This window comes from Rutidosis leptorrhynchoides, chromosome 8 (assembly GCF_046630445.1).
Source record: "Rutidosis leptorrhynchoides isolate AG116_Rl617_1_P2 chromosome 8, CSIRO_AGI_Rlap_v1, whole genome shotgun sequence".
Taxonomy (NCBI): domain Eukaryota; kingdom Viridiplantae; phylum Streptophyta; class Magnoliopsida; order Asterales; family Asteraceae; genus Rutidosis; species Rutidosis leptorrhynchoides.
The window spans coordinates 141678027-141750115 of record NC_092340.1 but is presented as its reverse complement, the minus strand read 5'-3'; the positions used below and the strand labels follow the sequence as shown (position 1 = coordinate 141750115).

The following is a 72089-nucleotide window of genomic DNA, read 5'->3' as shown; positions in this document are numbered from 1 at the left end:
CGTTAGTCGTTACATGTAAATGTTGTTTTGAAACCTTTAGGTTAACGATCTTGTTGAATGTTGTTAACCCATTGTTTATTATAACAAATGATATGTTAAATTGTTTTATTATCATTATATTATGATATATAATATATCTTAGTATGATATATATACAGTTAAATGTCGTTACAACGATAATCGTTACATATATGTCTCGTTTCGAAATCATTAAGTTAGTAGTCTTATTTTTACATATGTATTTCATTGTTAATACACTTAATAATATATTTACTTATCATTTAGCAAACTTGAAAATATTTTTCTCTAAACTCTCACAATCGATTTACATATATATATTTACTCCGTATTATTTCAAGATATTATTAGTATACATAAAATATTACGACGGAGTGATGTCCGAGTGATTTCGAAATTGTTTTTCGAGTGTGATAGGATTAAGGAAATTATGTATTATAGATATGGAGGTGATTGAGTATGGTTCATGGGTATGCTCGTAAGGTCAATATAGTGTTTATCATTTCCGTTGCGTCTACGTACCTTTCCTGCAATATTGAATCTCAATATTGATACGTGAGTACTCATAATTTAACTTTTACATACTAATAGTGTATCCCTGACTAGTGCTCGAGTATTTAGGATTATGCATGCTTGTACTTTTGATATTGCCCTTAGACAGGTTAGGTTGAATCTTGAATTAGTTACACTTGCGATTGAGATAAGGTATAAGATATGCATGTCCTTGGAAAGCTAGTGAAAAATTAAGAACTTTTCCTTTAGATATCGAATGGTTTCGATGAACGGATTAGAAGTTATAATCAATTGAATTTTTGATATTTTTAAAAAATGATTATTATTATCGTCGTTTTCCATGTTTATATATATTAATTGAGATTGATATTTACATGATTAAATGTTTCCAACATGTTAAGCAATCAAACTTGTTAAGACTTGATTAATTGAAATATGTTTCATATAGACAATTGACCACCCAAGTTGACCGGTGATTCACGAACGTTAAAACTTGTAAAAACTATATGATGACATATATATGGATATATATATAGTTAACATGATACTATGATAAGTAAACATATCATTAAGTATATTAACAATGAACTACATATGTAAAAACAAGACTACTAACTTAATGATTTTTAAACGAGACATATATGTAACGATTATCGTTGTAAAGACATTTAATGTATATATATCATATTAAGAGATATTAATACATGATAATATCATGATAATATAATAATTTAAAATCTCATTTGATATTATAAACATTGGGTTAACAACATTTAACAAGATCGTTAACCTAAAGGTTTCAAAACAACACTTACATGTAACGACTAACGATGACTTAACGACTCAGTTAAAATGTATATACATGTAGTATTTTAATATGTATTTATACACTTTTGAAATACTTCAATACACTTATCAAAATACTTCTACTTAACAAAAATGCTTACAATTACATCCTCGTTCAGTTTCATCAACAATTCTACTAGTATGCACCCGTATTCGTACTCGTACAATACACAGCTTTTAGATGTATGTACTATTGGTATATACACTCCAATGATCAGCTCTTATCAGCCCATGTGAGTCACCTAACACATGTGGGAACCATCATTTGGCAACTAGCATGAAATATCTCATAAAATTACAAAAATATGAGTAATCATTCATGACTTATTTACATGAAAACAAAATTACATATCCTTTATATCTAATCCATACACCAACGACCAAAAACACCTACAAACACTTTCATTCTTCAATTTTCTTCATCTAATTGATCTCTCTCAAGTTCTATCTTCAAGTTCTAAGTGTTCTTCATATATTCTACAAGTTCTAGTTACATAAAATCAAGAATACTTTCAAGTTTGCTAGCTCACTTCCAATCTTGTAAGGTGATCATCCAACCTCAAGAAATCTTTGTTTCTTACAGTAGGTTATCATTCTAATACAAGGTAATAATCATATTCAAACTTTGGTTCAATTTCTATAACTATAACAATCTTATTTCAAGTGATGATCTTACTTGAACTTGTTTTCGTGTCATGATTCTGCTTCAAGAACTTCGAGCCATCCAAGGATCCGTTGAAGCTAGATCCATTTTTTTATTTTCTAGTAGGTTTATCCAAGGAACTTAAGGTAGTAATGATGTTCATAACATCATTCGATTCATACATATAAAGCTATCTTATTCGAAGGTTTAAACTTGTAATCACTAGAACATAGTTTAGTTAATTCTAAACTTGTTCGCAAACAAAAGTTAATCCTTATAACTTGACTTTTAAAATCAACTAAACACATGTTCTATATCTATATGATATGCTAACTTAATGATTTAAAACCTGGAAACACGAAAAACACCGTAAAACCGGATTTACGCCGTCGTAGTAACACCGCGAGCTGTTTTGGGTTAGTTAATTAAAAACTATGATAAACTTTGATTTAAAAGTTGTTATTCTGAGAAAATGATTTTTATTATGAACATGAAATTATATCCAAAAATTATGGTTAAACTCAAAGTGGAAGTATGTTTTCTAAAATGGTCATCTAGACGTCGTTCTTTCGACTGAAATGACTACCTTTACAAAAACGACTTGTAACTTATTTTTCCGACTATAAACCTATACTTTTTCTGTTTAGATTCATAAAATAGAGTTCAATATGAAACCATAGCAATTTGATTCACTCAAAACGGATTTAAAATGAAGAAGTTATGGGTAAAACAAGATTGGATAATTTTTCTCATTTTAGCTACGTGAAAATTGATAACAAATCTATTCCAACCATAACTTAATCAACTTGTATTGTATATTATGTAATCTTGAGATACCATAGACACGTATACAATGTTTCGACCTATCATGTCGACACATCTATATATATTTCGGAACAACCATAGACACTCTATATGTGAATGTTGGAGTTAGCTATACAGGGTTGAGGTTGATTCCAAAATATATATAGTTTGATTTGTGATCAATATTGAGATACGTATACACTGGGTCGTGGATTGATTCAAGATAATATTTATCGATTTATTTCTGTACATCTAACTGTGGATAACTAGTTGTAGGTTACTAACAAGGACAGCTGACTTAATAAACTTAAAACATCAAAATATATTAAAAGTGTTGTAAATATATTTTGAGCATACTTTGATATATATGTATATATTGTTATAGGTTCGTGAATCAACAAGTGGCCAAGTCTTACTTCCCGACGAAGTAAAAATCTGTGAAAGTGAGTTATAGTCCCACTTTTAAAATCTAATATTTTGGGATGAGAATACATGCAGGTTTTATAAATGATTTACAAAATAGACACAAGTACGTGAAACTACATTCTATGGTTGAATTATCGAAATCGAATATGCCCCTTTTTATTAAGTCTGGTAATCTAAGAATTAGGGAACAGACACCCTAATTGACGCGAATCCTAAAGATAGATCTATTGGGCCTAACAAACCCCATCCAAAGTACCGGATGCTTTAGTACTTCGAAATTTATATCATATTCGAAGGGTGTCCCGGAATGATGGGGATATTCTTATATATGCATCTTGTTAATGTCGGTTACCAGGTGTTCACCATATGAATGATTTTTATCTCTATGTATGGGATGTGTATTGAAATATGACATCTTGTGGTCTATTATTATGATTTGATATATATAGGTTAAACCTATAACTCACCAACATTTTTGTTGACGTTTTAAGCATGTTTATTCTCAGGTGATTATTAAGAGCTTCCGCTGTCGCATACTTAAATAAGGACGAGATTTGGAGTCCATGCTTGTATGATATTGTGTAAAAACTGCATTCAAGAAACTTATTTTGTTGTAACATATTTGTATTGTAAACCGTTATGTAATGGTCGTGTGTAAACAGGATATTTTAGATTATCATTATTTGATAATCTACGTAAAGCTTTTTAAAACCTTTATCTATGAAATAAAGGTTATGGTTTGTTTTAAAAATGAAATGTCCCGTTCTTATTGATTAAAAACGTTCCATATTAATTGATTTCGTTGCGAGGTTTTGACCTCTATATGAGACGTTTTTCAAAGACTGCATTCATTTTTAAAACAAACCATAACCTTTATTTCATAGATAAAGGTTTTAAAAAGCTTTACGTAGATTATCAAATAATGATAATCTAAAATATCCTGTTTACACACGACCATTACATAATGGTTTACAATACAAATATGTTACAACAAAATAAGTTTCTTGAATGCAGTTTTTACACAATATCATACAAGCATGGACTCCAAATCTCGTCCTTATTTAAGTATGCGACAGCGGAAGCTCTTAATAATCACCTGAGAATAAACATGCTTAAAACGTCAACAAAAATGTTGGTGAGTTATAGGTTTAACCTATATATATCAAATCATAATAATAGACCACAATATTTCATATTTCAATACACATCCCATACATAGAGATAAAAATCATTCATATGGTGAACACCTGGTAACCGACATTAACAAGATGCATATATAAGAATATCCCCATCATTCCGGGACACCCTTCGGATATGATATAAATTTCGAAGTACTAAAGCATCCGGTACTTTGGATGGGGTTTGTTAGGCCCAATAGTTCTATCTTTAGGATTCGCGTCAATTAGGGTGTCTGTTCCCTAATTCTTAGATTACCAGACTTAATAAAAAGGGGCATATTCGATTTCGATAATTCAACCATAGAATGTAGTTTCACGTACTTGTGTCTATTTTGTAAATCATTTATAATACCTGCATGTATTTGAAGGTATTTCGTATGCCCGAAAGACATATTAAATTAATGTGGCTAATATGTTTTGATCCAAGTCGGGTCATACCCAATAACAAGCTTGCCAACACCTTATACGTATTTAATCTTAACGATTGGATGATTGATTAAATACGCGACACTTGAACTTTAAGAAAAATGGTTTTCTGAAATATTACTTGATGTGTACATATATAAATTATGGAATAATTTATATAATATGGATTTAATTATTTATAGGTTAAATAATTAATTAATTTATATTACATTTTATATAAATTGGTTTTATATAACAAAATGTATATATATAAAATGGAATGGAAGTTTATAAAAGAGTTTTATAAAATTTAATTCTTTTATAAAACTTATTTTATAAATCTAATGGGAAGTGGCATGGGGAATGAGACACACATGCTCTTAGATTCCTCCTTGGTCAACTACAAACCCCATTCCATATACATGCATGTTCCTTGACCAAAGCAACACACACATAACATCACACATCAAAAAATAACTTGTAAAAATTCTGCTCAAATTGAGCTGTTTTGGCCGTGGCCTTTGAGGGTGCCAAAGGAGTTCATAATTTAATTTTCCAAGCTCATTTCAAGTGTAAAGTGAATCCTAACCAAAAGCTAGGGTGTTGGTGCACAAGCTTGGGGTATAACAACTTGAGGTTTCATTGTTTTGGAGCTCCATTCATCGTCATCATCTTCTTCATTTACTAGCAAGCTTGGAGTAGGTATAATCTCTTTACTTGCTTGTAGTTTGTAAGTATATATCACAACTTGATCCTAATTGGGATTTAACTTTTAATTGGTTAAAGATTAACAAGTTCTAAATGGTAATTCATACATGCTTCCGCTTTAATTTGATTCAAAAGGATTTTAAGTATTATGAAACTTGTTAAATCCCAACAATGGTATCTAGAGCCGAGGTTGTTGAAATATGCTTCGAGTTGGTTATTAAACTCACTATATATTTTGCATTTTATGTACATGCATGATTGTAAAATGCAAAAATTATATGTTTTGGATGGGGGTATTATTTTGGCTGAATTAAAGGGCTTCCAAAATGGGTTTGGAGCTTCAAGTTTGGCCAAGATTTGTTGTTGTTTTGGTTCACAATCATGCCTTAACCTTGTGGTTGGATTTGTGTGTGATTTGGTTGATTATTCATTCTTATGGTTTGTAATAATTATTCATTCATTTTGGTTTGTAATAAGTTGTAATTAATTTTGTAATTTCTTGATGTAATTTATTCTATTTGGTTTGTAAAATAGAATAGGTTGTTATTTCCTTTTCTTAGAGAAAATGTATTAGGTTATATATTTTTTGTAAAAGAAAAGTGAAGATTCATGAAGAAGATTACAAGATGGAACTTTGAAGATTACAAGATTTAGTGGGAGATTTTGTTTAAAATCTCTTACTTGTTTAACCCTTTAGGTAACACTTGTTTTGGCTAAACAAGTGCTTACCACTTTGGCATGATTGTGGACTTTTATTTTGCATGCTTGTATGTTTTTTTGTATGTGTTTGGTTGATACAAAATCTCTTGAAACAACTTGCAAAAATGACATTATAATTGGTTATAATTATAACAACATGACACTAATAAATGGTTATTAGGTACTAGATGAAAATGTAAATAAAATGGTAATGAATTGGTAATTGGTTTACTAAAAGGATATGAAATAGGTTTTTCATAAAACACTACACACCAAATGCATGTTGGTGTATAGCATTTTGTTTTCTAAAACTAGAATGTAGAAAACACAAAATCCCTTTAACTAATACAAGGTAAACAAGTTAAACGCCATCCTTTTGTGGAAACACTTAGACATATTAGGAATCTCTTGATGGGATAAAGGTCACCTAACCATCATGAGTGAACTAATATGAATAAGGTACACTTCGCATACATGTGGGATAAAGGTCACCTAACCACTTGTATGTTAAGTCTACATGTTTAGACAAGTAGGACGACTTGATTTGGGAATCATGAACTTAGGGTCACCGAAGCATGAGGAACAAATAGGCGTTGATGGGATTAATATGCCATGCAAAAGGATTGCATGATCCCATAAAATTAGAAGTTGCAAAAGGATTGCAATTGTCATTATGACTACCTAGCTAAATCAAATGACGGGATAAAGGTCACCTAACCGAAATTTGATTTACCGATGGATTCTAATATTTAATAAAACAAATTAAAAGGGTATTGTTTATTAAATCTAAAATCGATACTTAAAATGAACTTTGTTGAATTTTGTAGATGGCCGCTAATAACAACAACAACATGCAAAACGCACCACTTAACATGAACAACCTATCGTTACGGTCTCTCCTCGAGAAAGACAAACTTAACCATACCAACTTTATGGATTGGTTCCGCAATCTTCGGATTGTCCTCAAACAAGAGGATAAAGCGTATGTACTTGAGGACCCCATTCCCGATCAACCGGATGAGAATGATGTGGAAGCAATGGCCTCTTATGATAAGTATTGCCACGACTCCCTTCAAGTCTCATGCTTAATGCTTGGGACTATGATACCCGAACTCCAAAAGGATTTCGAGCATCATAGTGCATACGACATGATAACGCAATTGAAGGAGATGTTCCTCCAACAAGCGCGTGTCGAGCGTTTCGAAACGGTTCGGGCGCTACATGCTTGTCGTATGGACGATACCCAATCGGTTTCATCTTATGTACTTAAGATGAAAAGCCTTATCGATCGTGCTAACCGTCTTAACCTAAACATATCAAATGAGTTAGCCACCGATCTTATCCTTAACTCCCTATCAAAAAGGTTTGATCAATTTGTAATTAATTACAATATGAATGGGATGGATAAGAGCATAGGTGAGCTTCACGGTATGCTTAGAACGGCGGAAACTAGCATGGGTAAAAGGGCTTTACCCGTGTTAGCAATCGATCAAGGTGGGTCAAAAGGTAACACCTCTAAGCCAAAGGTGGCCAAGAGAAAAGGACCCGCCCATCAAGGCAAAGGGAAAGGGAAGATGGTTACCCCAACCATCAACAAGGCTAAGAAGCAAAAGGTAGCCGAGAAGGCAAACCCCAAAGAAGACCCATGTTTCGGTTGCGGTGAGATGGGTCATTGGAAACGAAACTGTCCGGTCTATCTTAAGGAGTTGAAGGACAAGAGGGATGCAGGGCAAACCTCAGGTAATATGTATATGGTATATATAGAGCTTAGTATTACTTCTTCTAATACATGGGTATTAGACACGGGATGTGGAACTCATATTTGCAATTCTTTGCAGGGGTTCAAAAGAAGTGATCATAAGGCGGGAACATCAAGTCTCTATATGGGCAATGGTGCAAAGGTGCATGTTAAAGCTCAAGGAGATTTTATTTTGAAGCTTCCAAGCGGATTGGAACTTATTTTAGAAAATGTTTTGTATGCTCCGGATTTGTGTAGAAACATTATTTCTATTTCTCGCTTAAAACAATGTGGTTACGTTGTTAATTTTATTGATGATGATATTCATGTTTCTAAAGATAATGTATTCTATTTCAAGGCTTCGCCTTCAAATGGAATTTATGAATTGGTTCATGATGACACATCATCGAGCTCTATATACCATACTAGCACCAAGAAACTCAAAAGGGATTTGAGTGATTCCTACTTATGGCATTGTCGCCTTGGTCACATAAACAAGAACCGAATGCATACACTTCAAAAGAATGGACTCTTGAAATCAAATGAGATGGACTCGTTTGATGTGTGTGAATCTTGTTTACAAGGCAAAATGACTAAAGCACCTTTCAAAGGAACCTATGAAAGGGCTAAGGACTTATTGGGATTAATACATTCGGATGTATGTGGACCCTTTAAGCCCATAGCTAGGAATGGTGAAAGATACTTCGTTACTTTCATTGATGACTTCAGTCATTTTGGATATGTCTACTTGTTAAGACATAAGGACGAAACTTTTGAAGCATTCAAAGAATATCAAAGCGAAGTACAAAATCAACTCAATAATACAATCAAGGTACTTCGTACCGATAGAGGAGGTGAATACCTAAGCGATGCTTTCCAAGATCATCTTAGGAGTTGTGGGATTATCTCACAACTTACTCCACCTGGAACACCCCAACTTAATGGAGTTTCTGAAAGGAGGAACCGAACCCTAATGGATATGGTTTGATCTATGATGGCTAGAAGCACGTTACCTCTATCATTTTGGGGTTATTGTCTATGCTCCGCGGCTCGTATTTTAAATATGGCCCCAACCAAGAAAGTGGAACGAACTCCTCATGAGATGTGGTTTGGAAAACCTCCATCTCTATCATACTTAAAGGTATGGGGATGTGAAGCTTATCCTAAGCGTTACGTCCCTAATAAGTTGAATGCTCGATCCACGAAGTGTATCTTCATAGGATATCCCAAGGATGATATGGGATATTATTTCTATGATCCATCCGAGCAAAATGTATTTGTTGCTCGAAAGGCTGAATTCCTTGAAACTAAGTTCCTAATGGAAGGAAATAGTGAAAGGAAGATAGATCTTGAAGAGGTTCAAGATCAAGTAGATGATACACAATTCGTTGACACTAGCACTCAACATGAAAATGTTGAGAGTGATCAAATGGATGATCAAAATACACAAGACGTTCGCAGATCTGGTAGGATTAGTAATCCTCCTGAGAGATATGGGTTTCTCATGGATGGTTGCTATGTGGTTGATTTGGATGAACCAATAAACTACCAAGATGCTTTATCAAGGATTGATAAGGATAAATGGCAGGAAGCCATGAACGCTGAGATGCAATCCATGTATGACAACCAAGTTTGGGAACTTGTTGAACAACCTACTGGCTCAAGGCTAGTTGATTGTAAATGGCTTTTCAAGATGAAAACCGACATACATGGAAACTTGGATACATATAAAGCTAGACTTGTAGCAAAAGGTTTCACTCAAACTCAAGGGGTTGACTATGATGAAACTTTTTCGCCTGTGGCAATGCTAAAGTCTATTAGGATATTACTTGCCATTGCTGCTCATTATGATTATGAAATATGGCAAATAGATGTCAAGACCGCTTTCCTAAACGGACATATTGAGGAAGATGTCTACATGGTTCAGCCTGAAGGTTTTGTTGATCCGAAATATCCTAAGAAGGTATGCAAGTTAAAGAAGTCAATCTACGGATTGAAACAAGCATCTAGAATGTGGAATCATCGTTTTAATGAGGAGGCCAAGAAATTTGGCTTCATTAAAAATGGTGATGAAGCTTGTGTATACAAGAAAGCTAGTGGGAGCACTATCATGTTCCTTGTATTATATGTGGATGATATATTACTATTTGGAAATGATGTTCCGGCAATGCAAGGAGTTAAAACTTGGTTAAGTAAATGCTTCTCCATTAAGGATCTTGGAGAAGCACAATACGTTTTGGGGATTGGGATCTACAGGGATAGATCCAAGAAGCTGATAGGTTTGAATCAAAGTGCATACATTGAAAAGATCTTGAAAAGGTTCAAGATGGAGAACTCTAAGAAAGGTTTGGTACCTATTCAAAAGGGAACACTTCTCAGTTCATCTCAGTGCCCCACCACGAAAGATGAACAGGAGAGAATGAAGAAAGTCCCATATGCGTCTGCTATTGGGTCAATCATGTATGCAATGATATGCACTAGACCGGATGTGTCATGCGCTCTTAGCCTGACAAGTAGATACCAGAATAACCCAGGAAACAGTCATTGGATTGCTGTCAAAAGTATATTGAAATACCTTAGGAGGACTAAGGATATGTTTCTTATATACGGGTCTGGTGAGGAAGAACTCGCTGTAAAAGGTTACGTAGATGCAAGTTTCCAAACTGATCGAGATGATTCTCGATCACAATCCGGTTATGTCTTCACGTTAAATGGAGGTGCGGTCTCTTGGAAGAGTTCAAAACAGGATGTTGTTGCTTTATCCACTACAGAGTCAGAGTACATCGCCGCATCATTGGCAGCTCAGGAAGCTGCATGGATGAAGAAATTCATCGACGACTTAGGAGTAGTCCCTTCCATTCAGGACCCTCTTGAGATCTTTTGTGATAACGAGGGTGCGATTGCTCAAATCAAAGAACCTCGTGCTCACCAAAAGACCCGTCACATTGAGCGGAGATTCAACTACATAAGGGATGAAGTTGAAAAGGGAAAGATATGTATTCGCAAAGTTCACACAGATCTTAACATAGCGGATCCACTCACGAAGCTCTTACATGGATCAAAACATGTAGGACATGTTTGTGCTTTAGGGCTTTGATATTCTAGTGATTGGTCATGATCTGTTTTAAGTATTGTAACGGAACGAAATTGTTCAAACTCATCAATATAATTATGGTATTAATTTATTTTGAGTCAAGTTCCTATTTTGCATATTTTATCCATGAATAAGTAATTATTCTAAATTTCGTAGTCGATCACATTTGTGGAAACAAGTGTGAGGTTTAGACTATTATGAACTTGGATTGGTATACACTCACATGATGAATGTAGGGCAAGGTTGCAACCAAGGTTCATAGATATTTGTGGGATACAAATATTGAAAGACCCGCCCTCAAGATTTACTAAAATGGAGCCTTTATGGTTGATCACATGTAATCTTGAGTAAAGGCGAATATCATTGTATCCTCTGACCTGAGATACATATTGGGTTCGGATATTTACCAAGTATCGTGCCTTGATTCTTTCCTTCGCTATTCTGAAATATGGTAGTTCACAAGGAAGAGCTCAGGCATAATGCAAGGTACATATTTAGGACGTATGTGGTCAAGATGGAATTTGTCCCTCTTATTCGTTGAGAGTCAGATGTCTAAGGCCTGATAAAGTTAAATCTAAAAGAGAGTGATCATTCTGTGTCTCTTGGGTTTAACATGACATCTAGGATGAAAGGACATAATGAAAAGATTCACCTATTCATATTCGAGATGGGAACTCGAAAAGGATGATGTTATTGAATGGCACAAAGTCATAACATATTGGGGGTGATGGACGGTCGTTAGGTGGTATCCATCACTTGCATTAATTTCTTATGTCTCTCGTGCAAGTGGGAGATTGAAGGTATTTCGTATGCCCGAAAGACATATTAAATTAATGTGGCTAATATGTTTTGATCCAAGTCGGGTCATACCCAATAACAAGCTTGCCAACACCTTATACGTATTTAATCTTAACGATTGGATGATTGATTAAATACGCGACACTTGAACTTTAAGAAAAATGGTTTTCTGAAATATTACTTGGTGTGTACATATATAAATTATGGAATAATTTATATAATATGGATTTAATTATTTATAGGTTAAATAATTAATTAATTTATATTACATTTTATATAAATTGGTTTTATATAATAAAATGTATATATATAAAATGGAATGGAAGTTTATAAAAGAGTTTTATAAAATTTAATTCTTTTATAAAACTTATTTTATAAATCTAATGGGAAGTGGCATGGGGAATGAGACACACATGCTCTTAGATTCCTCCTTGGTCAACTACAAACCCCATTCCATATACATGCATGTTCCTTGACCAAAGCAACACACACATAACATCACACATCAAAAAATAACTTGTAAAAATTCTGCTCAAATTGAGCTGTTTTGGCCGTGGCCTTTGAGGGTGCCAAAGGAGTTCATAATTTAATTTTGCAAGCTCATTTCAAGTGTAAAGTAAATCCTAACCAAAAGCTAGGGTGTTGGTGCACAAGCTTGGGGTATAACAACTTGAGGTTTCATTGTTTTGGAGCTCCATTCATCGTCATCATCTTCTTCATTTACTAGCAAGCTTGGAGTAGGTATAATCTCTTTACTTTCTTGTAGTTTGTAAGTATATATCACAACTTGATCCTAATTGGGATTTAACTTTTAATTGGTTAAAGATTAACAAGTTCTAAATGGTAATTCATACATGCTTCCGCTTTAATTTGATTCAAAAGGATTTTAAGTATTATGAAACTTGTTAAATCCCAACAGTATTCTCATCCCAAAATATTAGATTTTAAAAGTGGGACTATAACTCACTTTCACAGATTTTTACTTCGTCGGGAAGTAAGACTTGGCCACTTGTTGATTCACGAACCTATAACAATATATACATATATATCAAAGTATGCTCAAAATATATTTACAACACTTTTAATATATTTTGATGTTTTAAGTTTATTAAGTCAGCTGTCCTTGTTAGTAACCTACAACTAGTTGTCCACAGTTAGATGTACAGAAATAAATCGATAAATATTATCTTAAACTGACGGAGTTTGTGATGTTATCGGTGTTGTTGATTCGAATGTTGACTGTACTGACGATGCTGGTAACGCTGACGGTACTGTTGATGCTGCTGGTAAAGCAAGTTTAGCTTGTTAATCACACACCATTTTTGTCAGGGTTTCTACTCTTCCTTCTATCATTTTGGTTCGCTTAACTGATTTATGGTTAGGGCTAGATTAGATAATCTCTAAGACTTTAGAGATTACATAATCGCCGCGGAATGTTTCTCCAATGAAGTTATGAATTAATACTTCGTCAGTTATTGTTGTTGGTACTCCTTGGTATCTATGGTGCGTATGAAGTTGATGCTCGTGGGGCAGATTGTGAAGTTGAGGTTTACGACGCGGTTGTGGTTAGAGGTGGTAATGGTACTGTTGGCGTTGATGATGGTGGTACTGGTTATGCTGCTGATGCTGCTGCTGGTGTTTGTAATCTCTGCACCATATTCTCCAAAGCCACTACCCGAGCGCGAAGTTCGTTGACTTCTTCTATTACACCGGGGTGATCGGTAGTTCGGACGAGCGGATAAATATAATCTAGAATTTGGTGTAATATATAATCGTGATGAGATACTCTGGAAATGTTTTCTAAAATGGTCATCTAGACGTCGTTCTTTCGACTGAAATGACTACCTTTACAAAAACGACTTGTAACTTATTTTTCCGACTATAAACCTATACTTTTTCTGTTTAGATTCATAAAATAGAGTTCAATATGAAACCATAGCAATTTGATTCACTCAAAACGGATTTAAAATGAAGAAGTTATGGGTAAAACAAGATTGGATAATTTTTCTCATTTTAGCTACGTGAAAATTGGTAACAAATCTATTCCAACCATAACTTAATCAACTTGTATTGTATATTATGTAATCTTGAGATACCATAGACACGTATACAATGTTTCGACCTATCATGTCGACACATCTATATATATTTCGGAACAACCATAGACACTCTATATGTGAATGTTGGAGTTAGCTATACAGGGTTGAGGTTGATTCCAAAATATATATAGTTTGAGTTGTGATCAATACTGAGATACGTATACACTGGGTCGTGGATTGATTCAAGATAATATTTATCAATTTATTTCTGTACATCTAACTGTGGACAACTAGTTGTAGGTTACTAACGAGGACAGCTGACTTAAGAAACTTAAAACATCAAAATATATTAAAAGTGTTGTAAATATATTTTGAACATACTTTGATATATATGTATATATTGTTATAGGTTCGTGAATCAACCAGTGGCCAAGTCTTACTTCCCGACGAAGTAAAAATCTGTGAAAGTGAGTTATAGTCCCACTTTTAAAATCTAATATTTTTAGGATGAGAATACATGCAGGTTTTATAAATGATTTACAAAATAGACACAAGTACGTGAAACTACATTCTATGGTTGAATTATCGAAATCGAATATGTCCCTTTTATTTAAGTCTGGTAATCTAAGAATTAGGGAACAGACACCCTAATTAACGCGAATCCTAAAGATAGATCTATTGGGCTTAACAAACCCCATCCAAAGTACCGGATGCTTTAGTACTTTGAAATTTATATCATATCCGAAGGGTGTCCCAGAATGATGGGGATATTCTTATATATGCATCTTGTTAATGTCGGTTACCAGGTGTTCACCATATGAATGATTTTTATCTCTATGTATGGGATGTGTATTGAAATATGAAATCTTGTGGTCTATTATTATGATTTGATATATATAGGTTAAACCTATAACTCACCAACATTTTTGTTGACGTTTTAAGTATGTTTATTCTCAGGTGATTATTAAGAGCTTCCGCTGTCGCATACTTAAATAAGGACGAGATTTGGAGTCCATGCTTGTATGATATTGTGTAAAAACTGCATTTAACTTATTTTGTTGTAACATATTTGTATTGTAAACCATTATGTAATGGTCGTGTGTAAACAGGATATTTTAGATTATCATCATTTGATAATCTACGTAAAGCTTTTTAAACCTTTATTGATGAAATAAAGGTTATGGTTTGTTTTAAAATGAATGCAGTCTTTCAAAAACGTCTCATATAGAGGTCAAAACCTCGCAACGAAATCAATTAATATGGAACGTTTTTAATCAATAAGAACGGGACATTTCAACTTTGTCGCGCTATGACCATTTCTTTTACACCTGTTGCAAAATGTCGTGCAAAACCCCTGATGATTTTCTTCACACCTATGACATGGCTGTTTTTGGTTTTTGTTGCCGTTGTTGTTATTGAGGTTGTTGTTGGGATTGTTATTGTTGTTGAAACAGTTGTTGTAGTTGTTGTTGTTGTTGGGATGTTTCTTGTAGTTATTGTTAGGATTGCGGTTATTATTACGGTTGTTGGGATAGTTGTAGCGATTGTTGTTGTAATTGTTGTTGTTGTTGTACTGGTGACTCTTGTCACCGTTTCCCTCCCACTTCCTCTTGAGTTGTTTCGTGTTGGCTTCTTCGGCCGCCTGCTCTTTAATTCTTCCCTCAATCTGATTTATGAGTTTATGAGCCATTCGACTTGCCTTCTGTATAGAAGCGGGCTCGTGTGAACTCACATCTTCTTGAATCCTTACTGGTAACCCTTTTACAAACGCGTTGATCTTCTCTTCTTCATCTTCGAATGCTCCCGGACACAATAGGCACAACTCTGTGAATCGTCGTTCATATGTGGTAACGTCGAACCCTTGTGTTCGTAACTCTCTAAGTTCTGCCTTGAGTTTATTGACTTCGTTTCTAGGACAGTACTGCTCGTTCATCAATTGCTTGAATGCCGACCACGGTAGTGCGTAAGCAGCATTTTGTCCTACCTGTTCAAGATAGGTGTTCCACCACATTAACGCAGTACCTGTGAAGGTATGCATAGCGTACTTAACTTTGTCCTCTTCAGTACACTTACTTATGGCAAACACCGATTTGACTTTCTCGGTCTACCGTTTCAATTCAATTGGTCCTTCGGTTCCATCAAATTCCAAAGGTTTGCAGGCAGTGAATTCTTTGTAGGTACATCCTACACGATTTCTTGTGCCGTTAGCTGCATTGCTAGATTCAGAGTTATTTTTGGTATGTAGCGCAGCTTGTACTGCAGCTATGTTTGCAGCAAGAAAAGTACAAAATTCCTCTTCGCTCATATTCATGGTTTGTCGAGTAGTCGGTGCCATTTCCTTCAAAATAGCCAACTGAATCGAGTTAATCATACAGAATATTAAGAGTAGTCAATAGTATTTCGTAGCATAATATGAACTTATTTATAAAAGCTTTTTCTTCATATTAGCGTTTTATAAGTTTGAATTCGGGTACTACCTACCCGTTAAGTTCATACTTAGTAGCTAATATACAATTCAACTACTACAATTCCATATGAAAAACTGATTATAATAATATATCACATACAAATATTCTTCAAACTTACAACTTCGCTATATTACATATAACATGAAATATATTACACTTTGATACATGACAATTTTGAAGATAAATCTAGTTAATACGCAAGTTGTTCAGCAAAAGAAATAAAGACACGTAATTCATAAGTCCAGAAATAAGTCATGCATTCTGGTTTTACTAAGACGACTTCCCATCCTTGGTCTTGTGGAAAATAACCGTTATGACCATTGGCTAGGCAGCATGTTGTAATGTCGTCAAAAGGACGAGGGTTTCGTAATGTCCAACAGCCCCGTAATAATCTAAAAACCTTGTTTCTCACCCCAACTACTGAATCCGTCACTTGTGGAAAGGTTTTATTTAAAATTTGTAACCCGATATTCTTTTTCACACTTTGGTAAGAACCGAACATCACTAACCCGAAAGTATAACATGCTTCTTTATGTTGCATATTAGAAGCTCTTTCTAACTCGCGAAATCCTATGTTGGGATATGTTGAGTTAAAATAGGTTCTTAACCCGTAGCGTAAAATTGCATTTGGGTTCCCCGCATTTAAGGCTTTAAAGAAAACACGGCGTAACTTACGGTCTCCCCAATGTGATATACCCCACCTATCAAAGGAAAGCCTTTTATAAACTAAGGAATTTCTGGAAAGTCTTTCAAATGTTTGACAAGTTAATTTCGCCATAACTAAATGTGCTGATGAATTCTGACCGACTCTAGACAAGATTTTCTCAATCATATCCTCTGGTAGGTCTTCTAAAATATTCGGTTGTCTACCCTTAATGTCCATTTTGTTTTTATACTGTAAAATAGACAAGGATTAGATTCATAAAAGATAATTAACAAACAATACAAGCAATTTTTACATAGAACATAAAAGTACAAGCATACTATAATACATATAATACACAACATGATAACAACTCCCTAATCTGAATCACTGGTTTCTTCTTCTTCGGACTTGGTTCGCTTTCCTAATTTTCCAGGGATATATGGTGTTCCTCTAATACGAGGCGTCGTTTTCCATAATGGTTTAGAAAAACCTGGTGGTTTAGAGGTTCCCGGATTATTGTTACACTTTAGGAAATACGGATGTTGCCGATACATATAAAGCTCATCGGGGTTGGAATCGGGTTTCTCTATTTTTATACCTTTTCCCTTATTATTTTCTTTTGCTATATTAAATTGGGTCGAGGTGATTTCTATAACATCATCGGAATCCTCATCGGGATCCGATTCATCGGAAAATTGGTAATCTTCCCAATATTTTGCTTCCTCGACAGAAACACCATTGATCATTTTTAACTTTGGTCCGTTGGTTGAGGATTTTCTTTTATTTAAACAATTTACTGTAGGTATCACTATTTCTTCCTCCGGAACCTCTTCTTCTTCTGATTCCTCCTCTTCCGATTCATCCTCTTCTGGTTCCTCTTCTTTCGGTTCCTCCTCTTCCGGTTCCTCTTCAGGAATTTGTGAATCTTCCCAAAATATATTCGACTCTTCATTATTATTAGGTAAATCAATGGGATTTGTACTAGAGGTAGACATCTATCACACAATATCAAACACATTAAGAGGTTAATATATCACATAATATTTACATGTTAATAATATATAGTTTCCAACAAAAGTGTTAAGCAATCGTTTTTTTTTTAAGAAAATACGGTCGAAGTCCAGACTCACTAATGTATCCTAACAAACTCGATAACACACACTAATGCAAATTTCTGGTTCTCTAAGACCAACGCTTGGATACCAACTGAAATGTTCCGTTCATATTGATTATAAATGTTCCATATTAATTGATTTCGTCGCGAGGTTTTGACCTCTATATGAGACGTTTTTCAAAGACTGCATTCATTTTTTTAAAACAAGCATAACCTTTATTTTATCGATAAAGGTTTAAAAAGCATTACGTAGATTATCAAATAATGATAATCTAAAATATACTGTTTACACACGACCATTACATAATGGTTTACAATAAGAATATATTACATCAAAAATAAGTTTCTTGAATGCAGTTTTTACACAATATCATACAAGCACGGATTCCAAACCTTGTCCTTATTTTAGTATGCAACAGCGGAAGCTCTTAATAATCACCTGAGAATAAACATGGTTAAAACGTCAACAAAAATGTTGGTGAGTTATAGGTTTAACCTATATATTTATCAAATCGCAATAATAGACCACAAGATTTCATATTTCAATATACATCCCATACATAGAGATAAAAATCATTCATATGGTGAACACCTGGTAACCGACATTAACAAGATGCATATAAGAATATCCCCTATCATTCCGGGAAATCCTTCGGACATGATATACACGAATTCGAAGTACTAAAGCATCCGGTACTTTGGATGGGATTCGTTAGGCCCAATAGATCTATCTTTAGGATTCGCGTCAATTAGTAGATCGGTTTACTAATTCTTGGGTTACCAAGCAAAAGGGGCATATTCGGCTTCGATCATTCAACCATATAATGTAGTTTCATTTACTTGTGTCTATTTCGTAAAATATTTATAAAACTGCATGTATTCTCATCCCAAAATATTAGATTTTAAAAGTGGGACTATAACTCACTTTCACAGATTTTTACTTCGTCGGGAAGTAAGACTTGGCCACTGGTCGATTCACGAACCTATACAAATATGTACATATATATCAAAGTATGCTCAAAATATATTTACAACATTTTTTAATACGTTATAATGTTTTAAGCTTATTAAGTCAGTTGTCCTCGTTAATAACCTACAACTAGTTGTCCATAGTTAGATGTACAGAGATAAATATAAATTATCTTGGATCAATCCACGACCCAGTGTATACAAGCCTCAGGCTAGATCACAACTCAAACTATATATATTATTTTGGAATCAACATCAACCCTGTATAGCTAACTCCAACATTACTGCATATAGAGTGTCTATGGTTGTTCTAAAATATATTATATAGATGGGTCGATATGATATGTCAAAACATTGTATACGTGTCTATGGTATCCCAAGATTACATAATATATATTAGAATACATGAATAATACAATATAAGTTTGTTAAGTTATGATTTGTATATAATTGTTACAATATTTCCCGTAGCTACAATAATCAAAACATATCCAATCTTGTTTTACCCATAACTTATTCGTTTTAAATCCGTTTTGAGTGAATCAAATTGCTATGGTTTCATATTGAACTATATTTTATGAATATATACAGAAAAAGTATAGGTTTATAGTCGAAAATATAAGTTACAAGTCATTTTTGTAAGAGGTAGTCATTTCAGTCGAAAGAACGACGTCTTGATGACCATTTTGAAAAACATACTTCCACTTTGAGTTTAACCATGATTTTTGGATATAGTTTCATGTTCATAAGAAAAATCATTTTCCCAGAAGAACAAATTTTAAATCAAAGTTTATCATAGTTTTTAATTATCAAACCCAAAACAGCCCGCGGTGTTACTACGACGGCGTATGTCCAGTTTTACGGTGTTTTTCGTGTTTCCAGGTTTTAAATCATTAAGTTAGCATATCATATAGATATAGAACATGTTTTTAGTTGATTTTAAAAGTCAATTTAGAAGGATTAACTTTATTTGCGAACAAGTTTAGAATTAACTAAACTATGTTCTAGTGATTACAAGTTTAAATCTTCGAATAAGATAGTTTTATATGTATGAATTGAATGATGTTATGAACATCATTACTACCTTAAGTTTAGTAGGTAAACCTACTGTAAGTGACAATAAATGATCTAGCTTCAAAGGATCTTGGATGGCTTGAAAGTTCTTGAAGTAGGATCATGACACAAAAACAAGTTCAAGTAAGATTTTTACTCGAATTAAGATAGTTTATAATTATAGAAATTGAATCAAAGTTTGAATATGATTATTACCTTGAATAAGAAAGATAACCTACTGTAAATAATAAAGGTTTCTTGATCTTAGATGATTACTTGGAATGGATTAGAAAGCTTGGATGTAAACTAGTAAACTTGAAAGGATTTTCGAAGTGTTCTTGAAGTGTTCTTCCTAAGATGATTATAGCTTGATTCTTGAAGTAATTTTTGATGAAGATGATGATTAGCTACTGGAAAAAATTCGTTCATAAGTGTGTGTGTATGTGTGTGTTGAGAGAGAATTAGAAAGAGAATTGGAAGTGAAATGGAGTGAATGATGAGTGGTAAGTGGTGAGTGGTGAGTGGTGAGTAGGGTTAAAAGGAGTTCTAGTTAGTTGACTAGTTCATGGTAGAAGTTAAAATTGATTAGTCATACATGACATAATCAATAGTGGAATCCCATGCTAGTTCCTATTGGTATATACCCACAGTAAGTGCGTCTAGAAGCTGTGTATAATACGGGTATGAATACGACTAGAATTCTTGATGAAAAAAGAATGGGAATGTAACTGTACCCATTTTCGTTAAGTATTAGTGTTTTGATATATGTCTTGAAGTCTTCCAAAAGTATATTAATACATCTAAATACACTACATGTATATACATTTTAACTGAGTCGTTAAGTCATCGTTAGTCGTTACATGTAAGTGTTGTTTTGAAACCTTTAAGTTAACAATCTCATTTAATGTTGTTAACGCATTGTTTATTATATCTAATGAGATGTTAAATTATTATTTTATCATGATATTATGATATATTAATATATCTTAATATGATATATATATACATTTAAATATCGTTACAATGATAATCGTTACATATATGTCTCGTTTCGAAAACCTTAAGTTAGTAGTTTTATTTTTATGTATATAACTCATTGTTAATATACTTATGGAGATACTCACTTATCATAATCTCATGTTAACTATATGTATATCCATATATATATCGTCATGTCGTTTTTACAAATTTTAACGTTCGTGAATTGCCGGTCAACTTGGGTGGTCAATTGTCTACATGAAACTCATTTCAAATAATCAAGTTTTAACAAGTTTGATTGCTTAACATGTTGGAAACATTTAATCATGTAAAAATCAATTTCATTTAATATATATAAACATGGAAAAGTTCGGGTCACTACAGTACCTACCCGTTAAATAAATTTCGTCCCGAAATTTTAAGCAGTTGGAGGTGTTGTCGTATCTTCTGGAAATAAGTTCGGGTATTTCTTCTTCATCTGATCTTCTCGTTCCCAGGTGAACTCGGGTCCTCTACGAGCATTCCATTGAACCTTAATAATTGGTATCTTGTTTTGCTTAAGTCTTTTAGCCTTACGATCCATTATTTCGACGGGTTCCTCGATGAATTGAAGTTTTTCGTTGATTTGAATTTCATCGAACGGAATAGTGAGATCTTCTTTAGCAAAATATTTCTTCAAATTCGAGACGTGGAAAGTGTTATGTACAGCCGCGAGTTGTTGAGGTAACTCAAGTCGGTAAGCTACTGGTCCGACACGATCAATAATCTTGAATGGTCCAATATGCCTTGGATTTAATTTCCCTCGTTTACTAAATCGAACAATGCCTTTCCAAGGTGCAACCTTAAGCATGACCATCTCTCTAATTTCAAATTCTATATCTTTTTTTTTTAATGTCGCCGCAGCTCTTTTGTCGACTTTGGGCAGTTTTCAACCGTTGTTGAATTTGGATAATCTTCTCGGTAGTTTCTTGTATTATCTCAGGACCCGTAATCTGTCTATCCCCCACTTCACTCCAAAAAATTGGAGACCTGCACTTTCTATCATAAAGTGCTTCAAACGGCGCCATCTCAATGCTTGAATGGTAGCTGTTGTTGTAGGAAAATTCTGCTAACGGTAGATGTCGATCCCAACTGTTTCCGAAATCAATAACACATGCTTGTAGCATGTCTTCAAGCGTTTGTATCATTCTTTCGCTCTGCCCATCAGTTTGTGGATGATAGGCAGTACTCATGTCTAGACGAGTTCCTAATGCTTGCTGTAATGTCTGCTAGAATCTTGAAATAAACCTGCCATCCCTATCAGAGATAATAGAGATTGGTATTCCATGTCTGGAGACGACTTCCTTCAAATACAGTCGTGCTAACTTCTCCATCTTGTCATCTTCTCTTATTGGCAGGAATTGTGCTGATTTGGTGAGACGATCAACTATTACCCAAATAGTATCAAAACCACTTGCAGTCCTTGGCAATTTAGTGATGAAATCCATGGTGATGTTTTCCCATTTCCATTACGGGATTTCGGGTTGTTGAAGTAGACCTGATGGTTTCTGATGCTCAGCTTTGACCTTAGAACACGTCAAACATTCTCCTACGTATTTAGCAACGTCGGCTTTCATACCTGGCCACTAAAAATGTTTCTTGAGATCCTTGTACATCTTCCCCGTTCCAGGATGTATTGAGTATCTGATTTTATGAGCTTCTCTAAGTACCATTTCTCTCATATCTCCAAATTTTGGTACCCAAATTCTTTCATCCCTATACCGGGTTCCGTCTTCCCGAATATTAAGATGTTTCTCCGATCCTTTGGGTATTTTATCCTTTAAGTTTCCCTCTTTTAAAACTCCTTGTTGCGCCTCCTTTATTTGAGTAGTAAGGTTAGTGTGAATCATTATATTCATAGATTTTACACGAATGGGTTCTCTGTCCTTTCTGCTCAAGGCGTTGGCTACCACATTTGCCTTCCCTGGGTGGTAACGAATCTCAAAGTCGTAATCATTCAACAATTCAATCCACCTGCGCTGCCTCATGTTCAGTTGTTTCTGATTAAATATGTGTTGAAGACTTTTGTGGTCAGTATATATAATACTTTTGACCCTATATAAGTAGTGCCTCCAAGTCTTTAATGCAAAAACAACCGCGCCTAATTCCAAATCATGCGTCGTATAAGCAATTACTTTCATTCGTTGCATTAATACACAACAGAGACCTTGCTTTGAGGCGTCACAATATATCACAAAATCATCATTCCCTTCAGGTAATGACAATATAGGTGTCGTAGTTAACTTTTTCTTCAACAATTGAAACGCTTTTTCTTGTTCATCCTTCCATTCAAATTTCCTCCCTTTATGCGTTAATGCAGTTAAGGGTTTTGCTATTCTGGAAAAGTCTTGGATGAACCTTCTGTAGTAACCAGCTAGTCCTAAAAACTAGCGTATGTGTTTCGGAGTTTTCGGGGTTTCCCACTTTTCAACGATTTCAATCTTTGTTGGATCCACCTGAATACCTTCTTTGTTCACTATGTGACCGAGGAATTGAACTTCTTCCAACCAAAATGCACACTTTGAAAACTTAGCGTACAGTTTTTACTTTCTTAACAACTCTAGCACTTTTCTCAAATGTTCTTCGTGCTCTTGGTCATTCTTTGAGTAAATAAGTATGTCAAGGATGAAAACAATGACAAACTTGTCAAGGTATGGCCCACACACTCGGTTCATGAGGTCCATGAACACAGCTGGTGCGTTAGTTAAACCAAACAGCATAACCATAAACTCACAATGACCGTAACGCGTCCTAAAAGCAGTCTTCGGAATATCATCCTCCTTCACCCGCATTTGATGATACCCGGAACGTAAATCAATCTTCGAATAAACAGACGAGCCTTGTAATTGATCAAATAAGTCATCGATTCTCGGTAGTGGGTAGCGGTTCTTAATGGTAAGTTTGTTCAACTCTCGGTAGTTGATACACAACCTAAATGTATCATCCTTCTTCTTGACAAGCAAAACAGGAGCTCCCCACGGTGATGTGCTTGGTCGAATGAAACCACGCTCTAAAAGTTCTTGTAATTGGCTTTGGAGTTCCTTCATCTCACTGGGTGCAAGTCTGTATGGAGCACGAGCTATTGGTGCAGCTCCTGGTACAAGATCTATCTGAAATTCAACAGATCGGTGCGGAGGTAGTCCTGGTAATTCTTTCGGAAATGCATCAGGAAATTCTTTTGCGACGGGAACATCATTGATGTTCTTTTCTTCAGGTTTAACTTCCTCGATGTGTGCTAGAATGACGTAACAACCTTTTCTTATTAGTTTTTGTGCCTTCCAATTACTAATAAGATTTAACTTCGCGTTGCTCTTTTCTCCGTACACCATTAAAGGTTTTTCTTTTTCACGCATAATGCGAATCGCATTTTTGTAACAAACGATCTCTGCTCTAACCTTTTTCAACCAGTCCATGCCAATTATTACATCAAAACTCCCTAACTCGACTGGTATTAAATCAATTTTAAACGGTTCATCCCCCAGTTTAATTTCTCTCTCCCGACATATATTATCTGCTGAAATTAATTTACCGTTTGCTAATTCGAGTAAAAATTTACTATCCAAAGGCGTCAATGGGCAACTTAATTTAGCACAAAATTCTCTACTCATATAGCTTTTATCCGCACCCGAATCAAATAAAACATAAGCAGATTTATCGTCAATACGAAACGTACCCGTAACAAGCTCCGGGTCTTCCTGTGCTTCTGCCGCATTAATATTGAAAACTCTTCCACGGCCCTGCCCATTAGTATTCTCCTGATTCGGGAAATTTCTAATAATGTGGCCCGGTTTTCCACATTTATAACAAACAGCGTTGGTATTACTTGCTCCGACACTATTCGTTTCGGCATTACTTGTTCCGACATTATTTGTTCCTTTAGTTCTATTAAACTTTGGTTTGTAGACCTCACACTTTGTCGCGCTATGACCATTTCTTTTACACCTGTTGCAAAATGTCGTGCAAAACCCCTGATGATTTTCTTCACACCTATGACATGGCTATTTTTGGTTTTTGTTGTCGTTGTTGTTATTGAGGTTGTTGTTGGGATTGTTATTGTTGTTGAAACGGTTGTTGTAGTTGCTGTTCTTGTTGGGATGTTTGTTGTAGTTATTGTTAGGATTGCGGTTATTGTTGTGATTGTTGTTGCGGTTGTTGGGATAGTTGTTGCGATTGTTGTTGTAATTGTTGTTGTTGTTGTACTGGTGACTCTTGTCACCGTTTTCCTCCCACTTCCCCTTGAGTTGTTTCATGTTGGCTTCTTCGGCTGCCTGATCTTTAATTCTTCCCTCAATCTGATTTATGAGTTTATGAGCCATTCGACTTGCCTTCTGTATAGAAGCGGGCTCGTGTGAACTCACATCTTCTTGAATCCTTACTGGTAACCCTTTTACAAACGCGTCGATCTTCTCTTCTTCATCTTCGAATGCTCCCGGACACAATAGGCACAACTCTGTGAATTGTCGTTCATATGTGGTAACGTCGAACCCTTGTGTTCGTAACTCTCTAAGTTCTGCCTTGAGTTTATTGACTTCGTTTCTTCGACGGTACTGCTCGTTCATCAATTGCTTGAATGCCGACCACGGTAGTGCGTAAACAGCATTTTGTCCTACCTGTTCAAGATAGGTGTTCCACCACGTTAACGCAGTACCTGTGAAGGTATGCGTAGCATACTTAACTTTGTCCTCTTCAGTACACTTACTTATGGCAAACACCGATTCGACTTTCTCGGTCCACCGTTTCAATCCAATTGGTCCTTCGGTTCCATCAAATTCCAAAGGTTTGCAGGCAGTGAATTTTTGTAGGTGCATCCTACACAATTTCTTGCGCCGTTAGCTGCATTGCTAGATTCAGAGTTATTGTTGGTATGTAGCGCAGCTTGTACTGTAGCTATGTTTGCAGCAAGAAAAGTACGAAATTCCTCTTCGCTCATATTCATGGTTTGTCGAGTAGTCGGTGCCATTTCCTTCAAAATAGCCAACTGAATCGAGTTAATCATACAGAATATTAAGAGTAGTCAATAGTATTTCGTAGCATAATATGAACTTATTTATAAAAGCTTTTTCTTCATATTAGCGTTTTATAATTTTGAATTCGGGTACTACCTACCCGTTAAGTTCATACTTAGTAGCTAATATACAATTCAACTACTACAATTCCATATGAAAAACTGATTATAATAATATATCACATACAAATATTCTTCAAACTTACAACTTCGCTATATTACATATAACATGAAATATATTACACTTTGATACATGACAATTTTGAAGATAAATCTAGTTAATATGCAAGTTGTTCAGCAAAGGAAATAAAGACACGTAATTCATAAGTCCAGAAACAAGTCATGCATTCTGATTTTACTAAGACGACTTCCCATCCTTGGTCTTGTGGAAAACAACCGTTATGACCATTGGCTAGGCAGCATGTTGTAATGTCGTCAAAAGGACGAGGGTTTCGTAATGTCCAACAGCCCCGTAATAATCTAAAAACCTTGTTTCTCACCCCAACTACTGAATCTGTCACTTGTGGAAAGGTTTTATTTAAAAGTTGTAAACCGATATTCTTTTTCTCACTTTGGTAAGAAGCGAACATCACTAACCCGTAAGTATAACATGCTTCTTTACGTTGCATGTTAGAAGCTCTTTCTAACTCGCGAAATCCTATGTTGGGATATGTTGAGTCAAAATAGGTTCTTAACCCGTAGCGTAAAATTGCATTTGGGTTCCCCGCATTTAATGCTTTAAAGAAAACACAGCGTAACTTACGGTCTCCCCAATGTGATATACCCCACCTATCAAATGAAAGCCTTTTATAAACTAAGGAATTTCTGTAAAGTCTTTCAAATGTTTAACAAGTTAATTTTGCCATAACTAAATGTGCTGATGAATTCTGACCGACTCTAGACAAGATTTCCTCAATCATATCCTCTGGTAGGTCTTCTAAAATATTCGGTTGTCTACCCTTAACGTCCATTTTGTTTTTATACTGTAAAATAGACAAGGATTAGATTCATAAAAGATAATTAACAAACAATACAAGCAATTTTTACATAGAACATAAAAGTACAAGCACACTATAATACATATAATACACAACATGATTACAACTCCCTAATCTGAATCACTGGTTTCTTCTTCTTCGGACTTGGTTTGCTTTCCTAATTTTCCAGGGATATATGGTGTTCCTCTAATACGAGGCGTCGTTTTCCACAATGGTTTAGAAAAACCTGGTGGTTTAGAGGTTCCCGGGTTATTGTTACACTTTAGGAAATACGGATGTTGCCGATACATATAAAGCTCATCGGGGTTGGAATCGGGTTTCTCTATTTTTATACCTTTTCCCTTATTATTTTCTTTTGCTATATTAAATTGGGTCGAGGTGATTTCTATAACATCATCGGAATCCTCATCGGGATCCGATTCATCGGAAAATTGGTAATCTTCCCAATATTTTGCTTCCTCGGCAGAAACACTATTGACCATTTTTAACTTTGGTCCGTTGGTTGAGGATTTTCTTTTATTTAAATGATTTACTGTAGGCATCACTATTTCTTCCTCCGGAACCTCTTCTTCTTCTGGTTCCTCCTCTTCCGATTCATCCTCTTCTGGTTCCTCTTCTTCCGGTTCCTCCTCTTCCGGTTCCTCTTCGGGAATTTGTGATTCTTCCCAAAATATATTCGACTCTTCATTATTATTAGGTGAATCAATGGGATTTGTACTAGAGGTAGACATCTATCACACAATATCAAACACATTAAGAGGTTAATATATTACATAATATTTACATGTTAATAATATATAGTTTCCAACAAAAGTGCTAAGCAATCGTTTTTTAAAGAAAACACGATCGAAGTCCAGACTCACTAATGTATCCTAACAAACTCGATAAGACACACTAATGCAAATTTCTGGTTCTCTAAGACCAACACTCGGATACCAACTGAAATGTCCCGTTCATATTGATTATAAACGTTCCATATTAATTGATTTCGTCGCGAGGTTTTGACCTCTATATGAGACGTTTTTCAAAGACTGCATTCATTTTTTTAAAACAAGCATAACCTTTATTTTATCGATAAAGGTTTAAAAAGCATTACGTAGATTATCAAATAATGATAATCTAAAATATACTGTTTACACACGACCATTACATAATGGTTTACAATAAGAATATATTACATCAAAAATAAGTTTCTTGAATGCAGGTTTTACACGATATCATATAAGCATGGACTCCAAATCTTGTCCTTATTTTAGTATGCAATAGCGGAAGCTCTTAATAATCACCTGAGAATAAACATGCTTAAAACGTCAACAAAAATGTTGGTGAGTTATAGGTTTAACCTATATATTTATCAAATCGCAATAATAGACCACAAGATTTCATATTTCAATATACATCCCATACATAGAGATAAAAATCATTCATATGGTGAACACCTGGTAACCGACACTAACAAGATGCATATAAGAATATTCCCTATCATTCCGGGAAATCCTTCGGACATGATATACACGAATTCGAAGTACTAAAGCATCCGGTACTTTGGATGGGATTCGTTAGGCCCAATAGATCTTTCTTTAGGATTCGCGTCAATTAGTAGATCGGTTTACTAATTCTTAGGTTACCAAGCAAAAGGGGCATATTCGGCTTCGATCATTCAACCATATAATGTAGTTTCATTTACTTGTGTCTATTTCGTAAAATATTTATAAAACTGCATGTATTCTCATCCCAAAATATTAGATTTTAAAAGTGGGACTATAACTCACTTTCACAGATTTTTACTTCGTCGGGAAGTAAGAATTGGCCACTGGTCGATTCACGAACCTATACAAATATGTACATATATATCAAAGTATGCTCAAAATATATTTACAACATTTTTTAATACGTTATAATGTTTTAAGCTTATTAAGTCAGCTGTCCTCGTTAATAACCTACAACTAGTTGTCCATAGTTAGATGTACAGAAATAAATATAAATTATCTTGGATCAATCCACGACCCAGTGTATATAAGCCTCAGGCTAGATCACAACTCAAACTATATATATTATTTTGGAATCAACCTCAACCCTGTATAGCTAACTCCAACATTACTGCATATAGAGTGTCTATGGTTGTTCCAAAATATATTATATAGATGGGTCGATATGATATGTCAAAATATTGTATACGTGTCTATGGTATCCCAATATTACATAATATATTTTAGAATAAATGAATAATACAATATAAGTTTGTTAAGTTATGATTTGTATAGAATTGTTACAATATTTTCCGTAGCTACAACAATCAAAAAATATCCAATCTTGTTTTACCCATAACTTCTTCGTTTTAAATCCGTTTTGAGTGAATCAAATTGCTATGGTTTCATATTGAACTCTATTTTATGAATCTATACATAAAAAGTATAGGTTTAGAGTAGGAAATATAAGTTACAAGTCATTTTTGTAAGAGGTGGTCATTTCAGTCGAAAGAACGACGTCTTGATGACCATTTTGAAAAACATACTTCCACTTTGAGTTTAACCATGATTTTTGGATATAGTTTCATGTTCATAATAAAAATCATTTTCCCAGAAGAACAACTTTTAAATCAAAGTTTATCATAGTTTTTAATTATCAAACCCAAAACAGCCCGCGGTGTTACTACGAAGGCGTATGTCCGGTTTTACAGTGTTTTTCGCGTTTTCATGTTTTAAATCATTAAGTTAGCATATCATATAGATATATAACATGTGTTTAGTTGATTTTAAAAGTCAATTTAGAAGGATTAACTTTATTTGCGAACAAATTTAGAATTAACTAAACTATGTTCTAGTGATTACAAGTTTAAATCTTCGAATAAGATAGTTTTATATGTATGAATTGAATGATGTTATGAATATCATTACTACCTAAAGTTTAGTAGGTAAACCTACTAGAAGTGACAAGAAATGATCCAGCTTCAAAGGATCTTGGATGGCTTGAAAGTTCTTGAAGTAGGATCATGACACAAAAACAAGTTCAAGTAAGATTTTTACTCGAATTAAGATAGTTTATAATTATAGAAATTGAATAAAAGTTTGAATATGATTATTACCTTGAATAAGAAAGATAACCTACTGTAAATAACAAAGGTTTCTTGATCTTATATGATTACTTGGAATGGATTAGAAAGCTTGGATGTAAACTAGTAAACTTGAAAGGATTTTCGAAGTGTTCTTGAAGTGTTCTTCCTAAGATGATTATAGCTTGATTCTTGAAGTAATTTTTGATGAAGATGATGATTAGCTACTGGAAAAATTCGTTCATAAGTGTGTGTGTGTGTGTGTGTGTGTGTGTGTGTTGAGAGAGAATTAGAAAGAGAATTGGAAGTGAAATGGAGTGAATGATGAGTGGTAAGTGGTGAGTGGTGAGTGGTGAGTAGGGTTAAAAGGAGTTCTAGTTAGTTGACTAGTTCATGGTAGAAGTTAAAATTGATTAGTCATACATGACATAATCAAGAGTGGAATCCCATGCTAGTTCCTATTGGTATATACCCACAGTAAGTACGTCTAGAAGCTGTGTATAATACGGGTATGAATACGACTAGAATTCTTGATGAAAAAAGAATGGGAATGTAACTGTACCCATTTTCGTTAAGTATTAGTGTTTTGATATATGTCTTGAAGTCTTCCAAAAGTATATTAATACATCTAAATACACTACATGTATATACATTTTAACTGAGTCGTTAAGTCATCGTTAGTCGTTACATGTAAGTGTTGTTTTGAAACCTTTAAGTTAACAATCTCATATAATGTTGTTAACGCATTGTTTATTATATCTAATGAGATGTTAAATTATTATCTTATCACGATATTATGATATATTAATATATCTTAATATGATATATATACATTTAAATATCGTTACAACGATAATCGTTACATATATGTCTCGTTTTCGAAATCCTTAAGTTAGTAGTCTTGTTTTTATGTATATAACTCATTGTTAATATACTTATGGAGATACTCACTTATCATAATCTCATGTTAACTATATGTATATCCATATATATATCGTCATGTCATTTTTACAAGTTTTAACGTTCGTGAATCGTCGGTCAACTTGAGTGGTCAATTGTCTACATGAAACTCATTTCAAATAATCAAGTCTTAACAAGTTTGATTGCTTAACATGTTGGAAATATTTAATCATGTAAAAATCAATTTCATTTAATATATATAAACATGGAAAAGTTCGGATCACTACATGCGATATCTCCAAATAATCCAATAAAAGCTTGCCATGATAACATAAATTTTCATATTTAAAATTGAATGTTCAACCCATGTATCAGACCAAGTGATCCATTCAGCCCAATTTCGAAGGTAAACTCATGTTGATCCAAATTTTTAATTTGTGCTACAAATATCTAGCAATAACACATGATAACATGAGATGATCTATTGTTTCTAATGAACATGATCAACTTGCACATTCCAAATCTGAGATCTCAAAGCCTCGATTAAATAGATTCAAACGAGAAGGCAATCGGTTCAAAGACAATTTCCAAAGGAATACATTGATCTTGATAGGCACACTCTTTTTTTTTGGGCAAAATAATGAAAACTTATATAAACGGAATATGTTTTCGAAAAGAAAACGTCAAAAACGAAGGATACGAAGAGAAAGTCCGATGAGGTTGACCCATCTGGTTGCAACAACATTAAATGACAGCCTTCTTGAATCCAAAAATTGTCTCATATCAGCAACGTAGTACACCTCTTTGTTACCAATAACCCACCAAAAAGAGTTCTCCATTACATTAAAAGAAACATGTCAATAAGAGACTTTAATTCAGATAATGAGGAAGCACTTCTACCTGTAATTTCTGAGCGATTCCAATGCCACTCCCATACACCATTATGAAGTTTATCATAGATAATAGCATTTGGGTCCGAAGCTAAGTGAAATAACAGGTTGAATCTTGAGCACAAAGAACCTCCATCCAACCAAATGTCGATCCAAAATTTGATGGTTCTACCATTGCCTATTTTACGCCTTATAGCATTTGAGGGAATGAGATTCAAAGATTGAGATTTAATATACAACCGAACCCTATTGACCCACACACCCCTCTTACCATAATAATTAGCATCCAAACAAGCATGAGATCCATGAATATAACTAATTACCTTCCTTCATAAAACATTCGAAGGATTATGTATTTGCCAAATCCACTTGAATACCAACGTTGAGTTGAAGGATTCCAAACTTTCTATATTTAACCCACCGTTATCGAAAGAATTAAGGATTAAATTCCATTTGACCCATGCCATACGCCTCGTGTCACCTTCACTACCCCAAAAAAAACTGCATCAAATCCTTTCTAATTCGTGTACTACTTTTTTCGGGCATTTACAGATGGAAAGGTAATATATCTCCAAACTCTCAGGAACCGATTTTATAAGAGTTAACCTTCCACCAATTGATAACATACGTGCTTTCCAACAATTTTATAAGATAATATATAATATGTTTAAACGTAGGGGCTATGATTATCATCTTCTTGAATATATAGATAACTGCTAGGTTTGACATTCTTCATATTAGAAAGTTGTTAATCTTATTCTCCTCTTATCTAATAATCAAAATTTATGAACACTGCAAACTTACGATTTTCTAATGCATTTATTACAAGCTCTTAATGCACATACAATATACAAGTAACGCACTTCCTTTTAAACACCAGTTGTTATTAGAAAAACGCTTAAATTAATCCGACAAACACCATATCATCCAAATATTCCGTCGCCATAAAATATACGAAGTAGTAAATTTGGAATTAATTGCAATGGTTTGTCTGGGTTGTACCCATACTCTCACATTGTAAAAGGATTGCCCAATGATCAAATATAACAATTACAATGTAGGATGATTCATAGCCTATATCATATATACGAATAAAGTATTTCGTTCCAAACATCGAGAACTCCAGGAAGACACCAATGTGTACAATCAGCGTGTTTGACGGGGTTCGCCAATTCTTCTTCTGTTGGAGGAATCCAATGCCTTTTGTAAATTGTTGGATGTGCGTCTTTACGATACTCAGAAAGTTGTGTTATGTTCAATATTTCGATCATAAAACTTTTCTTTTGGAGATCTTGTACTATCAGTTCAACGCTTCGCATTAGTTCGGTATGGGTTGACTGTCCCCAATATCCTTGCTTCAATATTGGTTCTGTTTCGCTGAAGCAATTTTCTCCCATAGCTTTCCCCCAATCACGACCGCTACAAATGAAGAAACATGTTAATTTAGTACAAATATGATTGACATGGAAACATGAATAAATCAAGATTTTTTGTTACCACATTACTTAAATTTAACTTCAACAATACATTTATACACGTTAGCTGTAGTTACAAAAGTTTAAATTGGGTAAAAGTACATTTTTAATATATAACATACATTTCATTTATGTCCAATTTATCTATACCTTTTGTCACTTTTAACGGTTATGTAATTCGAAACCGAATCCATTGGGGAAATAAGACATAACAAAGTAAGTTGTCTAGAAAGGGACACAACTGAAAGTTCAAGATCGTTGTGTTTTTCGACAGTTAACTCAAAAACAATTAAACCTTCAGTTGATGCATACTTTTGGTGTATAGGCGAGAGGCTTGTAAAGAAAATTTTAGTCTTGGTACGATTAAGGTGAACGTTCAACCAGTCTGACCAAGTTTCTAAAGCCATTTCATATCGTCGAATGATTCCAGATTCAACGTATGTTCTTTTAGGATTTTCTGTAGATCCCCACCTAAAAACAAACTTCTAATGTCAAAATCTACACACAAGATAAGTATATGAACCATATATTATAAACTCATTGCAATTTCAACCCTAAAAAAATACTTACAAGAGTATCATATTAGGTATAAGCCACCATGCATATGAGTCAAATATTAAAATATCAGCATCAATCCATTGTTTAGCATGTCTTTCAATACTCTCAATCTTTATACTCCGATTACTTACACGATGTTGGATTGGATTGTCGCAATTCGATTCAACCAACATTGGTTCCCAATAAAAATCAATGGAAACATTGTATTCCTTCAATGTCATATAAAATCAGAATAAGTTGTATGTTGCACATATATTTGAAGCTTAAAGAATTCAATTTTTTTTTTTTCTTTTCGACTTACAGATGCTCTGAAGGAGGTTAATGACCCATGCCATTCTACAACTTTATGAGATGGTTCAACAATCCATGAGTCAATAAGGCAAATGAGTGAAGTCCAATGATTATTGCCTAAAGAGTCGCCTACAAAAACAAGTCTTTTGTCCCTTAACTGCTCCAACAATGTTGTTCCATTGAACCTGCAATTTAAAAGCTAACATTGAGGGGCTGAAGATACTTACGGAAGGGAGGGGGGGTGTCCCCGAAAATTTGAGTATATAGATATAATAGTTCCGGAGGAATAAGAGAAATAATTGTCGATGATTTTATTATTTCTGATTTATGATTTCGTTGCCAAAAACAAAAATTGGTGTTCTTGAATTATCCATGTAAAGATTTCATGAATCTTGGCAATTGTTAGGTCGATATACTTTATAGAGAAAGTGTTACACAATTGAGGAATCGATCCAGATTATCATTCCATACCTCATTTTTTAACAATAACTTAGATAATATCGTTTTGCCTGGCCCCTAAATTGAGCACATAACATATATACTTCTATATTTATGATTTTTTTTCCCCTTCAAAAGAAATGTTCAGGTTTCGCCTCTGCTATCATTGGCTAAATTATTGCAACATTGTTCTTGTTTATATATAGAAAAAGAGGTAAGGAGGGTGATAATTAACCTGGGAAGGTCACAACCATGAGGCTGCCATCTCCAAAACTGATACTCGAAATCTTTTCTTCCGAATTTTTCACATGCGTACGCATATGCCAAGAAAGAACACTCTTTTTCTCTATACAGAGGTCTTGATATGTTATCGTAAACCCATGTCCCACTGAAAAGATCACAACTTTGTATATCAGTTGAATGATTCTTTGCCATTTTTGCTTGTTCAGTTGCATCAAATCTTATTTCTATGGTACTAAAGTAAATAACTCCCATTATCACTGCCATAACAAGCATGAATTCTACAGATGAATGATACCCATTGACCAATTTTTGTATTTTCATATCCATTCCCCTTTTTTTATGAATCTTTCCAAACTTTACTCTATTCACTTGATCAATGATCTTGATATTCAAGAGTAAACTAAAAAAGAAAGAAGTTATGTGAATTTTCAGGAACTTCAAGAAAGGTGACTAGGAAGTCTTAATATAGATTAGCTTGGTTTTTATTTAACTTGTCAGTTGATCCAAACAACAAAAGATATATTCATATCAATGTTTTATGCTATAATTTAAAAAAACATATTATTTTTATTGTGTAACAATAGGCACATTTCCTTTGAATCCTGAATATGTTATGGTGGACATGCTTTAGTCTCTTGGTTATCAATTAACATATGTGACACAAGTCTAATATTATATATTATATTACCTTTAAAACATGTTTTGGTCTCCATCCTTGCTGTATTGGGTTATCCTTAGGTTCCTTGCAAATAACCTTTTGAGTTATTACTTATTAGATTAGATCACATGCAACCCATGCTAGGGTAAAAGTATAACTTTTCATACTTTTTAAGCTAGTGTACAGTGGTAACAATACAAATTGTTTATTCTTTTTTCTCCAGCCCACCCATATGCCCTTTTACTTGCAATTTGCAACTCTGCAGATACTATTAGAGTAGTTGGAAGTGAGCTATAGATATAGAGACTTATAATTATATACCCTCGTGTGAATTTCATGTGATGTGAGTTAACAGAGCGTTTAAAAGGGTCGTCTTGTACACCACAAGTGGTACCTTTCAGTGGCATACTTTTCAGTTCAGGTGCGAATAACGGATTGCTTATTACTGTATTTGTTTAGGTTGTAAGTTTGAAAGGAGTAATTATCTAATGTAACTGAGCTAACCATAAGTTGTCCCACATTGGTTCATGTATACAAAATGAAAAAGACTTGGCATTATAAAAAGATGGGTAATGTGTATGATAAAAAGCATCTTTGCGCTTGGGTCAATTTGATCTCCCGGAAAATTTTGATTTATTTAAACCAATTCTCTATACGATATTTTTTATTTTGACACGTTAAACAAAGTCTGTTAGATTGAGTCTCAAAATTTTAGAATAGTTTCATATATACAATTACCTTTGACTACTCTCGACGATTCATGAACAATTATATGTATGTATATATATATATATATATATATATATATATATATATATATATATATATATATATACATATATATATATACAAGTAAAAACGACTTTCATACAGTAAAACACTATTTGCTACAGTGAAACCGTATTTTTACTACAGTGCTACAGTGAAAACGACTTTGCTACAGTGATTTGATACATTAAACACTATTTGCTACAGTAACACTATTTGCTACAGTAACACTATTTGATGTAGACGAACTAGAAAACAAGCAGAAATGAGCTGTTCAACTTAGCCATACGATCGCATGGCAAAATCACTGAAAACCCATGCGATCGCATGGGGACCAAAAACACTGTTTTCTACAGTAAATATTATGTCGACGAACTAGCAAACAAAACGCCATGCGATCGCATGGCAAAAGCACTGAAAACCCATGCGATCGCATGGGGACCAAAATCAGGAAACATGCCTATAAAAGGCCAGTTTATTCGACGAATGTTTACACACTTTATTTTCTGTACTCAATATTTATATTTATAATTTTAATTTTAATTTTAATTTTAAGTTTAATAATAATAAAGTATATTCGAGGGTATTTTAATTCGGGTTTCAAACCGCTTTAAGCTAAGGAAATATTGGGTATTGTTCGGAGTATTGTTCTTGAATCCAAGGTCAACCATACAGTCGTCTACCATCATTACGTCTACGCAATTTGCCTACAATATTGAGTCTCAATATTGAACCGTGAGTTTATAGTCTCCCTTTTTAAATACTTTAAATATTTTTGGGCTGAGAATACATGCAATTTATTTTAAACGCAATAAGACACAAGTACATACTAAATTCTACACTGAGTTAAACCAAAAATCCCTTAGCTTTGGTAACTAGTAGCTGCCAGTACATAGGATATGGACTGGTGGGCGCGAATAATTGTATATGGATCCATAGGGCTTGACATCCCCGTCCGAGCTAGAGCGCTAGCCTTTTAACGGACGTATGTTATTTGAGTTTAAGACACGTTGGTTTGCGTGTATTAAAACGAATGGGGTAATTATCACTATAGCGTTAAGTTTAGTTACCAGGGTGCTCTGTTACGTAGAATCTATTGATAAACTTTTGATGAAATCTTGTGGTCTATCTTTATATATGTTTATGACTCGAGCAATTAAACCTATAACTCACCAACATTCGTGTTGATTTTTTAGCATGTTTTATTCTCAGGTCCTTAGACTGTTTCCGTTGTGATGTGCTTGTTGCCTGCATGGAGTCTCTCATGCTTTGTACAAAGTGTATTGCATTCAAAATAAAATTGCGTTGTGTAATAAATAATTGGACTGTGATGTCAACCTGTAAATTAAAGACTTATGTATTTTGGGGTTTTGCTTATACCTAAGCACTCGCCCACATGTTTATAACTTTCGATGTTTAGAAAGTCACTTATTTTAATGAATGCAATATTTTATCAAAACGTACCATATAGAGGTCAAAACCTCACTGTGGAATCAATGATTAACGTGCCGCGTCAATAGCGATTTTGACGGGTCGTTACAGGCAATGACACAGTGAATGAGGTAATAACCGAGACGCGTCAATTGCTGGTTGAAACTATTTCCAAACCCCCTCCTCGGCTTTGGCTCTCGCCTTGGCCGTCGAGAATTTCTGAAAGGACTCCCTTCATTCGGTAAAGTCCTACATTTTATATATCCAAATTTTTTAACTCTTAAGTGATTAGAGCACATGCAACCCTTTGCAAGGGTTAAAGTTTCACTTTTTTCATTCTTTTTAGCTAATATACACTGGTAACAATACACATAGTTTATTCCTTTTTCTCCAACCCCACCCATATGATCTTATACTGGAAAATGTGGGTGTTTTTTTAACTCTACTGCAGAATGCAGATCATTTCAGAGTAATTGTAAGTGAGCTATTGATATATACCCTCATGTGAATATCATGTGATCTGAGTTAACAGAGCGTTTAAAAAGTCGCCTGGTACATCACAAGTGGCATCTTCCATTGGCATACTTTTCAGTTCGGGTCGCATAAAGGATTGATTATCAGTCCTCTGCAATTTCCTTAGATCGTAAATTTTGCAATTCTAGAGGGGTTAATCAAATTTTGTTAGCAGTTGATATCTAGGTTCACAAGATTGATACTTTAGGTCGGTCATTGGACATTAGCATTGACATTAATATGTTATATTGTAGCTAACCATAGTGTTTGCAGTTGTCCCACATTGGTTCATACATATAAAATGAAGAAGATGTATGTGCTATAAAAAGAAGGGTTATGTGTGTAGAAAAAAGCATCTTTGCGCTTGGGGCAATGACGCAGTTAATGAGGTAATAACCGAGACGCGTCAATTGCTGGTTGAAAACTATTTCCAAACCCCCTCTTCGGCTTTGGCTTTCGCCTTGGCCGTCGAGAATTTCTTGAAGGACTCCCTTTTTAGGGTAAAGTCCTAAAAAAATTTATACTAATCTTTTCATTTCATGAATCATTTTCATACCGAACTATAGCGGTAACAAAAGATGAATTGGTATGTAACCAAAGCAGAAGCATGCGGTTATGTATGGACAAAAGATGAACAAGTATGTGGAAAAAAAAAAGCTTGTGGTTGCGGATGGTAAATGAAAACAACAGATAGTGTAAGATAGTGTAATCCTACAGTCACTAAACCACGTGGTAACAATGGAGATGACAAAAGACGGAAGTATAATATTTTAACTTTATCTATATTGGAGAGTGTCATATTAGGTATAAGCCACCATGCATATGAGTCATATATCGGAATGTCAGCCTCAATCCATTGTTTAGCATGCCTTTCAATACTCTCAATCTTTATACTCCGATTACTTACACGATGTTGGATTGGATTGTCGCAATTTGATTCAATCAACATTGGTTCCCAATAAAAATCAATGCAAACATTGTATTCCTTCAATGTCAAATAGATGTAAAACTAGTGAAACGACCCGTGAAACCACGGATTTGTTTAAACGAAACAGTTTAATGATATGTTTTAGGTATTAATTAAGTGAACGTAAATGTTAAAGTCATTTAGTTTAATGACCCGTGAAATCACATAGTCCGACTAAGAAACTCGTCAGCTGAACATTTCATCAAACGCCTAACATGCATATTAAACAATCTACATCAAATCATAAGCGATAATATTGGTTGTCATTTTATTTTAAAAGTGTAAATTAATATATAAATTTAGAATTGTTTTCTTTCTGCCTAGCTTTTATACCTTTTTGTACTCAATATTCAAAATAATTAATTAAAATAATTCAAAATTATTTAATTTAAATAATTAAAATAATTATTAATAAGATTTAATAATAATAATTAATTAATAAGATTTAATTATAATTTAAAATTATTTAGATTAATGACATCACCCACCATGTCTAGATTTTTTTCTTTTATTTTTTGATTTTTATTTAACAAATGAATTAGCCTAATAATGATATCATCATTATAGGATTTTAATATAAACTATAGATAAGTTGTATGTTACACATATATTTAATGCATTAAAAATTGATTATTTTTTTTACTTACAGATAGCCCTGAAGGAGGTTAATGAGTCATGCCATTCTACAACTTTATGGGACGGTTCAACAATCCATGAGTCAATAAGGAAAATGAGTTAAGTCCAATGATTATTGCCTAAAGAGTCGCCTACAAAAACAAGTCTTTTGTCCCTTAACTGTTCCAACAATGCTGTTCCATTGAACCTGCAATTTAAGCGCTAACATCAAGGGGCAGAAGATACTTTGGAAAGTGAAGGGTGTCCGCCTGCTAAAATTTAAGTACTTAATATGTACTGTAAATAGTAGTTCCAGAGAAAATGTGACAATGATACATGTACTTAATATGTATAATTGTTTTATACTACAATTTAAAACATACTGTATTATTTTAATGTGTAATAGTAGGCACAATACCTTTGAATCCTGAATATGTTATGCAGTAGATTTTTTATTTTTATTTTGGCAAAAATAGTAATATATATATATAAAGATCAAATGATCCGGAGTTACAACATTAGAGCAGTTCTGATGAACTGCGTACAAACTCGTACAATAGAATTGAAACCAACACACTAGAGACATACAAACAAACACCAATACACAAACACCACCACACTGATCTAAACATACATATACATACAATACAACCGACCCCAAACCCAAACTCCACTTCAAACACAGATCATGTTATGCAGTAGATGTTTTGGTCTCTTGGTTATCAATTAACATGTGTGACAAGTCTAATATAATATTGACTGAATTCAAATTCCACTAAGTTTATTACTAATTACTAATACATATAGTTTATAAGACAACTATTGTTCTACACTCCTTATACAAATGTGGGTTTTTGTCTGGTTAAAAAACCCAATCCTTGCTGTACTGTGTTATTGTAAGGTTCCTAGCTAATAACCTTTTACCTTTTAAGTAATCAGATCATATGCAACCCTTGGAAGGGTAAAAGTTTCACTTTTTTCATTCTTTTTTTAGCTAATATACACTGGTAACAATACAAATTGTTTATTCCGTTTTCTCTAACCCAGCCATATGCTCTTATACAACTAAAAATGTGGGCGTTCTTCCACTCTGCAAATCATATCAGAGTAGTTGGAAGTGAGCTACAGATATATACCCTCATGTGCAAATCATGTGATCTGAGTTAACAGAGCGTTTAAAGGGGCACCTGGTACACCACAAGTGGTATCTTTCAGCAGCATACTTTTCCATTTAGGTCGCATAAAGGATTAATTATTATTCATCTGCTATTTCCTTAAATTGTAAAGTTTGCAATTCGAGTTCGGTTGAACTAAATCAAATTCTCTTAGTAGTTGATGCCTAGTTTCACAAGATTGATACTTTAGGTCGATCATTGGACATTAGCATTGACATTAATATGTTACGATGTAGCCATACATTATTTTCTATTTATTTGTTTAGGTTGTAAGCTTAAAATGAGTGATCTATAATCTACTAATGTAAATGTAATGTACAGCTAACTATTGTGTTTGCAATTGTCCCACATTGGTTGATGCATATAAAATGAAAAAGGTGTAGGTATTATAAAAAGAAGGGTAATGTGTATGGTAAAAAGCATCTTTGTGCTTGGGGCAATGACGCAGTTAATGAGGTATTAACGGAGACGCGTCAATTGCTGGTTGAAAACTATTTCCAAACCCCCTCCTCGGTTTTGGCTTTTGCCTTGGCCGTCGAGAATTTCTGGAAGGACTCCCTTCATTGGGTAAAGTCCTACAATCTTTTATACCAAAATTTTAAAATATGAATCATATTCTTAAAGAAGCCAGTACTACTATTTTTTTTTTTTTTTTTTTTTATATAAAAATCTGTTCAATTTATCAGTTACTTTCATACAACAAATCTAGCAGGTTCAAAGGATCAACAAGCATGTAACAAAAGCAGTAGTGGTTACGGATGGTAATAACCTTGTCTAAATTGTCAAGATTACAAAGTTATATATTATAACTTAATGTTTATAAACGATCTGCTAACAACCGTATTTTATAACATAGCTAAAACTTAATAATTTACTATACTACATCGTATAGAATACAACATGAGGTTCTGTGAGAATACAACAATATTGTATCAACTCAGCAAAACACTACGGAAAATGATCATGCCATGTATGCATCACATGTATACAAGAGATGTGTCGACTCAATGTCTTTCCATACATTCATCATGGTTGAATATTGGGCTCGGCCTCAGCAGATTGTTTAGCAAGCTCTGCTAACTGTTCACTAAATTCACCAGCTTCAAATCCAGATGCTTTAGCAAGCTCTGGGAACTCTTGATATCCCTTCAATACCTTTAAGTCCAGAAACAGGGAATGCTTTTAGAAGGAAATTAAGGTAGTATTCTAAGATGTGAAAGTTCTTACCAATTTAAGTATTGTTTTTAAAACTTTATACAAGATTTGACTAATATATATGACGTTAGAACATTGCACTTATTTCCGTAGGGAGTGCGAATTTTTTTATTACTCAACTTCAAAAAACTAGTGTAAATGATGATCTTAAAGAGAAGATGGTTGAAAGACACGATTACAAGTATTAAATTCCGTTGGTTCGGTGAAAAGTGCAGCATTCTTTTTGGCAATATATCGAGGTTGCAAAAATCGCTACTCGGTGAGTACTGGGTTCGGACTTTTTAGGGAGTACTCGGAAACTCGGAGAGTACTCTGATGTTGTTGACAAAGTTTGACTTTAACCGATTTTGACCGATTTTCAGAGTAATCACGAGTTTTGACCGTTTTTCCGAGTAATCCCGAGTTTGACCACATTTTTCCGAGTATCCCCGAGTTGCAAAAACCGAGTACTCGCCGAGTAATTCTAAGGTCTGCAACACTGGAAGAGCATAGTTAACGATAGCATCCTCACCTGACCGTTAATCACCCACATTGGAAATGACTCTAATTTGGCTGCTTTACATTCTTTGGTTATATCAATTCCGTTTTTGAATCCATCTGGGTAGCATTCAACATAATCCAGCAGCTTTGCTGCTTCACGTCCAAACATCTACACACGTACCAGAAGTATAAATCGCAAGAATAAGACATTGGATCAAATAAAGTAGCACATTATTATATGAGTATGATTCTCAGTTGCATAATGTCTAATATCTGCATATAGTGACTTAAGTCAGCTAGTCATAACCTAAGCAAAGGATGTTGTGATCAACAGATACTGTTATTAAAGGTAGCAAGATGAGTGGGCAGCCAGGATGGATAACCAACTAGCAGGTAGAAACGGGTCATTTATAGTACAAGTCAAGACAGGAAAAGTTGCATTTAGCTATTGCAGATCATTTTTGTCCATATATTGACAGTAAATGTTTTAGATATGATTATAGAAAAAAAAAAAAAAAAAAAAAAAACAATATTATAATAAACAATCTACACTGTTGAACAGAATTATTTGGTGATATTTAATCTATTCAACTCGTTTGTCATGTTCCCCTTTTAGCCAATACGTTTCATGATTACCATATTTCTCAAGTACCTGTTTCTGCTCTTGACAGTGTGAACACCAGAAAGCTCCATACATTTTAGCTCCAACAGTACGTAGGTGTGCTGCGAGTTTAAGAGCTAGAGGACTCGAGGGCGCATTGATCTCGGTTGGAGTGTATGGAAGGAACTTTTCCCCGAAGCTGCAAAAATATATGGAAATAACAAGAATAACATAGAGATTATTTACAAACCCTTGTGCAATATTTATTCATAACAAAACCAGATTATAATAAATCGAAAAGACATGAGTCGTAGAAGTTACCGTTCAGGGGGAGGAGGGGTTGAACTATACGAGTTACTTAAAACAGCAAAAACCAGACTAGCAACGCATAACTGCAAACCAACTTCATCTCGGATTTTTTGCCATCCCAAAATCTTCAGAAATGATCAAATGAAATATTTATATGTTTAATTTATTTATTACTAGCAGTCAACGTCGGTCAACGACCGACAATTCGCAACTTTTAAAACCTTGTAATAACCTAAACAATTGTCTCTTTATCCTAAGCGATATCTAACTCATCTAACTTTTGACATGCTCGCTCACTCTAATACAAAGTGGGGATATTGTTTGCGTAGAGGTGAAAATGTACCTTTGCGGATGAGAAGAACAATGAGAATGACAACACAACTGATAATAAACAGTAAGAGCAAGAAGATCCTGAAAATTGCGTGTTTAATATGTACAAAAAGTATGCGCTTGCAGTTGCCATTGAAGTCGTTGTCCCATGTAAAATCAATCCACCAGTAGTTTCGTCAATCCCAAAAGGCAAGTCTTTTGCAGCCAACTTTAGTGCAATATATGTTGCAGCGGCATATGCAACCACTCCAATCAAAGGAAGAGGAATACCTGCCAAATTATAACAATGATAAACTGCATTAAAGTTAAGATTGAATGATTAATTTGTTTAATTAGTAAAAATCCTAAGGCCAGCAATTCTCAATTCAAACAATTTGCTAAAAAAGTTCACTAATATTGAGAGGGCTCCCAACCATGACAGTACTTCCTCACCATAACTAGCCGCCACATCAGCGCCACATCAGCACTTCCTTACCAGGACTAAACACTCCCAACAGTGACATAATTACTCATAAAAATTGGAACCAACTATATTATTTAATTAATTAAATGTACAAGTATACAAGCTAATAGTACAAGTATAAAAACATATATATCCTTCCTCAATTATGTTGAAATATGGCATGAAGCAGGGCGAAGGGAAGGAGGGCGACCGAGGGCTAGCCCAGGGCTAGTTGGTGCCAATGACGCCCTCGAGGGCTAAAAGGAGGGCGCGATTGATGATAGCACCGTTGGGAGCACTCATAGCAGATGCATAAACAAATCAAACAAACATGAACGATAAAAATGAGTTAGTTGTAAAATATACCACCGATATCAACAAAATAATCGAAAAAGTACCGTAAACAAGGGCGTAATTGCTGTTAAGTATATCAGTACAAGAACCACCACCAACAGGACAAAACGCATCTGAACCAGTTAGCTTCGAATAGCTCAAGTAACTGGTTTCAAAAAACCCTAAGCCACCAATAGCTGCAGACCAAGTGTATGGTGAAATGCCAGAAGAAGAAGAAGAAGAAGGTGAAGTCGTAGATTCAGACTCAACAACATCTCTACTCTGCTCATTTAAACACTTGATTCGTAACACAACTAGTCTTCCATTACCCTTTAAACCAAATCAAACAAACAAACATTTCATTAGATCAAACTGGAATATATAAATTAATCTATACGTATGTACGTAACTCCACGTCTGAAGAGCGGTATTGATTTGGAGTGAAGTAAGAGGTGATTGAGGGTTGTAAGTACCTTATGAAGTCTGGTTGAGAATGAAGGTGAAGGTGAGAGAGGATGAAGATGATGAGATTTGGTGGTGCCATGGGAGGATTTTAGTGAAGATGGGAGGTTGATAAAGGTCAACATGATCGATTGATTAATGGTGGTGGTGGTGGTGTTAATGTTGTCCAGTTGAATGTGGCCTGGTGGTTGGTCTTCTATTGGCCGGTATATTTTTCCGATGTCTGTTTTGACTTCACCTGGTTTTATTTTACTTTTTATTTCTAATTCTATTATTTAATTTAATTATTTTATATTTTATCTAATTTTTGATTTTATACATCTAATTTATATTTAATATTTAATTAATATTTAATACTTTGTTTTATTATTGATAAAATCCGTTCGTCATGTGAAATGAGTTAGGGATGACACTCGCCACTCGCCTACGACGAGTACAATTTCTTTATATCTGCGACCCGTCTCCCAAATTTATTTTTTACCCATTAGGACCCGTTTACCCGTCAACGGATAAAAAAATTCGCCCGTACTCGTGACCCACCGTACCCGGGAATTTAATTCATGTACTCGCTCGTGGCTCGCAGGTTTGCTTGAGGGTTTACCACACGTGTTGCTTATATCAGAATTCAATATTTAATACATTATTTTTAATAAATATATAGTACTCTATCTGTTCCATATTAATAGTTTACAGACAAAAAACACACAGTTTATAAAAAATGTAATAAAAGTATTGTACTTTTCGTTTACTTTTCAGTTTTATCCTTACCTTTTCTTTCTCCTTTAATCAAGTGTGTTTAAGTGAAACTAACCTTATTTTTTTATAAACTAACCTTCATGTGTGTTTAAGTGAAACTAGTTGAAACTGGAGCTTATGGTTGATGCTGGAGCTTGAACTTATTTTTTATAACAACTCGGAAATTTTTGACAAAATTTAAACCTAACTTTTATCAAATACCGATGATTCACGAACAATAATTACATATTAGTATTATTATTAAACCATATTATCAATTACAATCATTATTATTGTTATCAGTATTATAATTATTATTATTATTAATTATCATTATCATTAATATAATTACTAATATATTATTAGTATTAATACTTACCATTAATATTAAAATAATGAAATATTATTATTATTATTATTAATATTATTATTATTATCAAAATTATTATTATTATCATTTATCATTTATTATTATTATGATTTAATATTTAATATGATTATTAGTATCATTAACATAATCTATTATAATTATTAATATTAGTATTATCCTTACTAGTATTATTATTACTAATATTATTATTATTATTGTTATACTTATTATTATTATTATTAATTATCATTATTAAAAGTATTATTATTATTATTAATATAATTATTAAATTGTATTATTATTAATATAATTATTAATTATTAATATTAATTAAAAAATAAAACGTAACATACCTAAATTAGGTCAAAATACTATCTGTATTTTTTATTTTATTTTTTTATCGTAATCAGCTTTTACATTTTTTTTTATATTTGTATCTGCTTTTAATTTTTTTTTTCTGTTATCTAGTCGTGATCTAGTCGACATCCAATGATCATTAGAAACAGCTTTGATCAATTATAAGCACTACATTAATTCGTTCAGTTACTCATACAACCAATTCATTAATTTAAACAGAAGTATATATATATATATATATATATATATATATATATATATATATATATATATATATATATATATATATATATATATATATATATATATATTTTCAAACGATACCTCTGTTCTTGCTCAATATTCAAAAACCTTGAAAACAAATCCCATTTCAAAATCCATAAATGTAGTAATGTTAGGAATCCTCTAAGCAAAGTAACTGCAAAGTTTGAGTTCCCAATTCGTTCTATCGATTTCTAATTTCGAAGTCAAAGTTTAAATTTAAAAAGTCAACAAATTTGTTCATCACAAAATTCGTAATTGTGCTGATGTTTCTGTTTAAATCGAGGATTCACAAGGTTTCAAGAAGTGATTTGGAAAATGTTTCATGAAGGAATCATAACCTAAAAACGTTTATAAATCAAAAATCAATTTTTTTTATTCAAGTCTTGCGACAGCAGCAGTTTTTTTATAAAAAAAATTTCTATTTTTTGTTTTTTTTGTTTTCGTGTTTGATAATTTGATATCCCAATTATAAGTCATTTTTCGGTTTAACATCCTAACTCAAATTCCAAATACCTGCTGTCATAATTATTGATGATTCCTGAATAGATTTGGGAAGAAGATGAAGAAACAGAAAAATAGGATATATATATATATATATATATATTGGTTCGTTTAAATTTAGAAAAACAAAAATAGATGGATGGTTTGAGGTGTTGACAGGTTAGCGAGAGGTCTCGGGTTCGAGCCCGGTCATGGGCAATTTTTTTTGGAAAAAGCTTTTCTAAGGTAGTCTTCATTTTATTATTATTATTATTATATTATTATTATTACTATTATATTTATTAACGTTATTATTAGATATTAGTATTATTATTGTTAGTATTTTTACAATTAAGTATTATTATCATTTAGTATTATTATTATTATTATTATTATTATTATTATTATTATTATTATTATTATTATTATTATTATTATTATTATTACTATTATTATTATTATTATTATCATCACTAATATAATTAATATTGTTATCATTACTAATATTATCACTAGTATTATCATTTAGGTTATATTAGTAGTACCATTATGATTAAAACTATTACTTTAGTATTATTATCATTATTACTAAGATTATTATTATCATAATTATTATAGTTATTATTACTAATATTAAAGTTATTATTAACATTAATATTAAAAACATGATTATAATTAAAAGTATCATTTTAACTTATCATTTTTATCAAAATTACCATCTTTATTGAAATTATTATTATTACTATCATTATTATCATTCTTATTATTAAAGGTATTAAAATTTTCATTGTATTAAATTATCACTTTTAATAAGATTTCCTTTACTATTAAAACTATCATTATAATTATCATTAATAGAATCATTAATATTATTATTGATATTAATATTTTCATTATTATTATTATTATTATTATTATTATTATTATTATTATTATTATTATTATCATTACTAATATTATTTAGTATTATTATAATTACTAATTTTAACAAACAAATTATGAATATATAAGAATATATGTAATTCATATAACATAACCAAAGTAATATTTTTATTTATTTAAAAATATATATTGTAACGACTCTGGATTTTCCAACTTTTATTAATAATATTTATTATTAATGCTTGCATTTTAATAAATGTATTTTTATACATTTACTTGTTACCGTATTTGACTTTACATGTCCCGACTTGTCTATGTGACACACGTACTTTTCACGAATAATATTTTTGAATATTATTTACATTCATGATTAATTATTATTAATCATTTTTAATTAACTAATGTTACTAGTTAATTACTTGAGCTTTATTTATTTAATTGTTGCTTACTTACATGGACTCATGTTAATGGACTTGGAAGCCCACCCTACTTTCTTAATGGACTAGTTAGCCCACTATTATGCTAATGACTTATTAAGGCTTAAACTTGGATTAATTAACTTAAGTATGAACAGACTTGTCACAAGCATGCTAGCACCAAGCTCCCATGCAACTTAACTTTAATCCATTTCTAGCTTTCACCACCTCCCAACACAAGAAAGTGAGCAATTGACCTTCCCCTTTGAGCCCTTGAAACCGACGGTTGAGCAAGGTGGGAGGAGAGATCCATTTTTCTTTTATTTTGATACTTATACACTAGTTCCTACTTCATTTACACACACATACTTACATCAATTCATTTCCTCTCAACTTCCTCTCTAAAACTTGTAAGTAAAATGTTTTATTTTCTTCTTTTCTTTCTTTGAAAAACCAAAACCATCATCATACTTTCACTAGTTGTTGTTTGTTGTTAAAGATCAAGTTAACTAGCTTGTATCTTCATGTAATCTTGGTTACTTCCATCTCTTGTTTGATGAAGAACCAAGAACAAGAATCTAAAATTGTTAGTTTATGGTTCTACACTTAAATGTTTTAAAGATCTAAAAGTTCATAAGCTTTATAATTATACTTGTGTTCATGTTTTGTAGACTTGAAGTTTACTTTCTTAAGATCCAAACTTTGATTTGAATCTTCTCAAGTATGAAACAAACATGAACATAATACTTGTAGATTTAGTTATTTCTTTCTTTTGTTGTTTTTAAATTCGTGATGTGTATAACTTGGTCAAGTATTACTAGTTAATCTTGATCTCATTTGTCTTGAAACTAAAGTTAAACTTTGTAAGTTCAAGAACATGGAAGTATAACTTTCTAGTTATAACTTCAAACACTTATGTTGGATCTAAGTTTATATAGCTTATGGTCTTCTAATTTTGTTATAAATAAGAGCTTATAAGCTTACATACATTTTACAAGATGAAAATCTAAGTTTCATAACTTATGGTTTCATTAAAGTGAAGATCCAAGTTCTATAACTTAGGATCTAACTTAAGAACACTAGATCTAGACTTTCTAGTCTAGGATATTTAAGATCTAACTAAGATCTAAGTTCTACAACTTAATATCTTGTTTATTTAGTTTACTTTCAAGTTTGTAGCTTAATATTACTATTAGAACTCATGTATGTGTCGGATCTAAGATCTTGATGTAACTTTAGTTCATCAAACTACTTACAACCCTTAATTGAGTTGTGCTATATATCTTAGACTTACACTAGTGTTATGATGGTCAAAACTTGGTTAAGATGATGCAAACACATCAACGAGTTGTACACTTGAAGCTATAAGCATCAAGGATGAGAACCGTGATGAGCATCAAGCACCAAGAACCCACCAGAACACCTTACTTACTGTTTTCTGGAACTGATAATAACCTGGGCTACTGTAAAAGTTTATTTCCAGCTAGTTCGGTTCGAGTAGATGATTTTCCGTTTAGACCTCGTCTTAATCCGAGTTACGGTTTAGGATTTATGGACATCCGAAAGTCACTACACCCTTTTAACGTTGTGCTGAAATTTCTGACCTACTCGCACTTAAACCGTTTCCACGGTCAAACGAAGACGAGTTTGGTTCTGGAAATTGGTCAGCCTCTAGGGGACTCATATATGGAGCCATGGCTACTGATCTCACCTTATTTCAATTTTGTATAGAGGTCGTGGCGACTGAACGAAGTCAGCCTTTATTTCAAACTCTATTCTTGATTAAAACTTACTTTACACTTTTTGATTAGTGATGAATGTGATGATACTTAAGACCTAATTTACATACTTTTAAACCTTTGTGAATGATTTACTGACTTAGTAACTTTTGACTTAGGTTAAGGACCTTCCGGACCAACCACTTGCTTACTATTCCCGCGTATCGACTTTTACTACTTTCCACTGTGAGTTATAGCATCCCTTTTTACTTTAACTATTTTGGGAACTGAGAATACATGCGCATTTTACGTTTTACATACTAGGCACGAGTACCTAAACTTTATATATGTGTGGGTTATACAACGGCATAAACTTTCCCCTTAGCTCGGTAACGTTTAGTCATTGGTCTTTGAACCGGTTAACGCGAATCTTAGATATGGATCCAAAGGGTTTGACATCCCCACTCGGGCTAGTAGCGCTGGCATTTAACGGGTGTTTAATACTTCGTAAACTTATGCACTCGCCAAGTGTACTTTTAGGGGGTGATATTACGTTAAGTTAGTTACCAAGTGCCCACGATTATACATATACTTTTCATACTGTTTTGAAACACTGAAATCTCGTGGCCTACCTTACATTACTGTTATACTTAAACTATAGCTCACCAACCTTTGTGTTGACATTTTTAAGCATGTTTTTCTCAGGTGCTTAAGGTTTGGTTGCTTCCGCTATAGTTGTCATGCTTTGTAGACTCCCGCTGCGCTTATTAGAGATGTCTTCGCATGAAACGTTTATTTTGCATTCAAACTTTATTACTTTTGAACAATGAATTTGTAACGACCATTGGGTCACGTACTATTATTATCGCCTTCTATTCGTAGAGGCACCTTATCGTATGTTAAACTTTTGGCGTTGGTTATGACGTCACCTTTTCTTATGAATGCAAACTTTTTTTTTAAAACAGCATATAGTGTTTGACCTTGTAATGATCCTGTTGTTGATGATCCGTACACGATGGTTTTGTACGGGGCATCACATTTGGTATCAGAGAATTGGTTGTAGGGAATTAGGTTGCATTAGTGAGTCTAGACCGGACCGAGTAGGATTCACTAATAGGACTAATCTACAACTTGCTAGTTTACTTGTTTCTGTGGAACTTACTGCATGCTGCTGCTTACTTTTACTGCTATATGTCGTATACTGTTACTTGCTTTCACTACTGCATGCTATTATCTGCTTTCGATTGCATGATACTTGTCGTTATTGCCATGCTACTTACTGCTATAGATGATCTAGACTGTCGTAGTTACTTTGCCTAATACGTGCTTGCTATATGACTTACTGACATGGAAAAAGTTATTTTTCCTTGTTCAGATGTCGGATATCCCGCCTGTTATCATTTTGGAGAGCGACTCAGACTCATCTGCCACATCGCCTGCTACTGCTGCCGACACACAGATCCCGTCCTTTTTACCCTCCAGCGACTCTGGCGCTTCGTCCTCTGGAGCCAGTAGCCACACACCCGACCCAGTGATCATCTCAGACGGATATGAGGATCCACCGGAGATTCCAGCTCCACTCATCCCAGGACCCTCGGAGCCACATCACCATTCCGGTGGTGCTGTGATTCCTGGGGAATATGGGGACGTTCCTTTCCGGAATGAGCATGGTCATTGGGCTAGACGCCTTTCTGATGGACGTGTCGTGCCAATTCCACCCGGCAGATACCGACTGATGACTACTGGCCGAGCACATCCACCTTCCGATGATTCCGACGACTCATCATCGGATGACTTCAGCGAGGAGGATTCCAACGAGGACCCTGAGGAGACGCCTGTGCAGCCACCTTCTACCCCGCCGAAGAAGCGGTATCGTTTTGATGGTACTGTTATTCCAGGGTTTAACAGAGGTAGGTCTTTCGTTAAAGCACATGGACTGAAGGTTAGAGTTACCGCCCGTAAGCGGCTTGTACCATATCCAACTGATCCATTCATACGTAAGGCTCCCAGTTATGCATCATCTACTTCTGGTGCCTGACCGTCTGTACCACCAGCACCACCTGCACCATCAGCACCGCCTGTTCCACCAGCCTCTCTCTCTGTCGAGGAACTGACGAGGGAGGTGGATACCCTCCGTGCTTGGGTAACTGAACTCGAGGACCAGGTATCCCACATGATGGACATCCTTTACCCACCATCACCATAGGGCTTTTGTATTAGGTTTCTTTATGTAATCCCGTTTGTAGTTTCATGTTTCACTCATGTATTGTACGAATCTTATGCGAATGTATGCAATTTTTTATTAATGAATGGAACTTAGTGTTGTTTAATCTTTGCACGATGTTCTATTTACGTTACTGTATGATGATTTTGTGGTATCTGTATCTAGTTGCATTACTTAGTTAACATGTAATGTGTTGATTCCATGTTGGTTACCATATACTGTATTATTATTATTTGAATGCTGGATTTTAACTTGAGTCAAAATTTTTGTTTAGAAGATCAATGGCCAACGGAAGATCAACGCCCACAGCAGCACAGATTGAAGAAATGATAGCCGAACGGGTAGCCGCAGCTATAACGGAAATGAACCCCCAAGCTCCACCGGTTATCCAGCACAATCATAACGGGTGCACATTGATGTTATGCGAGGTGTATACGAAATAGTTATATTTTTACTACAAAATACTATTAAATATGATACAATTTTACACAAGTTATTTATTTATTTATAGAGTGGATATACCTAAACCTTGCTACAACACTATAGGCAGTGTACCTAATCATACAGTAGTGTAGTTTTTAGTAAGTCCGGTTCATTCCACAGGGAGCTAGCCAAGTTTAACGCTATATTTTTAAAACTATATTTGTATAATATATATATATATATATATATATATATATATATATATATATATATATATATATATATATATATATATATATATATAAGTAGTATTATTATTATTATAAAAGGGGTTTTTACCGTTTAATGACCGGTTTGTCGATTTTATGTCTTAAGTCGCAATTAAAACCTAATGTAAAATATTAAATATAAATACAACTTAATTTAAAACGTAAAGTAAATGACGACAAATAAAATGCGATAAATTAAAAGTGCGAAGACAATAAATTAAAAGTGCGATAATTAAAATGACGGTAAATAAAAGTACGATGAGATATAAATTAAAGGAATTATGCTTATCTAAACTTCTGTAATCATGATGTTCGACGTGTTGATTTTAGTTTATTACCATGGGTTAATTGTCCTTTATCCTAACTTATTCAATATGTCCATACGGTTTTTGTCCATAACAGTCCATCAGTCATAAATATAAAGTGCGAGTGTCCTCGTCAAATTATCCTTATACCCGAAGTCAAATATTCCAACTAATTGGGGACTTAAACTGTAATAAGGTTTTAATACATTGTTAATGATTACACCAGGTTATCGACTGTATGCAATCCAAGGTTTTAATACTTTATTATCAATTACACCAAGTGTCCTTGTATGTAATCCACCCCTGTTTTAATGAGTCCATTGACTATTAATCCATCCCCGTGTCCGGTTAAATGAACGATTATTAGTATTTATAAATATTCCGCCCATCGTGTCCGATCGAGTGTATATGGTTATTTATAAATATGTCAAATTGTAAATCTCTATATTAAATTAACGAACTATCATTCAGTTAAACAAATATAAAGCCCATTAATAGTCCATAGTCCAATTTCCACAAGTGTCGGTCTTTTGTCCAAACCCCAATTATGGTACAAAGCCCAATAACCCCGTCTTTAATATTTAGCCCAACATCACGATTACTTCGATTTAAATAAGCATAATAATAACTTATCTATGAGACATTAGTTTAAAAAGGTTGAACATAACTTACAATGAGTATTAATCGCGTAGTGTTACACGGACAGAATTTCGACTTACAAACTTAAAACATTCGCCACTATAACCTTATTATTATCAACTTAAAATTAAAATTAAAATTAAAATATAAATATAAATATAAATATAAATATAAATATATATATATATATATTGAGAGTGAGAGAGATTGAATTATGTGTACATTACTCGTCGAATTCGTTGGCTATTTATAGGACCTGACCATCATTTAGCTGCCATGCGATCGCATGGCAATTGCTCTTCCAGGCCATGCGATCGCATGGTCCCCTAGGACAGCTCACATTCACTTGTTTGCTAGTTTGCCGACGGTTTTTAATATATAATATAATATATATATATATAATTTTAAGAATTATTTATATATTATATTATATTCATGTGCATAGTTGACTTGTCATTTTAGCTTCGTTGCGTCACGCGTTGATAGTTGGTTCATGTCCCGGTTCTGGATTTTCGAACGTCCTTTCGTACTATTTAATATCTTGTACTTTGCGTTTCGCGGCTCGTACTCTTGTAACTTTTAGACGTTTCTCATCAATAAATTGAACCTCTTGGATTGTACTTTGTACTTTTTAGCGTTTTGGTCATTTGCATCTTCAAATCGTCGAATCTGTCTTTTGTCTTCACCTTTTATTATTTAAACGAATATCACTTGTAAATAGAACAATTGCAACCAAAAGCTTGTCTTTCTTGAAGGATAATGCTATGAAATATATGTTCGTTTTTAGCATTATCAAATATTCCCACACTTGAGCATTGCTTGTCCTCAAGCAATATAGAACTTGAATAAAAACATACTTGAATCACTTCTTTATTCTTCACACTTTGTACATCAGTGATTTCTATACGGCGGTATGAACAATGATAGTAACGTTGTGGTTTACAGTCCCACATGACTATGAAAATTTAGATCCTTTAGGAAATTGAATCTTTATGAAAACATTTGATCTTTTGAAAATTTAATCTAGCTTTTACCCTAGATAAGTTTTCCAGAATAGCCCTTCACCGGTGTTTGCAAAATGTTTGTGGGTTTTGTGGGTTTCAGATTTGAAAATTTTAGCTCAAAACTTATAGTTTTGTGTCACACACTTGCTAACCTTGTATTAGGAAAGCAACACGTCCAATATACTTGCTCCGTATATTACCTTTCGGTAAACTACCGTCCGGTTGTAAAGGAAAGCGTTGAACAAGCAACTGTTAAGGCAATGTCCCGTGACATGCTTTTGATTATGGTCTATATCGTGTTGGATGCAATTACTATCCTTTGTAGGAGCAATAGTAAAGATCACCCTATAGTTTTTCGGTCTGGCACAAGGTCCTGTCTTCGACCATGCTATGCAACCACCGTTCTTACGGTTGACACCTGATTTGGTTCAGGTGACCTAATGAATCCAGGTGAATTCTTAGGATTTTACGTTCAATGGTAATGAACGCATTAAAAATGGGTTTTCAGAAAACAAATCGGTTTGTAATTTGATCAAAATATTTTCTCGTTCAAGCTCGAGTTTAGATATCATCGAATTCCATGAGTTTGTAATTCTCAATCTTTAAAAGTCAATCTCAAGGATTGAGTAATATCAGTCTTAAAAGCTGATTTTTGATCTTTAAGGAGATTATCCTTTCTGGAGATCTGATTCATTAGTCTTATAAGCTAATTTGCACGGTGCCCCCATTGTACGAGACAGATCCTCTCATGGTTAGGATAAGTCTGACCACTTGGTGACCCTATTTGATGCTGAGGTCCGTGGATTTCCAGATGATTTTCGAGAAAACTTTTCAAGATTTTTCGTAGTCTCTACAACTGGTCTGGACGACAACTTCCTGACCTAAATCAAGAAGCGCGTGTCTTTTTTTTCTCAGAAGACTTTACTTCCTTTTAAATTCTATTTATATTACAATAAACTGGGTAAAACTGATTAATGTCATCCAAAACAAAAGTATCTTCAATTATTTGTACAAAAATATGTGATATATGTTCTAAATAACTTGGTAACTTTTTCACACACTTGGCTTTTATTTTTCTTTCTTTGCCTTTTTATTCTCCTCTATTCCATTTTAAATGAATTCTAGCATTTTTGGTCGTTTCTCATTTTATGTCCTTTCCGAGGTAACAATAATTTCGGTGTTAACACCTAGTTTTATCGTTCATAAATATGTATAAACATGATTTTGAATTCATTTATTTGAAAAAGTTTTAAAAATTTTACTAGAATTGGGTAGTCGGTATATAAGACTAGGGCTGTTCTTTATTATCAGAGAGCACTAGATTCTAATACAACTACTGCGTTACTAGTATTTTTAATGGTAACCAAGTGTTTAAATTAAAATTTTAAAAATCTGAAAGAATTTAACCCCTTCCCACACTTAAGATCTTGCAATGCCCTCATTTGCAAGAAATCAGTAATAATTTAAATTATTGAGGGTGATTAGCGTAGAAAAATGATTAAATTTTACCAAAGTTTCCAAACATATTGTTGTTTGTGTTGAATGATAAATGGTGCACATCATTTGTTCATTCCGTCTGTTGTTACATCACACTTATTTTTCGTTTTGTCGTCAAAATTAATAGCTTTTGCTGAACTTAATGCCAGTCTTTGAAAATGCGCTATTTTACCCTGTTGTGTACATGAGATAAAATACATACAATACAAATATAAACATGCATGGTAATTTGAAATGAGACTTAATATCCCACTTTCAAATTACAAAAATGAAATATTAGTACAAAATAATAAAAATATTAAACATTACATTAAAGTATCAAAATGTTAAGTGTTTAACATAAATAGATAAAATAATAAAAGAGAAGACATCACCAATGGAACACTATTGATTTGGATAGGGGTTCCAGTTCATATCGTCGTTTGGGTTTCATGGTTGGTGATAGGTGTTCTGGTATGCTTGATTGGGGTCGTACAAGTCATAGGGTGGTCGCATATCGGGCTGATGTGGAGGATAAAAAGCAGGCCGAGTCGGGATGTAGTTATTTGGTACCTGATATGATAGCTGGCTCATGATTTAGTGCTGATGAACTTCCCAGCTATCGTGTTAGCGTCGGCTAGAAGTCTCATACTCATTCGCGGCTTGCCACTGCTCATACCGATGATGCCTATCCTCATTAGTCATTTCTACCTCATCTATACGCTGGAAAACGTCAGTAGCACTATCCCTAATGACATCCCTAATGTCATCCACCTCCTCCATCTCATCATCCGAACCCCTCTCTACATGTGGATGGCGGCCCTGATATTGTACTACCTGATTGCGTCTCCTAGTCAATACCTTTGCCCCTTGATAGACTTGCAAACCTAAAGTCTCATCCTGTTCCCTACATACCATCATCAGACCCCCTTGATCCCTATCTACACCCAAATACTCTCCAATAAGAGTAACAAAAATACCTCCTCCTATTAGTCCCCCTTCCTGTATTCCTTCCACCATTTTGGACAGATAAAAACCAACACAGTAGGGGATATTAACAAAGCTTCTAGTGTTTCGAATACACTTAAGGTAAAATAAATCGTGTAAGGTCATTTTTTCCTTGTTGTTACCTCTTTGTGTAATCGAGTTTGCTAAGAATCTATGTATTATACGAAGCTCGGCTTTATTAATATCTAAATAGGAGTGTCTTCCTCCCCGCGTAAACACATTAAAATTTGACATACGCCTCCAGATGGCGTTGGCGTCAAAATTCCTATCTACCTGCTCACCATGATAAATCAAATTTGTACAATCAGGTGATAGTAATACAGCGGGAGTGTAAATCTGTAAAGCCCTGGCCATGTCCAGCATGGACATCCTGTACATCCTACGGCCAAGTAAAAATCTAAGAAAACTCTTATCGTCTAGCCTATCTACATCCTTATTAAAAGCTATAGTACTCATTAGCTCAACACACTACTCTTTATATACATGCATACGAGTGGTAAATAAACGTTCCCAATCAGTAAAAGAAGAGCTGCCATACCTTTGGATTAGATGCTGCCTAACTGGGTTAGCTAGGTGGACCCTTTCCAAAGACTTCCAATCTATTACCCTTGGAACTTCTACATTTTTGGTCCAAAGCTTAAATTTGTTATTTTGGTACGTCGGGTAATCTCTCCAACTTCTATCAATCCTTAAATTGGGATGCAACTGTTCTTCATGAATTGTTGGGTGTTCTATTATATGGTGAACATGAAATACAACGTAGGCAATAAAAAATTGTTGGTCTGGTTCATAGTATGGTACGTGTTGATCATAATATTGTTGTTGTTCAGGATGGTGTTCCGGTTCGTGATATTGCATCTCTGGCTGTGGTTCCGGAGCAGGTTGCCTTGATGATGATGCACTATCAGTATCGATAATTTTCTGTAAGACACATTAAACACAAAATTTGTGCATCCAAATATGCATTAGTGTTAGCAAAATAACAAATTAAAACAATTACAATAACATGTTTAATCCATATTAAACTTATACTCATTTTCATATTTTTTTTTAACAATTCTACACTTTTTTAAATAAGCATATATGAAAATGTTTACAAAGTTCATAAGCATTCAACTCAAATAACAGGTTAAAATAACCATTACTAGCAATTAAACAAGTTTCAAATGGCATTTACATCACTTTAATCAATTTCATGAATTTTAGACTTAAAAAGTCCACTTTAATTCTCAAAAATCATGTTTAGGATCAATGTTTGGATCATTTAGCTTCCTAAACATGTTACACTACTTAATTTAGCAATAATTCATGACAAAATCGGCCATAACCTGTTTATATCAAAAAAGCCCCAAATTGCTCAAGAACACAAACCCTAGATTTCTAAAATTTTTGAAGTTTTTGGCTTCAAATCATGTTAAGTAGCATTAATCTAGGTTATACATGCATAATATACTAACAATTTAACTCTAATTACACTAGAAATTAACAAAATTAAATTAGGTAAAAATTAGCTCAAGAACACTAAAATTCGAATTTAAAGAGTTTTAGGGGTAAATCTTTACCTTCCTGCTTCTCCATCTGAGAAAAGACATGTTTAGAGTGATTTGTTGCAAGAAATTTGACTAATTTTGGTTGAAAAATGATGAAATTAGAGTGTTTTGTGTGTGTGTGTTCGTGAATATGTGTGTGTGTTGTGAGGATACAGAGAAGTCGACTGGAATTTTGTACCTGGCCAGATTTTTAGGCTCATGCGATCGCATGGCAGGGAAGTGAAAATCTCATGCGATCGCATGGGGTCTAACCCCATTTTTTTTTTTTTTATAAAAACGTTTAAATTAATAAAACAAATAATTAATTAAAATTTTAAAAATTTTGTTTCTTTTTAGGATGAGGGCATTTCGGATCGTTGTCCTAGTTCGTCTCTCGACAAAATTTTAAAATTTGTCACTTTAAAGCGTTGTTTTAAAAGCAAAAATTTTTGGGTTTTTTTTTAATGTTTTTGGCATACTTTAGATCTATAAGATTAAAAATAATGATAATAAAAGTTCTCGTCCCTCCCTTGGGTAAAGCAATTTCGGTTCAACGACCTAGTCTTCAACTCACGACGAATCTTAAATATAAAATTTTTAACTTAATGAAATAAAGTACATTTTTATTTTTAAATTCACACCAAACTTAAATTTAAAATGCATAAAATTTAAAAATTCATATAAATATCATTAATATTTTTATACATTAATTTTACAAACTTATATTGAAAATATTAATTTTTAAAATATTTAAAAACTTAAATATATTGGTTTTAAAAATTTACAATAATAATTTAATATTAATTTAAAAACAAGGTAAAAATAATTAAAAATCTTTTTGGTCTTTCATCCCACTTTAATCAATCAAATATTATTAAAAATATACGCTCCTCTTTTGGGTAAAGTAATTTCGGCTATATTACCTAGTTTTACTCCTGACGAATTTTTGAAATATTTTGAATTGATTGATTAAAGATATTTATACCTTATGAATAAACGGTAAATTTCGCAGTGATGTAATAAATTTTTGTATGATATCAATAATTTCAGTTTCGCATACCTAATTTTATTAAATATCAATTTAATACTTTATAGCGAACGATTCAACGTTTATTATCAAAAGGTTAAAAGCAATAAAATAAAAACAAATAAAAACTGTACATACTTACCTGTGAGAAAGAATTCTCAGACACCTGCTTTAGCCGACTCATAGGAGAGTCGTGTAATTTGGTTCTCCATAGCTACGTAAGCGTAACCTCGATTCTTCAATAACTTTTCTTCTAAACATATGAACGGTCCTTCTCTGCATAGAGTAACAAATTTGGTATTTGAATATGTTTGATTGTTCGAACATTTACCTTCATGTGACCATTTTCCGTATTTATGACATCTTTCAAGGTGTCGTGCTCTTATTTTTGTTGCGGATTTTGATTTTCCTTTACCAAAATGTGTCTTATGATGATCTTTCCTGAGTTCTTTCCTTACTTCGTCCATTTTTCCTCTTATAAATGATACCAGTTCACTCGGGAAGATGTTATTATTACGTTTAGTAATCATAGCGTGTAGTAGTAGACCATGGTTCAGATCAAAATAATTCTTCATCTCGTAAAACATAAAAAATAAAAATTCAGAATGGAGGGAGAAGACTAGTTCTTTAGGGTCTGCTAGGGAAAAACCATTCGGATTCTATTCTCGAGAACTACACGAAAACAGAATATCTAACTCTAACAGAAATTCATATTACCCTAAAAAGATTCGAATCTTCCCACACTTAGTTAGTTGTGGTGTCGAAATTGTGATTAACTTCATCTTCAACTTCCATTGGATTATCTATGTAATGTTTAACTCTGTGACCATTAACCTTAAATTCAATCCCATTTAAATTTATTAATTCTACTGTTCCATATGGGAAAACTCTTTTGACTATGAATGGTCCAGACCATCTTGATTTCAATTTTCCAGGAAATAGCTTGAATCGTGAATTGAAACTCGGTCTCCTTCCTTAAATTCTTTTGAACTTCGAATTCTTTTATCATGCCATTTCTTTGTTCTTTCCTTATAGATTAACGAATTTTCGTATGTTTCATGTCTTAATTCTTCTAATTTGTTTAGTTGACTTAACCGTAGACGTCCGGCTTCATGCAAATCAAGATTACATGTCTTCAAAGTCCAAAATGCTTTGTGCTCAATTTCTACTGGAAGATGACATGCTTTTCTGTAAACAAGTTTAAAAGGTATGGTACCAATTGGAGTTTTGTAGGCTGTTCTAAATGCCCAGAGTGCATCCTCCAATTTCATGGACCATTCCTTCGGATTTGATCCTACGGTTTTCTCTAGAATACGCTTTAATGCTACGTTGGTATTTTCAACTTGTCCACTTGTTTGTGGATGATAAGCGGTTGAGATTTTATGAGTTACTCCATATCTTTTGAGAACTTTCTCAAGTTGATTATTCAAAAATGAGTACCCCGATCACTTATTAAAGCTTTCGGTGTTCCGAACCTAGCAAAAAGACGTTTTAAGAAATTGACTACAACCCGTGCATCATTAGTTGGGAGAGCTTGTGCTTCCGCCCATTTAGATACATAGTCAATGGCAACGAGAATGTAGAGATTATTATGAGATTTTGGAAATGGACCCATAAAGTCAATACCCTAAACGTTAAATACTTCACATACTTGAATGACATTTTGTGGCATTTCATCACGTTGACTTATTTTTCCGGCCCTTTGACAAGCATCACAGAATTTACAAAGAAGGTGTGCGTCTTTGAAAATTGTAGGCCAATAGAATCCAGCGTCATAGACTTTTCTTGCTGTAAGTTGAGGCCCATAATGCCCTCCTGTTGGTCCTGTGTGACAATGGTTTAATATTTGACTAACTTCATCTCCGAATACACATCGTCGTATTATTCCATCGGGATAACTTTTAAACAAATGTGGATCTTCCCAAAAATAGTGTTTTATATCACTACAGAATTTCTTTCGTTTTTGGTACGACAACCCTTTTTCAAGGAATCCACATACTAAATAGTTTGCAAAGTCTTCAAAGCATGGAATTTCACTATAATCTATTTTCAATAGATATTCATCAGGAAAGTTGTCTTGTATAGCCGATTCATTTAGAACTTCTAATTCAGGATTTTCAAGACGAGAAAGATGATCAGCGGCGATATTTTCTGCTCCCTTTTTATCTCGGATTTCAATATTGAACTCTTGTAAGAGTAAGATCCAACGGATTAATCGTGGTTTAGCATCTTGTTTTGAAAATAGATATCTAAGAGCAGAATGGTCGGTATAGACCACCGTTTTAGCTAGAACGAGATATGAACGAAATTTGTCAAAAGCAAAGACAATAGCAAGGAGTTCTTTTTCAGTAGTTGTGTAATTCGTTTGTGCTCCTTGTAACGTATTACTAGCGTAATAAATAGGTTGAAATCGTTTTTCAATCCTTTGTCCTAAAACGGCTCCCATTGCAAAATCACTTGCATCGCACATAAGTTCAAATGGTAGATTCCAATTTGGAGTTATCATGATCGGCGTATTAGTGAGTTTTTCTTTAAGAATATTAAAAGATTTGATGCATTCATCTGAAAAGATGAATGGAGCATCCTATTCTAGGAGTTTATTCATAGGAGTGGCAATTTTAGAAAAATCTTTTATGAAACGTCGGTAAAAACCGGCATGCCCTAGAAAACTCCTAACTCCTCTAACATTGGTGGGATGTGGAAGTTTAGCAATTACATCTACTTTAGCTCTATCCACTTCAATTCCTTCCTTTGAAATTTTATGACCAAGAACGATGCCCTCTTTAACCATGAAATGGCATTTCTCCCAATTAAGAACTAGATTTGATTGCTCGCATCTAATAAGCATTCGTTCAAGATTAACTAGACATGATTCGAAAGTATCACTGAAGACTGAAAAGTCATCCATGAAAACTTCCATGCATTCTTCTATCATGTCGTGAAAAATCGCCATCATGCACCTTTGAAAGGTTGCAGGGGCTTTGCAAAGTCCAAATGGCATGCGTTTGTAAGCAAAAGTACTATAAGGTCACGTGAATGTGGTTTTCTCTTGGTCCTCGGGTGCTATTGGAATTTGAAAGTATCCATAAAAACCGTTAAGAAAATAATAGTAACTATTCCCGGCTAATCTTTCCAACATTTGATCAATGAAAGGTAAGGGAAAGTGATCTTTTATGGTGGCGTCATTTAATTTTCTATAATCAATACAAACTCGCCATCCTGTTACAGTCCTAATAGGAATAAGCTCATTTTTTTCATTTGTGATGACAGTCATGCCACCCTTCTTAGGTACGCATTGAACTGGGCTTACCCATGGACTATCAGAGATTGGATAAATTAAACCTGCATCTAGCAGTTTAATAACTTCTTTCTTAATAACATATTGCATATTAGGATTTAATCTTCGTTGGCGTTGCACATATGTTTTATGACCTTCTTCCATAAGGTTTTTATGTGTGCAATACGAAGGACTTATTCCTTTAATATCATGAATCTTCCATGCAATAGCTGGTTTATGAGCTTTTAGTACATAAATGAGTTGAGATTTTTCATTTTTCGTGAGGGAAGACGATATTATTACAGGTAATTCAGATTCACCATGTAAATAGGCGTGTTCCAAATGGTTTGGAAGTGGCTTTAACTCTAATATCGGCGGTTCTTCTATCGATGATTTGTATCAATATCTGTCTTCCTCTTTTAGCATTTGAATTTCTTCTGTTGTTGGTTCATATTCATTAGCCATAAGTGCGGCTAACATTTCAGCTTCATCAATTGGTTCAGTTCCTTCTCCTAAAGAACGTTCTCCTGTTCCTTGTAATTCTGGAAATTCTTGTAACAATTCTGCATGTGAATCTATAGTTTGAATATAATAACATGTATCATCTGTAGATTGCGGTTGTTGCATGGCTCTATCAACAGAACACGTCTATTATTGCTTTAGCCGTGTTTAAGAATGGTCTTCCTAATATAAGAGGAACTCGAGAATCTTCTTCCATGCCCAGAATAACAAAATCTACTGGAAATACTAAAGTACCAACTTTAACTAGCATGTTCTCCATTATCCCTCTAGGATATTTTACTGATCGATCGGCTAGTTGTATGCTTATTCGTGTTGGTTTCAATTCTTCGAGGTCTAGTTTAGTGTATAGTGAATACGGCATTAAATTTATACTAGCACCTAAGTCTGCCAATGCTTCTATTGAACTAAGACTACCCAGAAAACATGGAATTGTGAAACTTCCTGGATCTGATAATTTTTCTGGTATCTTATTCAATAGCACTGCGGCACAATTAGCATTCATTGTAACAGCCGAAAGTTCTTCCATTTTCTTTCTATTTGTGATTAGATCTTTCAAGAATTTAGCATATCTTGACATTCCTGAAATCACATCAATGAAAGGAAGATTTACATTTATTTGTTTAAACATATCCAAGAATTTGGATTGTTCGGCTTCAAGTCTTTCTTTTCTCATTTTACTCGGGTAAGGAAGTGGTGGTTGGTATGGTTTAACATAATGCTTTGCCTTAACTGTATTATCTTCATTAATCTTTTCAACTACCGGTTCTTTTTCCTTTTCTTGCTCAGATTGTGGTTCTTGTGTAGTAGGAATAGAGTCATCAGAATTTACAGGTATTTCAGGTGGTTTAAGTGTAATACCACTTCTTGTGGTAATGACTTTAGCTGTTTCATTCCGGGGTTTAGCATTTGTATCGCTAGGTAGACTTCCAGGTTTTCTTTCACCTATCAACCTTGCTAGGTTGCTTACTTCTTGTTCCAGATTTTGGATAGAAGCTTGTTGATTTCTAAATGCTTGAGTATTTTGTTCATTGGTTTGTTTCTGAGATGTGAAAAACTGCGTTTGAGATTCAACTAGCTTCGATATCATATCTTCTAGATTTGGCTTTTTATCATCGGTTTGTGGTGGTTTAATTGGAAAAATAGGTCTTTGTTGATTGTAAGTATTGTTGGATACTTGCTGATTGCTAGGACCTTGTTGGTTGTTGTATGGAACATTTCGGTTATAGTTCTGATTGTAGTTTGGTCTTGGTGGTTGATAATTATTCTGATAATTATTTCCAGGCCTTTGGTTTATGTATGAAACATTCTCTCTTTGTTCCATTGTTTGTTCCATCCTCTCACAATCTTTTGTCAAATGTGGTCCTCCACACTGCTCACAACTAATTCGTATTGCGTGAATATCTTTAGTCATTTTTTCCATTCGTCTTTCGAAAGCATCTATCTTTGCAGACATGGAATCAAAGTCATGGATAGAATCGGCTCTAGCCGCTTTAGATGATCTAACGATATCTTTTTCTTGGTGCCACTCATGTGAGTGGGAAGCAGTGTTATCAATAATTTTGTAAGCTTCAGTTGCGGTTTTCTTCATAATGGAACCACCAGCTGCTATGTCGATGTCTTTTCGTGTAGTAATATCGCATCCTTGATAGAATATTTGTACTATTTGATAAGTGTCTAAACCATATTGCGGACATCCTCTTAACAACTTTCCAAATCTTGTCCACGCCTCATATAAAGTTTCATTTGGCTTTTGCGTGAACGTAACAATTTCTCCTTGAAGTCTCACGGCTTTAGATGCCGGAAAGAATTGTTTAAGAAATTTTTCAACTAAGATATCCCATGTATCAATCGCCCCTTCAGGTAACGATTCTATCCAATCTTTGGCTTCTCTCTTTAAAGTCCAGGGAAATAACATGAGATATATCTGTTCATCCTCATCTTCTCTGATCTTGAATAGAGTACAAATCCTGTTAAAGGTTCGAAGATGTTCATTTGGATCTTCCTTCGGCGCACCACTAAATTGGCATTGATTAGTTACCATGTGTAGGATTTGTCCTTTGATTTCATAATTTGGTGCATTAATGTCTGGTTGAGTAATTGCGTGACCTTGGCCAGTGCGTTTAGCCCTCATTCGGTCTTCCATACTTAGAGGTTCCAGATTTTTCATGATTGAGTTTGTTGAATCTGAATCACTAGAGGATTCTGACATAATGGTTTCTTCCTCGACAATCTCCGGATGAGTGATTTGTGGTTCAGGAGGAATGATTAGTGGTTCAGGATCTCTGAATTGTCCCTGAATATCCTCCGGATTCTCAATTGTGAGGTCGGGTTCAAAAAATGGATTATCGAAAATTTGAATTGGAGTACTTGGTCGACTAGATGACGATTCTAAAGAAAAATCAACGGCGACAATGTTGTCTAGATGTCTTGATCGAGTTACAGGTGGTGAACGTATGAAAGGTGGTGAACATTTTGCTCGGTGCATTCACAGAATATATTATTAGTTATAAAGATAAAAATTATATAAGCTATCAAATTAATAAACTTTTCTGATTTTGCCCACATTTCGAATAGCCAATAGATGCAGCAGGTAGCCAGGACCCTTTAAATCGGAAGCCCACAACTCGCCACTAACAATAGGTCTTTGTTGATTGTAAGTATTGTTGGATACTTGCTGATTGCTAGGACCTTGTTGGTTGTTGTATGGAACATTTCGGTTATAGTTCTGATTGTAGTTTGGTCTTGGTGGTTGATAATTATTCTGATAATTATTTCCAGGCCTTTGGTTTATGTATGAAACATTCTCTCTTTGTTCCATTGTTTGTTCCATCCTCTCACAATCTTTTGTTGATTGTAAGTATTGTTGGATACTTGCTGATTGCTAGGACCTTGTTGGTTGTTGTATGGAACATTTCGGTTATAGTTCTGATTGTAGTTTGGTCTTGGTGGTTGATAATTATTCTGATAATTATTTCCAGGCCTTTGGTTTATGTATGAAACATTCTCTCTTTGTTCCATTGTTTGTTCCATCCTCTCACAATCTTTTGTCAAATGTGGTCCTCCACACTGCTCACAACTAATTCGTATTGCGTGAATATCTTTAGTCATTTTTTCCATTCGTCTTTCGAAAGCATCTATCTTTGCAGACATGGAATCAAAGTCATGGATAGAATCGGCTCTAGCCGCTTTAGATGATCTAACGATATCTTTTTCTTGGTGCCACTCATGTGAGTGGGAAGCAGTGTTATCAATAATTTTGTAAGCTTCAGTTGCGGTTTTCTTCATAATGGAACCACCAGCTGCTATGTCGATGTCTTTTCGTGTAGTAATATCGCATCCTTGATAGAATATTTGTACTATTTGATAAGTGTCTAAACCATATTGAGAACATCCTCTTAACAACTTTCCAAATCTTGTCCACGCCTCATATAAAGTTTCATTTGGCTTTTGCGTGAACGTAACAATTTCTCCTTGAAGTCTCACGGCTTTAGATGCCGGAAAGAATTGTTTAAGAAATTTTTCAACTAAGATATCCCATGTATCAATCGCCCCTTCAGGTAACGATTCTATCCAATCTTTGGCTTCTCTCTTTAAAGTCCAGGGAAATAACATGAGATATATCTGTTCATCCTCATCTTCTCTGATCTTGAATAGAGTACAAATCCTATTAAAGGTTCGAAGATGTTCATTTGGATCTTCCTTCGGCACACCACTAAATTGGCATTGATTAGTTACCATGTGTAGGATTTGTCCTTTGATTTCATAATTTGGTGCATTAATGTCTGGTTGAGTAATTGCGTGACCTTGGCCAGTGCGTTTAGCCCTCATTCGGTCTTCCATACTTAGAGGTTCCAGATTTTTCATGATTGAGTTTGTTGAATCTGAATCACTAGAGGATTCTGACATAATGGTTTCTTCCTCGACAATCTCCGGATGAGTGATTTGTGGTTCAGGAGGAATGATTAGTGGTTCAGGATCTCTGAATTGTCCCTGAATATCCTCCGGATTCTCAATTGTGAGGTCGGGTTCAAAAAATGGATTATCGAAAATTTGAATTGGAGTACTTGGTCGACTAGATGACGATTCTAAAGAAAAATCAACGGCGACAATGTTGTCTAGATGTCTTGATCGAGTTACAGGTGGTGAACGTATGAAAGGTGGTGAACATTTTGCTCGGTGCATTCACAGAATATATTATTAGTTATAAAGATAAAAATTATATAAGCTATCAAATTAATAAACTTTTCTGATTTTGCCCACATTTCGAATAGCCAATAGATGCAGCAGGTAGCCAGGACCCTTTAAATCGGAAGCCCACAACTCGCCACTAACAAATCCAACTATTACTACGAACCAGAAAATTTTGGATGTCTATCAATTTAACCGCTTAAAATAATTTTTCGTCGAAATTTAAAGAAAATAAAGAGAATTCTATGTCCTAAAACTCGAGTGTCGAGAAATAAGAAAGAAAAGAGTGCGTCGAAAAACGTCAAAAAATAAAAGGTCGAAAAATAAGCGTCGAAAAATAATAAAATGCAGCGTCGAAACTTAAAAGTCTAAAAACTAAATATTAAAAGTTACGTCTAAAGGTATTAAAGCTTAAAAGGAATTCTATATCCAAAACGGCAATAACTTAAAAGGCACTAAAATTTTAAAACAGCGTCGCAAAATTCTAAAGCACCTAAATCTTAGTCTAAAGAAAAAGCACTTAAGGGATTTTACGGCAAAGCCTAAAAATCTAGAAATAAAAATAACTACGGCAAAAACTATATCTTAAAACTAGTTACGAATGATAAAAATACAAATTACGAAATAAACTAATAAAAAGATATGAAATATAAAAATAAAACTTAAAGTTATAAAAATAAATTTTTTATAAAAATATTATTTTTATAAAAATATTATTTTATAAAAGTATTAATTTTAAAACTAATTAAAAGTTAAAATACAAATTTAATTAAAACTTAAACTAATTATTATTTAATTAAAAACCTAATTAATATTTAATTTATTATAATTATTATTAATTACGTAACCCTAATTGTGTCGGCAGAGGTACCTGGGCTGTCAAATCACTCCATGCGATCGCATGAAGTGTATGCTATAATTTTATGCGGTCACATGACCTGCCGGCTCAGATGGGTATGCAGGCCCAAAACTCGACAGGTTCAGGTTCAGTTTCTATTTTTTTTTTTACTTTTTTTTTTACTTTTTAATCTTTACAAATTAATAAAAGTAAAATTTATTAAAGTAAACTTAAATTTTTAAAAACTAAAGAAAAATACTTGTATACTTTATAAAAATATTTATTTTTTTCTAAACACTTAAATAGATATATATACTTTTTTTTTATATTTTTGTATTTCAATATTTATATGAAAAATATTTTTACAAAAATAACTTAAAAAACCAAATTTTTTTTTATATAGCGTTTGGCTTTCGGGTCCCCGGCAGCGGCGCAAAAAATACTTGATGTTATGCGAGGTGTATACGAAATAGTTATATTTTTACTATGAAATACTCTTAAATACGATACAATTTTACACAAGTTATTTATTTATTTATAGAGTGGATATACCTAAACCTTGCTACAACACTATAGGTAGTGTACCTAATCATACAGTAGTGTAGTTTTTAGTAAGTCCGGTTCGTTCCACAGGGAGCTAGCCAAGTTTAACGCTATATTTTTAAAACTATATTTGTATATATATATATATATATATATATATATAAGTAGTATTATTATTATAAAATGGGGTTTTTACCATTTAATGACCGGTTTGTCGATTTTATGTCTTAAGTCGCAATTAAAACCTAATGTAAAATATTAAATATAAATACAACTTAATTTAAAACGTAAAGTAAATGACGATAAATAAAATGCGATAAATTAAAAGTGCGATGACGATAAATTAAAAGTGCGATAATTAAAATGACGGTAAATAAAGTACGATGAGATATAAATTAAAGGAATTATGCTTATTTAAACTTCCGTAATTATGATGTTCGACGTGTTGATTTTAGTTTATTACCATGGGTTAATTGTCCTTTGTCCTGTATTATTCAATATGTCCATACGGTTTTTGATCATAACAGTCCACCAGTCATAAATATAAAGTGCGAGTGTCCTCGTCAAATTATCCTTATACCCGAAGTCAAATATTCCAACTAATTGGGGACTTAAACTGTAATAAGGTTTTAATACATTGTTAATGATTACATCAGGTTATCGACTGTGTGCAATCCAAGGTTTTAATACTTTATTATCAATTACACCAAGTGTCCTTGTATGTAATCCACCCCTGTTTTAATGAGTCCATTGACTATTAATCCATCCCCGTGTCCAATCGAGTGTATATGGTTATTTATAAATACGTCAAATTGTAAATCTCTATATTAAATTAACGAACTATCATTCAGTTAAACAAATATAAAGCCCATTAATAGTCCATAGTCCAATTTTCACAAGTGTCGGTCTTTTGTCCAAACCCCAATTATGGTACAAAGCCCAATAACCCCGCCTTTAATATTTAGCCCAACATCACGATTACTTCGATTTAAATAAGCATAATAATAACTTAGCTACGAGACATTAATTTAAAAAGGTTGAACATAACTTACAATGAGTATTAATCGCGTAGTGTTACCCGGACAAAATTTCGACTTATAAACTTAAAACATTCGCCACTATAACCTTATTATTATTAACTTAAAATTAAAATTAAAATTAAAATTAAAATATATATTGTGAGTGAGAGAGATTGAATTGTGTGTACATTACTCGTCGAATTCGTTGGCTATTTATAGGACCTGACCATCATTTAGCTGCCATGCGATCGCATGGCAATTGCTCTTCCAGGCCATACGATCGCATGGCCCCCTGGGACAGCTCACATTCACTTGTTTTCTAGTTTGCCGACGGTTTTTAATATATAATATATATATATATATATATATATATATATATATATATATATATATATATATATATATATATATATATATATATATAATTTTAAGAATTATTTATATATTATATTATATTCATGTGCATAGTTGACTTGTCATTTTAGCTTCGTTGTGTCACGCGTTGATAGTTGGTTCATGTCCCGGTTCCGGATTTTCGAACGTCCTTTCGTACTATTTAATATCTTGTACTTTGCGTTTCGCGGCTCGTACTCTTGTAACTTTTAGACGTTTCTCATCAATAAATAACCTCTTGGATTGTACTTTGTACTTTTTAGCGTTTTGGTCATTTGCGTCTTCAAATCGTCGAATCTGTCTTTTGTCTTCACCTTTTATTATTTAAACGAATATCACTTGTAAATAGAACAATTGCAACCAAAAGCTTGTCTTTCTTGAAGGATAATGCTATTAAATATATGTCCGTTTTTAGCATTATCACACATACAAGGAATTCCAAAGCTGCAAGCCCCACAACTTCAGTGGTACTGAGGGACCAATTGGATTGACTAGGTGGTTTGAGAAACTAGAAGCTGTGTTCCGTGTAAGCAACTGCTCAGAGATGAACAAAACTAAGTATGCCTCCTGTACACTTTCGGATGGCACCCTAACCTGGTGGAACACACTTGCTCAGCTAAGGGTATTGATGAGGCGTATGCTACCCCGTGGGAGGAATTTAAGGGGGCTATGATCGAAGAGTACTGTCCCAGAACGGAGATACAGAAGATGGAAACTGAGTTTTGGGGACTGAAAGTGGTAGGAAATGATCTTGATAGTTATAACCGAAGGTATCTGGAATTAGATCTGATGTGTCCTACGATGGTCACCCCCAAATTTAAGCGAATGGAACGGTATTTCTGGGGACTCCCCAAGTCC

General features: G+C 33.7%; 2 protein-coding genes and 3 non-coding genes across 5 annotated transcripts; 3 read left to right on the top strand and 2 right to left on the bottom strand.

The window, feature by feature from the left end:
- Window positions 1–33100: 33100 nt before the first annotated feature.
- Window positions 33101–35353, bottom strand: LOC139861801 (protein trichome birefringence-like 34). The gene is made up of 5 exons (XM_071850308.1): window positions 35019–35353; window positions 34356–34530; window positions 34067–34263; window positions 33809–33967; window positions 33101–33440 (listed from the first exon to the last, which is right to left on the bottom strand). Exons 1-5 carry the CDS (start codon window positions 35351–35353, stop codon window positions 33101–33103), a joined length of 1206 nt encoding a protein of 401 aa, XP_071706409.1.
- Window positions 35354–37984: 2631 nt separating this feature from the next.
- LOC139865238 (U4 spliceosomal RNA) lies at window positions 37985–38132 on the top strand. The gene has a single exon (XR_011764759.1). It is a non-coding gene; the product is annotated as a U4 spliceosomal RNA (small nuclear RNA).
- Window positions 38133–38750: 618 nt separating this feature from the next.
- Window positions 38751–38904, top strand: LOC139865235 (U4 spliceosomal RNA). Its single transcript, XR_011764756.1, has one exon. It is a non-coding gene; the product is annotated as a U4 spliceosomal RNA (small nuclear RNA).
- A 2670-nt stretch (window positions 38905–41574) lies between these two features.
- LOC139865236 (U4 spliceosomal RNA) lies at window positions 41575–41728 on the top strand. Its single transcript, XR_011764757.1, has one exon. It is a non-coding gene; the product is annotated as a U4 spliceosomal RNA (small nuclear RNA).
- Window positions 41729–42179: 451 nt separating this feature from the next.
- LOC139863858 (thiol-disulfide oxidoreductase LTO1-like) lies at window positions 42180–45552 on the bottom strand. The gene is made up of 7 exons (XM_071852460.1): window positions 45337–45552; window positions 44929–45193; window positions 44102–44358; window positions 43771–43883; window positions 43501–43648; window positions 42880–43017; window positions 42180–42308 (listed from the first exon to the last, which is right to left on the bottom strand). Exons 1-7 carry the CDS (start codon window positions 45448–45450, stop codon window positions 42180–42182), a joined length of 1164 nt encoding a protein of 387 aa, XP_071708561.1. The 5' UTR covers window positions 45451–45552.
- Between the last annotated feature and the right edge of the window lie 26537 nt (window positions 45553–72089).

Coding starts and splice junctions, on each gene's coding strand:
- LOC139861801 (XM_071850308.1), bottom strand. CDS start 35,353: ATGGATATGAAAATACAAAAATTGGTCAATGGGTATCATTCATCTGTA. Junction 34,264..34,355: donor TAACCTCCTTCAGAGCATCT/GTAAGTCGAAAA, acceptor ATGACATTGAAG/GAATACAATGTTTCCATTGA. Junction 33,441..33,808: donor CTCTCGCCTATACACCAAAA/GTATGCATCAAC, acceptor CTTCATTTGTAG/CGGTCGTGATTGGGGGAAAG.
- LOC139863858 (XM_071852460.1), bottom strand. CDS start 45,450: ATGTTGACCTTTATCAACCTCCCATCTTCACTAAAATCCTCCCATGGC. Junction 43,884..44,101: donor TGTTCTTCTCATCCGCAAAG/GTACATTTTCAC, acceptor TCATTTCTGAAG/ATTTTGGGATGGCAAAAAAT. Junction 42,309..42,879: donor TGTGGGTGATTAACGGTCAG/GTGAGGATGCTA, acceptor CTGGACTTAAAG/GTATTGAAGGGATATCAAGA.